The following is a 60,948-nucleotide window of genomic DNA, read 5'->3' as shown; positions in this document are numbered from 1 at the left end:
ACCAGCATGGCCAATACTAAGTAAGAAACGACTAAATAAATATGTAAATCAACCAGAAAAGTAGTGTTAAAACGGAACTCGTACACGATTTATTTTAAGTTTCCTTTATCAATGAAAAGTGAAATAAAAAAAACTCTTAACAAAGTATAGGTGAATAATTGAAAAACAGGCTGTTAGTAAGTAACACATTTAATGACAAAACTTTATTGTTACTCTAAGAGATTATAGATTTATTCAGTTCTTTGTTTCATAAGATGCTGGTTGAAGATTGGCTGTTTTTGGTACCACATACAGGACTGGCTGACTTGATGTTGTAGTGCTGCAAACGGACAGATGGAATAGAAAACCTGCAAACAGATGTTTCAGTGACTCAGCTTGAACAGTGTTGTTTTCAGTCATGAAAGAACCTATTTTTGACGTCAGGGCGACGAACCCTGCAGGCTTCTCAGTGAAACCACTGAGGTCTGAAAGGGAAAGTCAAGTCAAACACACTGTTCCCTTAGTCAGTCATCCAAATCACACGAGTCTTATTATTCACAACTCTCATGGGTTCATTTGAATTTAAGAGCTCTTTTGTTTTGCTCTCCTAAAAGTCAGGTGTTTTAATTTTTTAGTATTCTTTAACATTTGGCGGTAAAAAGGTGTGACCAAAGACTCCTCCATGTCAGAGAACACTATCATAGCTGCTGTTGTTGATCATTATTTCTTCTTTCGAGAACTAAACGGGAGTGTTCGCCCTTTGTCGATGATTCACTAATTGTGCAAATAAACTACAACTGAGAAGAGTTTGAGAATGTCTTGAAACAAAACTGTGTCCTGTCCTCTTTTTAAAGCACAATCTTTGTGTCCTGTATGTTACTTAGTTTTTATTTTGCATTAGTCATACACAACACAGCTGTTGGGACAGAGTTAGCTATAATGCTAAGTTACATCTGTGGTCTCTGGGCAGCAAGATGTAAAAAGAAAACTGACATTTTTATTCTTCACCTAAGACCATAACATCTTAAAAACGTACCTATGAGCAGAACGTTTGTAAAATCTGCAACTATAGGTGTTTTCAGACCAAACAGTTCCAGGGACTTTTTGCAGAGGACCTATCCACAAAGGAGTTCCCTGAGAACTACACATGAAATCAGGCGTTTTTCAGACCATAGGAACTTCTTCATAGTTCCAGGAACCCGCCTCCTTATTTATTCATTTTGCACCGCAGGAACTATGAACTATTTTAGTTCCTAGAACCCTTTTAAGAGGAACCTTTTTAGCTCCTGCCCGAGGCAAAAAAAAATCACAGGTGGCCCCTCCAAGCCGCATTCATCCCCATTATGTTTTTTAGCAGAAGTTCTGCATTAAAGTGTCTCTAGTCCATATTTAGAGGGCTAGACAAGCATCAATCAGTGATTTACTATTATACGAGTGAGTACTGTAAGATGGGGCCCCTTTAGGGAGGTTTTCTACTGTCATGGCAAACGTTGCACATTTTGAGCCACTGCTGTGGTTTGAAGTTTATCAGACCTTGGGGGCCCCACGCAGCTGCCTGTTTGACAAGCAGCACCTCTAATGTAGACAGAAAAAAAAGTTTCCATGCTGTGTAGTGGTCAGGGAACTCTGTACACAGTAGTGGATAGTTTCTCTTCAAAAAGACCCCAGCACTTTGTTACAAAAACACCTATGGGGACTTTTTTTCTGTTTGCATTCATACTGCTATGGTACCTACTCTGAAGCTAAAAAAGTTCCTCTAGACGGGCTTATAGGAACTAAAATAGTCCGGTGAGGAATTAATAAAAAAAAGGGGGGGGCGGGGTTTCCAGTGGTTCCTAAAACTATGAAGAAGTTCCTGCAGTCTGAAAACACCTGATAATGCTGTCATGTTCATGTTTTATTAATTAAATAAAAATGTAAGAAAAACAAACCCCAAACTCATGATTGGTATTAAATACAAAGCAGAACGTTTATTTCTACAAATTCAGCATGTTAAGAAAATGATACTTCAACAATAATGCTATGTTAACTGTATTCACAACACTACGTTACAGAGCATTGTAGAGAACAGACGGGATATATTAAGATGTTAGACTGTGACACCAGATGTTACTTAAGTCCAGAAATCATCCAGAATCATGTCCTGATTGTATCTTTGCACCCTCTTAACTATTGGATGATCCATTGAAGGGTTTTGCTACTTACTTTTATTTAATGTGTGAAATATTGACAATAAACAGGAGTAATGAACAAAACTAGTGAGAACTTTCTCCTTGCATTCATTTTGGACAAGGCAGTACCTTTTATCTCTTGATGATTTTCTTCTTGTACATGTGTTTCCTGATGAAAAATCTCATCCAGCTGTTTTTTTTTAAAGTCAATCTTATAACTCGCTGCAAATCTTTGCTTAGGAAAATCTAAACAAAGTTTGTTTCTGCAGTATGCTGTAACTCACTTTGTCTGACAACGACCCCTCAGCAATGGTGACAAGCATTTCAATTCGTTTTATAGAAATTATCCATCTGGTTGCTGATGGTCTTGTTGGCTTTTGTTCATCATGAAGAGGCCTCAATACCAGTTATAGTCTGTTTCATACCCAGATAAAACTGCTCACAGGAGCTTTCATTAGTTGTTTTTCAAAGGCTTGTAAATCACAAAAAAAGGAATTTTGGCAAAAGAGCAGATCAGTCTTTGAGAAGCAATATGGTTCTTATTTTTTAACAACTCACATCTCTTCAGATGTTCACACACTGTCCTATCAGAATAATTCATTATATATACATAATACATTAAGGCATTCTTTTTCTTTTGTGATGCTTTGACTTGTATGCACTTGTTGCACAAACATTTCACAAACGCTGTCGAGGTTTACACTCAGGTGCGGGACTGCAGCGCCAGCCTCTGGACCGTCTCTGTCAGGTGATTCATGTCGGGCTGCTGAGCCTGGTGCTTGATGTACTCCAGAGTCCGGACCTGGAGCAGCGAGAGAAAACAGGAAGTCACTAAGGTTGCTTTCACAGGAAGCACGTTTACTGGTGTTTTTACAAACAGTGAGAGGAATCAGGAAACATTTAAAGAGTTATGGGCAGAGCTGCTTGAGAAACACTTCAACATCTCTCTAAGGTGAGTGTATGTGTGCCTCTGTGTGAACTCACTGAGACCCGCGTCTCACAGTATCCATGTTTGTGGCCCAGATTCCACAGGTTGACGGACAGCTGGCTCAGCTTGTTGTTCCTCAGATCACCGTGAGCGAGCAGGACGCCGAACAGGGAGAAGGCCAGAGCGCCTTGACGCCGTGTGCTCTGCTGCAATGAGAAAACACCAAGTCAAAGCAATGCTATTAATGACCGGAGTGAAGCAATGCTGGACTTTTCCACCTGTACTTGAATGCAGCATAATAGAATCAGATATATGATTTATCTAAAGAGGGAAACTCTAAATCTGGAACAACAGCTGCTTCAACGTTAACAGAGGTGACTTTTTTTTGAGAGCTAAAATACAATTCAAATGTTAGTAAATAAAAACACCTGCATCACCTCATCTCGACCGAGGGCCTTCATGTGGTCCAGGATCTGTCCGATGAGAGTCTCACACAGCTTGTTGATCTCTGATAGAAACTTGGGATCACCTCCATAAAGGGTCTCGTTGGAGTCAACTGAGACCAGGAAGGATGAGAAAAGGTTACTTTAGGCTCATATAAAAAAACTCTCTATGAATCTCTACAAGTTGAAAAAAATATGAGAAGTGAAGCCTCCTGTTCTGCAAAACTTAAACCTGGTTGGTTCAGAAACTAACCATCAGTAAACCCATTAAGAAGGTGTAACATTCTGTTCACCTAGATTTAGTTTTCAGACAGAAAATGAACTTCAAATGTTCATTCATCATCAGTGTCTTTCATATACAGTTTAGTGATGGAGTAGAGTGTCTTTCTGTGTGTGCATATACCTTTAGTGATGGAGTAGAGTGTCTTTCTGTGTCTTTCATATACCTTTAGTGATGGAGTAGAGTGTCTTTCTGTGTCTTTCATATACCTTTAGTGATGGAGTAGAGTGTATTTCTGTATGTGCATATACCTTTAGTGATGGAGTAGAGTGTATTTCTGTGTGTGCATATACCTTTAGTGATGGAGTAGAGTGTATTTCTGTGTGTGCATATACCTTTAGTGATGGAGTAGAGTGTATTTCTGTATGTGCATATACCTTTAGTGATGGAGTAGAGTGTATTTCTGTATGTGCATATACCTTTAGTGATGGAGTAGAGTGTATTTCTGTATGTGCATATACCTTTAGTGATGGAGTAGAGTGTATTTCTGTGTCTTTCATATACCTTTAGGGATGGAGTAGAGGTAGGCTTCCTGGCTCATGGCGGCCAGCAGCGGCAGAGCACTGACGTAGACGCGCACCTTGGCGTCGCTGCTGTCCTCCCAGGTGTAATCCTGGACCATGTTGAGCAGACCTCGGACCAGGTAGAGTACGCCATGCTCAGGATGGTCCTGCAAACACAAACACACACATTTCAACACTTATGCTAATGGTTCTGTACTTCATCCCCGTTTGACTCTGTCCCCCATACCAGAAGAGAGAGGAGAGGTGGATCTTACCGGAACGACCAGCAGTGTAGACAGAAAGTTGTTGATGAAGTCTAGCAGGAAGCTCTCGGAAGAACGAAGTTTTCCCTCCACACTGATGGAGCGAGGAACCTCCGGGAGAATACCGACCGCTGCTTTGAGGAAAGCATCCGCTATAGATGTGGGAAAAAAATGGAGGAAAGGAAAAAGGAGGGGGAAAGGAAGGCAACAAGTTAAATGTGGGATGGCGATAAGAAAGATAGGAAAATGAGAGGGTAGGAGAAAGGAAGGTCAGGGAGTAAAAAGAGGGACGAGTGGGGGATGAAAAATGGTGGAGAAAGAGAAGGAAGATTAGAAGAAAAAAAATGAGGAAAAAGGAATGAGAGAGCAAAATAAATTGTGTAAAAATAAGCATTGTAATCTCATCTTTGACCCCATTTGACCCCTAGTGTTAATGTTTAAAAAAAGCAGCTTCTTACCCTGAGAGAGACACTGGTTGGCGAGTGCGACCTGGCCGGACAGCAGGTAGAGGCTGAGGCGACTGAAGATGCTGCTGAGAGACGGGATGGTGATGAAGCTGTACGCAGCACACGCCTGCATAAAAAATGAAAAAAATGAATTAAAGAGCAACGATTGGTTTCTCTGAATGCGAGGTCATTTCCCTCTATATATTTCCCTCTTCCCTCTGCACTGCTGAAACCTCTTCCTTTAGGAGAGTACGGTGGCCTGCAGGGATCAGAAGCTTTGCATTTCCACTCACCCTGACAAAGGCGGCGGTTTTGCGGGAGTGACTCCCTTTCATCACCCGACTCGTCTCCATGGCCAACTGGTTCACCGTCTGGAAACAGCAAGGTGAGCATTCAGCATGAATACCACACACACAAGTTAACACAGAAAGAGAACAAATCACACACAAACAGATTGTTACTGACATGAATGAGCTGCACCAGCACTGACTCCAGGTTACAGAAGGTGGCTCTGGCCTCCACACAGAAACTCAGCTGCTGCTCAAAGTCACGGCCGAAAGAAACCTAAAACACAAAAAGAAAGAATGTAAGAGGTAAGAAAACAGAGCTCCTCTTACCCAATGAGTGCTTTTTACACAATTTACTGGAACTGCACATCACTTTTTTTATCATAAGAGAGTGGTTACAGGGGTCACATTAACGTGGGAAAGTTAAGAATGATCTGTAGACTCGGTCAAAAAAAAAACCATTCTATCAAATTACATGAACTAAAAAACTCACACATGAACCACATGTGGATGGACAATGCTTTACGTAATTACTTCTTGAAGCACCAAGTTGTTGTTTTTTTTATACTTTTAATGTTACATTTTTTTATTCTATTTTATTTATTGTAATAGCTTCTTATTCTGTATTATTTAAGTTGTTGCTAGTTCTGCTTTATTTCCCTGTTAATCGTTTAGCACCAAAACACCAAGTCAAATTCCTTGTATGTGTAAATGTACTTGGCAATAAAACTTGATTCTGATTCTGAAGTTGTTTATTTAGTGAATCCAACATTCACTACTTAGAAGAGAAGCAAATGTGTATTCATCCCCAGCTGAAAGTAGTCCCAGACATGAAGACTATTCCCACTTGACTGAGGAAATCTTCTTCTGTTCTTATTAAGGGAGGTTTCAGTGAAATAAGAAGCTTAGGAATAACTTTGATCTAGTTCCAAATAAGTAAGGAGGAGGACACTTACAAACCAAATCTGAAAACGGAGGCTGAGGCTGAGGTGAGATATTGGTGGATTACATGCACTCAACAGTGTCAGGATCAGAGTAAAGACTGTGTAAGAGGCCGTAGCCTCTGGATACGGGGCGTCTGCTTTAAGCTAAATTTAGTTAAACCTGCGCCTCACCTGAGGCCTCTCTAATTTAAAATGATCAGTTACCAACACTACACAGCAGGGTTTGGTTGAATCATGGGATTTGTAGACTATACAAAGTACATTATTATATATGTGATATGTGGCTCAGTTGGTAGAGTTGGTTGGTTGTGGGTTCAATCCCCAGCTCCTGCAGCCACATGTGTGATGTGTCCTTGGGAATGGGATGGTTAATACTGATGGCCACTTTACATAGCAACCAAGAGTGTGTGAATGTGTAGGCGTGACCTGGCTGCAGTGTTAAAGTGCTGGTCTTATTTTGAAATCACTGACTAAAAAGGAGTCTCACCATGCGGATGAAGCCGATGATCAGCACAGCCAAAGATCTTTTCTCGTCCTCCAGAGTGAGAGCGCTGAAACACAGAGAGCAGACAGGTCACACTGACTGAGGGCTGGCAGCTGTGAGGAGAAACATCTGTCCACGCTGACAATCTCTATAAACAAATGAATTCATAAAATCACTGACGTCAAGTCAAAGTAAAAAAAATACAAAATAAAACCATGACGAGATACATTTTTTTTACCAAAGTGCAGATATGAAAGTGATCATATGCACAGAACAGACAAACACAATCAAAAGCCCTACTTGACAGAGTCGTGCATGGTCTTGCAGATGTGCAACATGGCATTGAGGATGACGGGGTCTCTGGTGGGCTCCATCTGGTGTCTGCAGGAGACCAAACAAGCACATGGAGGCAATTTCATTACATAACCGTGAGACTTGATTTAAAAAGGTTTGAGCGACGGTTTCACAGCTGTGGATAATTCTCTCATTGTGTCTCACTTGATGAAGACCTCCATGATGGATCTGCAGACCTCCACCCTCACGCTGTCTTTCTGGAACATGTCTAAAAAAGGTAAGAAACGCTCCTGCAACACAAAAACAGTTTGGCAACATTAGGGAACAATAAAAGTCAGACCGTGAAAAGCTTAATCATCTTTTAGTGGGAGTTGCTCACCATGGAGAAGAGGACGGAGAAGTCGTTGAAGTAGGTGAGGATCTTCCTGATCACTGACTGCAGCTGCGCATAGAAACAGAACACAAACACAGTCACTGCAGGGCGGACAGCAGGATGAGGATGGTGTTTCATGATCCTGAGGGAACCAATGAGCTGCTGACCTGAGGATAAGCGTCCTCAAACGCCCGGTCAGGGGTCAAGTGTTTGATGATGTCAGCCAGGACGGTGTTGACCTCACGTTTCTAACAGGAAGGGAAGAACATGATGCAGACTTTTAATCTCATTTCATTAAAAAAAAGTGCCCCAACCCGACTTCTTCCTTCTCCTGTGTGTTTTACTCACTGTGAAGTGTCGGCAGGTGAACTCCACCCAGATCTCAGCACAGTTGATGTAATCCTTAAAAACCACAAACAGTTATGTAAACAGCCTAGCTTGAATATCTTCATGAACGTGTGAGCAGCATCATTGGCTCAGTCACCTGAGGACTGCGGACTTTAGTGACCACTTTCCAGGCTTCGTTCAGGATCGTCAGTCTCTCCGATTCTGGAGGGTCGGCACAAGCCAGACTGCGACCCAGTGACCCGAACAGCAGATGCTGGAGAGGAGACAACAAACAAGCCTCCAGTCACACGTCATGCAGATTTAAACAATGCTTTAATTTATAGTGGAATAAAAACTCCAGATTCAAAAACCTCACACATGAAAATCACTATCAATCTCTGACCTTTGGGAATCCAGCCTCGTCGCAGTCTTTGATCATACTGATGAAGTCGGTGGCTCTCGCTGCAACAAACTCCGGCCTGAACGCCCTCATGACTGAATTCAGCAGCAAGGCACTATGGGAAACAGGGACATGCCAGATCTTTTGTTTTCAAAGGTCACTGACACTGACTGAAAGATTTGTAAAACAGTCATACATTTCTGAGTATTATATTAACCTAGTAAGACTTTCTGTGTCCATAATCTGCAATTTCATAAACAGCTTCCCAATTGTTCTGACTTTTTCAGATATTAAGAAGTGATTTAGATAAGCAAATGTCTTTCCTAAATAAAATTGTAATTTAGTTTTTTTCCCCCCCGAGCTTTCCTTTCCTGTTCCTACTTAAGACTCCTGAGATTTATCTTGCATCTGTCAGAAGGTGTTGGGGACCAATCCACTACATAAATTGGGACGACGAGATGAAAATGAGCTAGTTAAGCTAAATCTGACACAAAGCATAATTTCTCTTCTGAGGCTAGTTTTATTTTCTCCACTGTCTCTGATTCAAATAAAATTAAAATAAATGATGAAGTAGTATTTCTCTCCTGAGGAACATTTAGACGTGGATCTTTTGTTGCACCTCGTCTTTAACCATCAAGAATCAACAATATTTCCCTCATGATTGAAACCACTCACTTGTTGCCCAGCTTCTTGCATCGCTCCATCATTTCTGTCAGCAAAACCTTTAACGGAAAACACAAAATGCTGTTTTTTTTTTTTTTGGGAAGTTGCCAAGTTCTGCAATTATTCATCATCTCTCCGTTTAAGAAGATGTAAAAAAATAATGTATGAAGTGTAATGTGTGTGTGTGAGCGCTTGCCTCTGGAGCTCTGTAGGCGATGCACTGCAGGATCCAGTTGATGGCGGGGGAATAAAGCGTCAAGTACTCGGGCACCTCCACCCTCTGCTGGACCAGCTGGTTCTGCACGCTCTCCCCGCTGACCTGCCGGAAGGTCCCCAGCAGGTCGAAGAAGTTGCGGTTCAGGCTGTCTTTCAGCTGGGGGGCGACCTCCATGCCCACCTGATGGGAGAGAACACGGTTAACTTAGGCAACAAGTGACTTCAGCAGAGCTACTAGTTTATTCAGACACCTTTATTTATTTTATTTTTATTTTACATACTTAATTGAGAGACATGTTTCTCACACACACAGACCTGAATCACACACATGCACAAACAGGACCTGTGGACATCAGTGGAGAGATGTCAGAGTGGGGCTGCTACACACACCGCTAAGCAGGGAGTGCACAAGAGCTGTTGGGGGTTTGATGCCTTCCTCAAGGGCCCCTCGGCAGTACTCGGGGAGTGCTCTGACACATCTCCAGCTACAAGACCAACTTCCACATTTTGGTCTGCACCGGGACTTGAGCAGGCGACCCTATGGTTCCCAAACTTAGTCCCTACAGACTGAGCTACTCATGTTCTGCGTATCATTGTAATTTTCATGAGCCTCTTAGTACTTATTTAACTTCTTATTGTGTTTGTTTGTGTTTTTGTAGATGTTTTTCCACTATCTTTGCAGTTGTTTTGTGTCTCTTTGTATCATTTCTGTTGCTGTTTTATTGACTTCTAACGAGAAATTGAAAAAGTGACTTTAACCTGCTCTGTAGCTGATGACCCTTCCAGTGATCGGTGATTATGCTAGAATAAACTGTATAAACAAAGGGCATTTCCGCTAACACACAAAGGATACTTTACTGTTTGAGCCAAACAAAACGAGGATAAACTTTAACGTAGTGAAATGTAGTCGTCACACATTTCTCAAAACATTAAAAACAGGCAGTTTTACCACCAGTGGAGAATTGTCTCAGAAACAGGAGACGCTTCAAGAAGACAGCGAATAACGACTGAGGATAAATGGTGAGAAGAGAGCTTGTCTCACCCTGCAGAGGTACGCTCTGGTGTACGCTGCCACCAGTGGGTCTCCGATTCCTCTGATCATGGCCGTCAGCCGAGGGAGTGTCTCCGGAATACCACTACGCGGGACAAAGAGAAAACCTGTTCATAGTCTGAATGATAATAATAATAATAACTTTATTTATATAGCACCTTTAAAAACACAGGTTTACAAAGTGCTTCGACAAACAGTAAAGGCAAAAACAAGAGCAAAGCAAACTAACCCAAACACAGAAGAAAATAAACAACAGCAAGAACACAACAAATGCAAAATACTCCAAATAATAATAGACAATCCAACAGATATAACCCATATAGCAACATACCCAACAGACATATATAACCCGACCATCATAAGAACCCAGGCAGGACAAGAACCCAACAACACAGGCTGAGACCAAGAGGACCAAAGATTTAAAAAGATGTAAGAAAATAAAAGAGCTAAAAGCAAATAATAATAAGAAGGAAGAAGGAATGAGAAAAACAACTATTATGCAGAAAGGAAAAGTTGGTGGGTCCAATGTAACAAATATATGCAATTCAATTCATTCAAAGAAGAGATTGAGTGATACTAAGGGATTTAAATTAAACAAAGGCAGCATATGTAAGTATAAGTGATGAGGGGAACTGACAGTACGTACGATTTGTTCAGGAAGCGGTTGCACTTCAGAATGGCAGCTTCGACATATCTGTCAACAGAGTTCAGGAGTCAAAGAGTCTTTTATGATGCATATTGTCACAAAGACAACATTCACTATGATGCTTATAAAGGATACAGCCTGGGCAGAAGCTCTCTGATGGAGGCGATCTTGAAGAACCAGTTGAGGCAGGTCTCCTTGGCGGTGTCGTTGACATCGTCCACTGTGAACGACTCTGCAGCAGGAGGACACCGAGCAGATATAACATTACCTTTTGGACAACTAGAAGATCTTAATGCTATTGATCAAAACAATAATAGACTGGATATCGTAAAACTAACATCCCATCTGTACCTGGTAAGGGTCTCGGGTCCGAGCACATGGTCCAGATTCTATCGTACACCAGCCGGCCTACAAAAAACAGAAAGAGTACAATCAGAAAAGAGATTTTTCTTTACTGAACTGAAAGAAACACGGCTTCTACACGCACCAAAAGTGTCCAGGATGTCAGTGATGAGAACAAACTTGCTGGGGTAGAACTGGATCACTGAGGTGTCTGACAGAAGCTTGGAGCACTGGAATACAAATCAAAGATCACAGATCAGCACTACTGGTTAGGACGAGACTTTCTCCCTCATTATTTAGAGGTAGAGCGTTTTTTTTTTAACAGCACGGTTACCTGGATAACGATCTTCAGGGCTTTGACTTTCTGGTCGGAGGCCCAGGCCTCCTTCAGGGACTGGTTCAGCTCCTCGATGCGGTTGGCGTAATCCTGCTGGGAGAGGTTCAGCAGCTCTCTCTGGGAACCCTGAACACAGAAACACAGACAAAGAAGTTATTACTGATGATGAGTCAAATGATGTTTATGAAAAACAAAATCTCTTCATGCTTCAGTTTATTTTACTGACAATGAAGGTTGACATTTTCTTAGTGTTTGTCTCACACACTTTAATTCAAGTCTGTCAGAATCAGGAGTGCACATGATTGAAAAGTTGAATTATTTAAACCTGCAAGTCATTATTCAACAACTGAGCCTTTACTACACCGGGACACACATACAGTATATAACACCTGCTCCCATGTGTGAAAGATGCACCAGAACATACTTCCTCAAGATCATCCAGCTCCTCCAGGCGAGTTCGAACTTTCTCTGAAACAGCTGACGATCCTGGACTCGGAGCTTTACCTGCAGTGACATCAGGAGTACTTTGTTAGCTGTTAACATGGTTCAAATACTACAAATAAATACAAACTTTTTTGTTACTTAGGGGAAATTTGTTTTAAGCTTTTGCGCAGCACAACAAGGTTTAAAAAAAAAAATCTGATTTGTTTGCAACCATGTCTGTTTACAACGTTTCCTGAAGACCTCACTAATGATGGGATAAGAAAGACTAATAAGAGACATATATGTAAAAAGAACTGTCAAAAAAATCATTCCCTGTAGGTTCTATACTAAATGCCACCCCTTTCAAATTCAAATCATTAGTATTAAAGTCCCCATGAAATGAAAAATACATAAAGAAATTGGACAATCTACTTTTCAGTTTAAAGCTCCCTCAGACTGGAACAATCTGTCCGATTCACTCAGCTCTCCTCTCTTATCTTCAAACAGCTTGCTCCTGTTTTTAGTTCTGCTGATGCTGATACGTGGATTGATATGCTCAATGTAAAATGTATAAATTGTTTCTATATGAATGTGGGCCTGTGTATCTCTATTCATTATAACTACTGCAGGTATATCTGCATCTCTAGGTGGGTGAGGGAGGGCTCTGTGTATGTGTGAATGTTAACGTCTTGTAATGTTTTCTATGTAATGTTCATTTTTGTCTTTTCATTTGTGTAAAACGAGATTGGTGCATCTCATGGGGTCATCCTTCCAATAACATTTCAACATATTCCCGGTCTAAATTCAGCGTTCCTGTGTGAAATGTTCATTTATCCCGCCTTCTGTCTTGTGATTGGTTCTATCCTGTTTCAGTTGGAAACACGTCACACAGCAGTGAGATACTCTCTAAGTTTCTGTTTCATGAGGACTTTAAACGTCTTAGTGTCAATATACTGACATCAGTGTTAATGTTTTATTTCTAATGGCAAACATATAGCTGTATGGTATTGAACAGATAGTACTTATATGATAGCAGTAATTTATCAAAGATATTAAGATTAAATAAAAACTGGTCTTACCTCTATCAGAACCCATGAAAAGATTCTATGGAGAAAAATAAATTAGAATTAGTTTTTTGTAAGTGCAAACACAGACTGTTTAAAGATACTTCTAGTAAAAGGCTGACTCACTATTGAGAGTTTCTCAGTGGTGGTGAACCTTGCCAAGATCTCTCCTCGTTTTGTTGACCAGGACTCAAAGTCGTGTCCCACCGCCTCTTCATCCTTCTCCTTCCTCTTCCTCCCAAGGTCCTGAAGGCAAAAAAAAAAAAATCCTTAAAAATAGTTTTGCCGTCATCTTCTCTTCACGTCTCAGTGAACACAACAGCATATCTCTAAATAGGAATGGTTCTGTGTGTGGTGTGAACTGACCCCTGTGGAGGCGCTGTGTGACATGACGGGGGCCTCAGTGGCCGAGGCTGCAGCAAACATCGAGAGGGGGTCGGTCCCGTCCAGCATGGAGCTGAGGGGATCTGCAGGCGCGCAGGAGGAAGACGAGGAGGACGAGGAGGTGCTGCCTTTACGAGCCCCGCGCCGGGTCTTTGTGTCTGTCACCTGAGAGGACAGCAGAGTGGACCATCAGAGTCGTTAGTAACAGATATAAAAGCTGCCTTATTAATGCAAGAAACTATTTAATAATGCATTGACAACATGCAGTGTTCCACTTCAGTTTCTGTCACTTAACATAAAGATTGGGTTTAACTATACTGAGGATAACAGCAGATAGTCTACCATGATGGGTTTGAGGGGGTGATAGTCTCCAAACTCGACCAGAGCACCTTCAGGTCGACATCTCTGCAGCTCTGCCTCATAGTTGCGCATGCAGGAACGCCTTGTTACACAAAACACAGACAGGAGACAAGATGAGGTTCACTACGTCCATTAAAGATTCAGTTCAACACTGAATCACAACATCAGTTTACACCTAGTACTACAAGTGATGCTAACACAACATATGTTGAATATTTGATTTTGTTTTTGGAAGTCCAACCAGGATCTGTGTTGTTGCCTTGAGCACAAAAATAAAAGGCTGTGGTGACAGAGGACATGTAGCTTTCATCATAGGAGGCAAAGGTCAGCTCATGACAGAGATACAACAGAGCAACCATTACATTAAGCAATGACACATTCCCAAAGTGATTGAGGTAAATGCATTTTGGCTTGCACTGCAAAAACCTGAAGAAAACAGGTCTAGCATCAAATGTAAGACATTCTCACATTGGGAAATGACAGTGCTTCAAAATCACTGAACCAACTTTGACACTGTCCCATAGGTTTTGTTGGTCTACAACAGTAACACAGCCAACAGGGGCCTTTGAATAAGACCATCACAACACTTGATCATGCATATAACTCCTGCAAAAACAAAACTGTAAGAGAAGTTGACCTTTCTTTAAGACGCTGACACGAACCAGCTCTACATGTACATTCTCAACTCCGCATTTTATTAATACAAACAAGATCGAACAGTTTCCAGTAGATGAAATAGTTTTTTTCATATTGAGAAAGGAGCATCTTACCACTGCACCGCAGCCATTTTTCTACAATCATATGACACTTGAACACTTCCTGGTTACGAGCACAGTTTCGGGAAAGAGCTGGTTGTTGCTTCTGGTTGTTGCTCAGTTAACTATTTATTGTTTATACTGTAGGAAAGCTCTTATGAATGGATAATATTTGGTTGTTTTACCAATTGTTGCAACGAAAGCGTAAACTGAGAGATGTTTCATTAAATTGTTGTAGCTAAATTAAACTTCATTTCCCAGAACACATTGGGGCTAGAGGAAGAAAGAGAAGAGATCCCACTTTGAAATTATTTTCCAAGCACCGAACTCCCGTAAAGAAATTTACAGTTTTCTGGCTGACGGGCTACTTTGATAAAATAAACTAAAGTAACATAACCATGGTAGAACCATACACTGTTCAAATCAGCAATAACACTGATATATTTAATTTATGACAGCCGTCATAGTAGTTGAGGGGGATTCGTGTTTGGTTGCTACTACAGCGTGAACCTTCTGTTTAATAGAGGATCTTCGTGTGCGCCGCCGTTCATGCTGTAGGTCTGGAGCCCTCGGTTGCTAGCTAACACATTAGCCTTACCATGACTTGACCGTAGTGCTTCAGGCTTCTCCGCCTCATTCACCTGACCAGGTACAGTATGTCAATGTGAAGTTTGGACCGTGTAGGTGTCCTGTCTTACTTTAAAACAAGTGTTAACACGGGCGGGCTAAAGGTGGCTGGAGACAGCTAGCTAGCTTGGATTCGAGCATGACATATTGTAGCTAATTGAAAGGATGATCTTATCTACTGGTTAACAAGTCTAGATTCTTAGTGGGCAAACAGATACAGTAAGAACTGTCCTATCAAGGACATTTGTTGTTTTTCATCTCAGTTGTATAATTAAATCTTCAGCCCATATTCAAACAAAGAGCAAAGACACAACAAATACTGAAAATACAAAACAATCCAATGAAGATGTTTTTGTCTCAATTCTTATCATTTTGTTCTAAACAGGGAAACTGGATGATGGTTTAATGTTCCATAGATGTTTTATAGATACAAATAATCATTTTGAATGAATGTGTGTTTATGTCCCTCAGGTAGAGCTCTAGGTTCAGAACATCATCATTTCAATGTAATTTGGCCTTTAACCATACACTGTAAATATTACCTTTAACACTGGAAAGTACATAGTTTTAAAGTAGTAGTATAATAATATTTGGGTTCCATGCTACAATTATTGTCATAATCAGTTTAATCTGCAGATGTTTTGTCTACATTTAACCATTGATGATAGAATAGAATAGAATGACTTTATTGATCCCAAACTGGGTAATTGTGGCGTTACAGCAGCAGGTTATCCAAACACACAATATGAGTAAAAAACACAATATTAGCAAATCTAAACACAATATAATATTAAATACAAAGTAAATAAGCACTAAAAATATCAAAACTAAGAATGTGAATATATACAAGCAGGATTTAACTTAACATTACTAGTCTTAAATATGAAGATTAAATTAAATGTACAAAAACAGAGTTGTAAATGGACAGTATTGACATAAGTTAAAGTGCATGAGTGTAGACATATTATAAGCAGAAACTATACAATATAACGGTGAGTAGACAGACAAATGAAGTGAACATGAGTGCAGGGATCATTTGTAAATGTAACATGTGCAGAACAGATTACAGTATGGAGAGACAGATATTATCATGATGACAGTTCTCTGCTCGCATGACGTGATCAAATTGATCAAATGTTAGAAAATAGTGAAACGTCAATACAGTTTCTCAAACACTGCAGGAGTGTCTGTTAGTCTTATCATTAAGACAATAGATAGTCAATTGTCTTTTAAACAAAGCAGGACATGCTCATACTGTGGACGATGAACAAGAGGTTTCTGCAGATGCATCTTCTTCCTTTTCTTTCTCAGAAAGGCAGAGACAGCAGGACGAAGCAAAGCTTATTACAGAGGGACACACAGGGCGGGAAGTGATCTCTGTGTCTTTAAAGACCAGATTTAGGGCAGCTGGTTGCCATAGAGACTGTTGTGCCCGGCTTTGTGTCACTCTCTCGTGTTCTTTCTGTCAGGTACTGAACATAGAAACTCAATTAGCATTTAACGCTCTTTTTTTACCCAGCATACAGCCTCCCTGTGCCACAAGCAGAGATGATTCTTAAATTATTTTCTCTTTCTGACACTACCCTATATGATAACGACTTAAATCATTGCATCCTAATTGTATGAAAATTCATTCAGCATCAACCTTCTTCAAGTTATTAAGTTAGCTCTGTTTCTCCTGAAGAATAGCGTTCTCTCTGATGTTTGTCATGATGAAATCCAGCAAACATGACCTGCTGGTTAATCATAAAAGTCAAATATTGACTAGAGGTGAAAGGTCTCATTCGTATGGAAGACATTTTCTGCCATTAAATAAAGCAAAAGAAAATGTGTAAAGGAATTCTAAACAACAGATAAACATCAGTTACTGACAGCGCTGCACGCCACATTATTTGCCCGTGGTCGTTGTTTGTCAACAACTTTATCAGCTGATATCAATGTTCAACTGGTGCATCTTTACAACTGAGAGATCATTCAGTCATTTTTAAAGAAGAAAGTCAAACAGGATCGAGTTAAACTGATTTGAATTATGTAAGAAATCATAATCATGATCATTTTGATCGATATGGAGATCAAGATTATAAAACATGATTTTAAAACTTCTGGATCACATCCATTTATTGACCTTAAACACACTGAACACTTTGAAAAACAAGCAATACATTAAAAAGTGAAACAATGTAAATATATATGATAACAATAAATACAAATAAACAATGTTTTTGAGGTAGTGGTGATGAACTCTTGGTGTCAAAATATAAACTACAAACACTGAAACGTTGACCACACGTGACAAAACCTGTGGAGAAAAAACGAGCACAACACGGCATGTGGCACAGGAATCATCTAGATCATGTTGTTTTTATGATCGTGGGAAAACAACATCGTACATGAAACTGAAACTTGATCAATTGGCCAGCGCTATCATCTGTCATTAGCATCTCAAGTATGACGGGTTTCTTAGTTATACATAACCTTCACAGACTAAATGATCATAAAAAGCTGCAGACTGATGGAAGTAATAGTTTAATTTATTTTAATTTTTTGGGTGATCGCGGGCTCCCGTACATCAGTGACGAGTAATTTCACTAATTATATGGAATGTATACGGCCATTATTTATTTAGCTTGAAGCAACTTTAATTAAGGATCGAATGTCAACCTATCTCAGTGTAGTCATGTGAGACCTCGACAGATGGGACATGAGTCACATTTGTTTATTTGGATCACTTTGGTTCTAATTTATTAGCAACAAATAGTAAAGAAAGTGCGGACAGTCGTTAGGCCTTACTGTTACTGTCTGGTGAAGGTCCTGAATCTCTCATTATTAATGGCACTCTATTAGGGAGTACCTGAACAAGCCTTATCAGTGTAATCAAAGCTCACTTTCATGAAATGATGCCCTGGATCAGGTAGCCACTTTATTTCCTTCTTAAGATATTCATCCGTTTGCATTCCCTCTGATAAGGTTACCACTCTGCATCTCCTCTGCAAGGACCTCAGAGGGCTTTGGCCTGGAGATCTGGATTAGCTGTGAATTATTAACGAGAGGAGTTTATTCAAAGGAACTGATGGGCACAGCTCATTACCTGTTAGACCCTGTTCTTCTTCTTTTCGATGAGGGACATTTGTCAAACGGACGACGTTCTAACCAGAGGTTTTGGGCTTTCTCGAAGGGGAAACCCCTCGTGCTGCGTTCTGCTGCTGCTTTTGTATCATTGCGCGTCAGTCCTCTTTGTAGTCCACTTTTCACTTTCCCCTAGAAGTCTTCAAAACTCTTGACTTCTCCTCAAGGACGCAGAAATGACGATGGAAACCTCGGAGGTCATTAGGTTACGCTACGAGGAGCTGCTGTTTTTCGCTGCCTGTGTTTGTAACTGCTGGGGTGTGTGTCTGTGTGTTTGCGTGTGTCTTGAAGGCAGAGTGTGTAGGAGAGGAGGCCGCGCTGGCATGCGTTTGGGCAGCAGCTTGAGGTGGCAGCTCTCCCGGGCCATGCGACTAGCGCTGCGCTGGTGCCGTCCGCTCAGAGGAGGCCGAGGCGGGGAAAGCAAACCGTGGATCAGAGGCAGGTGTCTGGATCTGTGGACCTACAGCAGACTGCTGCTACGCTCCCTTTACTTCAACAGCCTCACTAACTCGGACACTCTGCTGGACTGTGCGTTTGAACCCGTCTACTGGATTGTGGACAATGTGACCCGCTGGTTTGGAGTGGTGAGTTGTTGATTTCTATTCTGGGTGCTTTTCTTCTTCTATCTTCATCGTTGATTTCCTCACCCTCTCTTTCTCCTCCTCTTAGGTATTTGTCACTCTGGTTATAATGTTGACCACCTCAGTCGTGGTCATCGTCTACCTGTTCGTCATACCCATGATCCTCAGCACCTACCCCGTGTACTGGATCGTCTGGCACCTCTGCTGCGGCCACTGGCTTCTCATCATGGTGGTCTTTCATTACTACAAGGCCACCACCACCTCCCCAGGGCACCCACCCAGGGTACCAAATCAACCACATCACAAAAAAATACTTCTACGTTTAGCAAGATTTATAGTTTGCATGTTCAGGTACAGCTCAGCCAGAGGAGTGTAATATCGTTATCGTAGTATTGTTCGCGTCCTACAAGGTAAAAAAAAAAAAAAAAAAAAGTACCTAAAGAGGATATTCTGGTATTTAAACCGTGGCCCTATTATCTCACACTGTTACACGTTTAAAGGAGCAATTTGTAGCTCTGAAACCTAGTGTTTAAAATTGGTACTACAGTCCATATTCAAAACAATGAAGAGAGCTGCCCCCCCACCCCCCCCTCCTCCCTCCAGTCTATGTTCATACAGGTCACCATGTGGTGGACACTGAAGCTTCAGTGTTTATCCAGCTCTGCATCGGTCTGTAAACCTTTCTGTGTTCTAACCTCTCTCCATTTTTCAAAAGCATCTCCAACATTGATCCTAGTTTGATCACGTTTCTGCTCGTGGAGCTTATTAGAAACATGCAGAGACTTTTTAGGTCGGGTACAATCACTTCTATCTGAACCACTTCTCTTGCCTGCTTCCATCACTGCAACACCTGTTGACCTGATAACTGCTCTCATACCTGGTAAACTGAAGGGCGTCCAAAACGACCGTGTGGGGGGTGTCTTAAACACGTCTTCCTTTACTGGAAGGACATACTGGCTGCTGCATTGTTGTCAAAAAAAGCCAGCACTTCAACACATAATGTTTCCTTAATGTCTGATGATATAGTATGGTCACTTTATGATTTAATTCAGTCGATATCTTACTATTGGACCTTTAAGTCAGCAGCAGAATGTGCAGCAAAGTAATCTTTCATTGCAAATGCACTCAATCAAAGTAGAGCCAATGAAGTTTCTGTTTTTGTCAATGGAGTCTGGCAGCTTTTAAAAGAGCAATGTGATAGCCTTTTTCTGTCTGGGTTTTTGTAATGTTTCCAGACACTGTGGATAACAATCTTAGCCTGTCAGTGGTAAGAAGAAGAAGCTCTCTAAGCTGATGTGCTTTGATTGGGTGCATTTGCCTCAAAGGATGAAACAAATAACTGAAGAAAGAGTTAAAAATATAGTCCGTTTTTTACTACAGCTTTGGTATTATTTGTTTCAGTTATATTCTTTGGCGTTTGTAGATTAACAAGGCGTCACTGTCACCAGATAACATGTGAAATAGACTGACAATAATACATCCTGTTATTTTCTCTGCGTCTTTCAGGACAAAATTAATATTCCCTCAGTGTCCATTTGCAAGAAATGCATCTCTCCAAAACCAGCCAGGACGCACCACTGTAGCATCTGCAACACGTGAGCAAATCAAACACTTTTCTTTGTACGTTGTTTTTCAGTCTTATATATTTATCTGTGTTTTTATTTTATTTATAGGTGCGTGTTGAAGATGGACCACCACTGTCGTATCCTTCTGAAAAGTAACAAAATGGAAAAATGAAAAAGTTCTATTTGTCTTTTGACTTTGTTCAAAATGTTTTGACATGTGTTGGTAGTTTTTTTAAAATTGTCATCGTTATCCACATTAACCTGAACATGTCTCCAGCCTGGTTGAACAACTGTGTTGGTCATTTCAACCACCGTTACTTCTTCTCCTTCTGCCTGTACATGACGCTGGGCTGCATCTACTGCAGCGTCAGCAGCAAGGACTTGTTTCTGGAAGCATACAGTGCCATAGAGGTGAGCAGGGATGTGACGCTGCACTAGAGCCCGACCGATTCATCGGACAGCCGATGATATCGGCCGATATAACCAGTGGACTATCGGTATCTGCTAATTTTGATATTACGAGATTAATTCACCAGTTAAAAAGCATTTCATTTGAGTTTCATTGTATTACAGTAGTAGTTCTCTTTCACCAGCAGAGGGCGCTATATGGATTACAACAAGCATCATCACTCTTCAGAGGGTCAAGTGATGATGCACATACATGCGCAGTTACTTCCTGTTGAGTGACCATCTTCAATATAAATCTTTTCAACAAGTGTTTGATAACTTCATTTGAGGGATCAACACAATCAATGTGTATATCTTTATCATATATATCATATCCCTACAGGTCAAACATAAATCTAAAAAAGATATCGGCCGATATATCGATATCAGATTTTTTTCTCCTTAATATCGAAATCATATCGGACCCAAAAAACCTCATATCAGTCGAGCCCTACTGTGCACCATCACACCTGAACTTCTGTCACCCTGCAAAGAAAGTGATCTGTTATGTTTGTTTGTTAGTCATTTATTGATCCAGTTAACTTGTAAAGAACCTGGATTTATTCACTCTGTCCATAGAGTTTGGTGTATTGGCACTAGTAGAGTCCAGTTTGATTGAGGTCAGATGTAATGTTTTGTACCGTGACACCTGACAAAGCGTAGTAAGACAGAACGAGTGGAGCTCAGATGGCCAGTGACTAATGGAACAGGAGACTTGTAAAAGGATCTTTGCTTTTTGTCCTCATACAATCTCCTCTGATCCTCGATTACATTATCTCAGAGTTGTTTGTTTACCAGCTTGTATATAAACAAGTCCAGGGCTCTAAAACCAAGTAGTTTCAAACGTTTAAAGTCGCCTGCACACAGGAAATAATAAAACACATCACTTGGTACAGGATCCAGAATGTAACACTCATTACCACCAAACGACCTCATGAAGCAGTGAGCTAAACATCTCTGATATGATCTGAAAGTGACATAACTTGTTTTTTTAAGGCACCAGAGTGACTACATAAGACTGATTATGTCCTGTCCTCTTCAGAGATACTATCAGACCCCCCCACCCACTGAAGCCTACACTGAAACCACTGCCCATAAGAGCGTCATCTTCCTCTGGGTGCTGACCAGGTAAGGAACACATCAGCACACAGCGTGTTATTTGCTTATTTAAACTCAGATGTAGGTTGATACCGTCATGCGGACAGGTTGTAATGCCCCCCCCCCCCCTCCCCCTCCAGCTCGGTGGCGGTAGCTCTGGGAGGACTCACTCTGTGGCACATGATACTTATCAGCAGAGGAGAGACCAGCGTGGAGCGCCACATTAACAACAAAGAGACCAGAAGACTGAGGGAGCAGGGAAAGGTATACACGCTCATGTGAAGAGTTAGTAATGGACTGCTTTTATCTTTGGAGGACTACAGCTATGTTCTGTATGCATCACGGCTTTAAAGAGCAGAGCACATATGATGAAGACATTAACCTTAAATAACTTTGATAACTCAGCATTTTTTATTTATTTAGATAAACAACTTTGTAACTGCTTCATTTTGTCTCTTAACGTCTCTTCTGTTCCGATGCAGATGTTTAGAAATCCATATCACCATGGTAACATGAACAATTGGAAAATACTGCTTGGTGTGGAAAAAGGAAGGTGAGTCCAAGTGTCTAAAAAAGTAACAAGCCTTAAAATGTCAGTCACTGTTGATTCGACAACACCTGTGGTCACTGAGGTGTTTGTTCATAGTGCTGTGGAGCCTGACTGATACGAGCTGTGAGGCCAATGCTGATTTTAGAAAGGAAACATTCACTTATTACAAATACAGCAGCAGATGTAGTGTGAATCTGAGCTTGAATCCTCTCTTACTTTAAATGGGGACCGATGTTTTGCCTCACTATGCGAAGCTACTCAGAAGACTGCTTTCTTTGAAATAATAAACAACATAAATAAGTGTACGTATGAATATATGATGAACCAGTCAGACTCTGCAGTGCAGCCAAACTAACTGAGTTTTTTTTTATGCATCAGCAACCAAAAATGTTTGGATCTTATAAAATGAGTGAACAGAAACCACGAGGCAACTCTTGAATTGCAGATCATTTATTGTGGATTACATGCTGCAGTGTTTCAGGTGAATCCTGTGTACAGTTATGAATCCAGCCAGCGATGGCAGACTCCCCCACCGCTGAGAAAACTATGTTCAAAGATAACACAGGATTTTAGATGGCTTTGTGTGAGGTCTATTCAAACTTAATCTACATCACATTTAAAGAGGACATATTATACCCCTTTTCAAACAGTCCCCTGTGGTCTAAATGAAACATCTGTGCTGTGCTTTGGTCAAAATATAACATGAATCAAGCACCAGAGGAGGTTTGTGACCCTGTATAAACCAGCTCTCTCAGAACGCTCCGTTTTGGTGTGTGTGTCTCTTTAAATGTAATGATTCCCGGTAGACATCACTCCTTCGATTGCGAGAATAAAAATGGCGGTCTAGGTTGGAGGTGGAGTCTATGGGTGGAGATACCAGAGGAGGAGAGGGTATTTCTTTTACCAGAATCCCCCTGTGATGTCACAAAGAGAGAAAATTTGAAACGGAGCATTTTTCTCTGTGTTGTAAGACTTATGAAGACTACAAACAAAGAACTGGATGATTTATTTCACATTTTGTTGGTCAGTAGACACTCAGGTTACCCAGATATATGTTCAAAAACACTGTAGAAGTGGATTTATTCATAATATGTCCACTATTACTTCTAGCTTAAATTCAGGTTCTTTTCTTCTTGTGTTCCTCAGTCACTGGTTCACACGGGTCCTCTTGCCGTCGAGCCATCTTCCCACCGGAGACGGCATCATGTGGGACTACATCTTCAGCAGAAGAGACCCCATGGCCATCTGACCCTCGTCCTTTAATTTCAAACCATATCAGAAAGACTTGTGCAGCCTTAACATGCATTTATACGACAAGCAAAGGGACTCCTCTGTATCTGTAGTGACCGTCCAGGGACACTACAAGAAGAGAAGCTTTACATCATCTGTTTTTACTGCTGCTTCACGACCGCCTCAAAAACATCCAAATAACCACAAGTGATTCATCTTCTTGGGATGTGTCATCTTTTCCCACCTACTGCCTGTCAGCGTTAAGACTTTCCCTCCAGCCGACGCCCCCCTGTGACTGCAGCACTGTTGATCACTCGGAGTGAGAAGAGATGCTGCTGGCCAGTATTGTTGTTCGGCTCAAACCTCTCTCACTGGTGAGGACATTAAAACCATTTTTTTGTACTTTTTGACTGAATTTTTTGAACCAACAGTAGAGCCTCATGTGACCAGTGTGAGGGGACTTTAAGACGGGAGGACGGACAGAGAGGCTGTTTGTGAGCAACAAGCTTATAGGGACAACAAGGTGCTATGTGTTTGTATTTTCACACGTCAACACAGCACAGTAAACCTGTACCTTAGTATGAATGGTAGGGACTTTCTTTGTTGTTGTAGTTGTTATTGTTGTATTCTTACCTCTTTCAGATCGGACTACATTTCCCACACACTGCTGGCTTCTTTATGCAGGTGTTTCCCTGTTGTTACCTAAAGCCCAACATGTGTTTGAATGCATCATTTACACTGAAGGACGAGCTATGGTTCTGCAAAGAGTCGAGCAGAATTGACTGGATGATGAAAGTTAAAAGAAAAACATCATCTTCTGAGAGGTCTCATTTGATCACAGCATCCTGATGAGCCAGAAATGTGTCATGTGCTCATGGTTCATGGATTCAAAAAATGCAGAGTTATTGACACTGTATTGATCCCTGGTACGTGTCGAGTCAGGGATGTGAGTGTGGACGCACTGCTCCTTTAAGAGGAGTTTTTTTTTGTATGTTTTTCTACTGTAGTTCATCTTTGTTTTTAAGTGTGTTACTTCTTGAGGGAGGTACATACTTTCCAAATAATAATTTTTATTTTGTCCTGTGATCATTTCTACAATGGAGTATTAGAGCCACGTTAAAGAAAATAAATTAAAATGAAGAGATTAAGATTAAGTTTTACTAATCAGATATTTACAGACCTCAAAGCAGATCATTACACAGAGAGTTCAAACTCAGTCAATCTGTGTTACAGACTACACAAGGAAGGATTTCCTTGCCTGACTAGGGACAGGAGTTGGAAATTAGCAATAGCTTTATACTCTTTATGCAGCACATCAGTTTCATGAATGTATTGAAACTATGTAAAATGGCATTGTCCCTATTAAATAAATAAATTCAATTACATGGGAAACCTTTTCTAATGTAGAACTTCACAAGATGCTCCACGTTCCTCATTTTTGAACGGACGGCTGCTGATAAATAAAGACTAAAGTAACAACTTTAATCTCGTAAATTAAGCCCACGACATTAATCTCGTAGATTATTATTAGTTTATTCTCGTAAATGTATTACTACTTACTCTGAATGTGGCCCTAATACTCCTTCATACATTTCTAATAATTGTCTTTTAAAGATGCTTTTAGCTTTACTGCTCTGCATGTTTACTGTTGTTTTTGTTGTGTTCGGTGGAGGAGGAGAGAAACTAAAGAGCGTTAAACCAAGAACTTTATTCACTTTCATTTATGAATTCAATCTTTCATCACTTTTAAGTTGAGTGAAGAAAAAAATGAACCGTCACAGAACTCGGTTTCTCTCCAATCAGAACTCTTTGTGCCTTCTTTGGTTGTTCTGCTCTTGAATTGAGGCGCTGTGAGTCAATCAGGAACTGAGGTGTAATTCAAGATTTTTTTTAATCCCCTTTCATCTTTTCACCCCAACGTGTTCTTACTAATCTCTTAATGGATTACTTGGATCTGTAGTTGCCATAGAAACATCACAATCAGCTGTGGTATCATTTGTAAGCAATGGGAGCTGTGCTCCACTTTTTCATTTCCTGTCTTTTAAAAAAGAAATAAAACATGTTTGATATTTAAAGGGTCGTCTTTAACTTATAAAAAAAGACAAGTGATTGTTGTTTAATTACAAAGAAGTTTTAATGACATTTTAAATATTGTCTGTTTCCTTGGCATACGGTGTGAGGTCTAAAGTCAATCTTACTGCAGTGACCGAGCACTCTGATCAATCATCAGTGTGTTCAGATATTAAGAACACAGATGTTGACATATTATCCATATAACTTAATTCAACGTACATTTGCATCAACACAGAAGAGACGCTCAATCATGTCAAACGTCTTAAAATGGAAATGTCAGTGGAGGACATGTAGAAGTTCTTCATTTAGTTCACGGTGTGAGAATCAACAGGACGTTTGGCACAGTCATATCATTCCAGGTCTCAACATCCCCACCCAGCTGGCACACCAGAGTGATGCAAATCAACAACACCCCCCCTCCCCCCCCCCAGCTGTCATTAATCAGGAGTTACACATTCATTCAGACGTCAAGATATAAACTGTCCGAGCTTCACTGATGTTCTCACTGGGTTTCAAGACATCACGATATGATAATTGGAGCTCCCTCAAGTTTCCACCAGAGAAATGATAATCCCAAATAACACAACAACAGTGTGAGCTTCTTTCAATGGATACATTCAAAGCACATTTAACTGAAGCCAATTTTATATCAATATAATTTAACAAAGGGTTAATAATAACTTTGTTTGAATTGTATTAATTAAATTACAAAAAGAGCACAAAACTTATTTTTCAAGATTTCTTTTTTTTTCAAATTAAGTATATCAACATCTAATAATGTTGTCCTTCATTTTACAATGACTGTACGTTTGTGTTGTTTTGTGGTGATGGTGTGCGGAGGTGTTGTAGCTGTTTATCTGACAGAGAAGAAAACTTAAAGATATAATCTGGGTTTTTATGACTGGCATTGGTTTGTGTTGTAAAATGAACAAAGACGTTTTCTAACTGTGAACAAGCTAGATGCCTCCTTACATCCTCATGACATATTCACTCTAAAAAGAGAGATCCCCATTATAAATAAGGCATGTAACATATTAAACTTGTCAGTATCACTCCTTTAACTTAATCCTCCCTCCATAGTCCGTCTGTATACTCATATTTGTGCGTTCATCAAGTCAGTTACAAAGAAAGTGGTTTAATAAAAAGTGAAAGATGAGAGGAGGTGGATGGAGGGATGAAGACAGATCCACAGAGGACTGGGGGGGGGGGAAGAGAGCTGATGAGTGGAGCGCACAGCTTTGATCTGTGTTCTCTGGTCCCAGACTCTGAATCTCCATTATCAGTTTTCTTTTAAGGTTTATGGAGGATGGGAGACGGAGGGGCAGAATCACTTTCCCCCAGGACTTCCCAACATGAACCTTTGAGAAAAATGAGACACCTCGTTATAAAAGACCCCGGACTTAAAAAATCACAGTGAAGTTACTGAAACTGGTTTTATGTTTAACTGACATTTAAACACCATCATAGAGTTACACGCAAAGCAAAAACCTGTCATAAGTAAAAAGGGAGAGATCCTGATTTTTAGATTGATTTAAATCTAAGTATCTCTGACTGTTAATATGAAACAGATGTTAGATTCTTACCATTCTCCTCTCGCCTGAACCGCCCCACTCCTCACCAGCCTCTTCTTATCATCCAGAGGCCGGGCCAGAGCTCGCAGCACTCTGGCACGAAACGGCAGGACCTGAAGCGGCAAAATAAATGTCCTTACTTGATCTGTGCACATGTTAGATAATCAAAATAAAATGATTGCCTCAATGGTTTATTAGCCTTAAAACAAAGCATTTATATTTCATTTATTCTAATGAAGACGAGGTTAATAAAAGTGCAACAGATTCTTTAATAAATGATCTGCTCTTTGAATAAAACTGAGTCCAGTTATCTCCAGAGTAATTTGACTTGAGTGTAACCTAAATAAAGACATCATATCATATGAATATTGTTAATAATGTACCTCATGTTCAGGGAAGCGGGAAACAGCAAGGATGCAGTGTAAGGAGGTGATTCTGACGTTCTGCAAGACACAAACATCATATACATAAGAGCTCTGGATAATAAATATGTGAATGCTGTATAACATATCATATAACTGTAAACATTTAGGATGATGATTAGTTAGCTGTAGCTCTAAGAACCCTATGATGCAAACAATTTGACCTTTAACTGTTTAAAATGATGGAGAAGCACAACCTCACCAACTACCAAGCTGCATGAAGAGTGAAAGGTTCAGCAACACTCGTAGTATGAAGATCAACTTTATTAACTTTATTAGACCCACATGTTTCGGCTTGTGGCCTTCATCAGGGTCATCAGAAAATATATTGGAAGCATCATTTAATTAGTGCCTCACTGCTTCAAATATTAACATCAGGACAGAAGAGTACAGAGAACGCTCTGTGGTGTGATCCACTAACCATGGCAGGACTGGAGGTGAGGTTCAGCAGTCTGTTCACCAAAGCTTCCAGCTGCCGGATGAGTGCGGGTGGCGGGTCGGTGAGAACGGGCTCCAGACAGGACAGAGTGGAAAGCTGCACGCCCTGGTCGGGACACGACAAGGCTTCCAGCAGCAGAGACAGAAGCTGCACCAAAACAGTTAACACATTTAACAATCCTTCACACAACGTGGTTAATGATGTTTTAGTTATATTTGGAAGTGAAGTTGCAGTGAGCACAGCGGTTGATTCTTTACTCACCGCTGGGAGTTCAGTGATTTGAACCTGCTTGGGGAGGTTGTTGACAATGTTGGACAGAGCCTTCAGGTAGTTTGGCTTTTTCTCTGTAAGGGGAGACAAAACACACAAAATGATTTAATAAATTAACTTAAGATGTCAGAACAATAATCTTTAATCTGCAGTGACTACAACTTTCCCTTCATTAGGAGGTTCATTTCCTCATCTGAAGTTCTCCACATCTTTTTAAATATAATGTGTATTAACTTGAAGTTTAAAAGTAATCTAGATTGCATGGTAACTTACATTTATCTAATCTCTCATACACGGTACTTCTTGGAGATGAACTGATTGAAATTAAAACTGTAGATCCTCTGTCCATATCCATGAATGATAAGAGCGAAAATAAGTGTCGACACCAGACAAAGGATTTTCCAAAGTGCTTTGAGTGGTCAGAAAACTAGAAAAAGAAGAATTATAGAATATGCTGTAGAAGTCGAGTTAGTGGTGAAGTTGGGCCTGAAGAAGAAGAAGTGAGTAAACTCTACATTCTCCCCCAAATGTATTTTTTTTTAGGGTCCGGTCCACCAGAGGAACAATGACCTTCGTTATAAACAGTGACATGTAGGCTCAGACTACTCTTCAGATTTATTTCACCTTTATCCTTTTACTGTATATATTTGCACATTAAGATTCAACTTTAGAGTCAACATTAGCCACAGGAGAGGAGCAGACTTTGTTATTGTAACAGACTAAAGGCTGGGACACCTTCATACTTCATTAGCTGCATGTAACGTTCGGTTCTAGCCCCCCTCGATAAAAATTTGTCAGTCCGATGTCATTGTCAGTGTGAGATCACTGATCTAAGTCCATTGGCTCGTTGTGGCAAGCCCTGCAGCTCATGTTGAAATTTCTGAGAAAGCGTGCTGAGCCACTGACTAATAACGACAGAGCGGATCGGCAGACCAATCAGAGCAGACTTGGCCCACGTGGGGTCTAACAGTGTGGGCTCAACAGAGCGTAGCTGACGGACTCAGAGCGTAGAGGGAGCAAGGAGCAGCAGTACATGAAAACAGACACTTTATTCGAACTTTAGCTATTGTGAACGTACAAAAGTAGATACATAGATTAAATATACCAACCCCAAAAAGGGCAGAATATGGGCTCTTCAATATTTTCAAATATCAGTTTAGGAATCTTGCTCTAGTCTGAAAAATGTATGCACTGTATTATTTCCTGTTATCATTCCTGGACTGTCTGTAATGTAAAGCAAAATGCATTCCTGTCTCCTGAAGTAAAACTTGATGTAAAATAACTGAGTGTACCTTGTGGTGCAGTGTTGAAGCCCTGAACCAACTTTGCTGAGTTCTCACTGAAGAAGCGCTGGCGGTACATGATGCGGACGTCAGCGTGGCAACCACGGCTCAGGATGTCAGCAGAGTCGCTCATCAGCAGAGAGAAGCCGCCTGCAGCCATTGGACCCAGGTCAGCGTCATCAAGCAGAGAGAAGAGCTTCAAACACACAGATTTAGGAAAAGTCAAATTAATGGTCTGAAAAGTCTACTTGTTCATTATCTCATCTCAAAAGGTATATACGTATTTCTTTAAAAGTCTGTAAAGCATATACTGTAGTAGTACAAACATGTAGTTCCTCGAGTGCAGTTATAAATATGATTGTGTGTGTGTTGTTACCTTGTCAGTGAGGGCAGTAGACAGAGGGTGGTATCTGAGGAGTAGAGCCTTGGCAACCTGGAGACAAGAGCAACATCACTGCATCATCAACTTCTTAAACCTACGTATACATTTTTATTTAGCTATTAACTTTATCTTTTGACCGAAAGCTCATAATTAAAGGTCACATATTATGCAAAATACACTTTACAATGGTTTTCTAACACTCATGTGACTCTAGTCTGTCGACAAACCCTCCAATTAGAAGAGAAGTCCCTCCTCTCCGTCTTCTGCCTGCTAAACTTTTCAGAAAATGTGTACTCAAAAAAAGGTGTTTGGAGATTTTCCCTTTGTGACATCACAAAAGGCACTAACCCCTCCCACAGCTAGGTGTTTGTTCGGCCCTCTGAGTCTGACTTCTCACCGTAAACAATAGAGCATGAAGCGAGAAAGCCCGAGACGACCCAAGCCCTTCTAGAGGGGGTGTGGTCAAACACAAACTCATTTACATTTAAAGGTACAGACACAGAAACAGCCTGTTCTGAGCAGGGCTGAAATAGAGGGGTTTATATGATCAAATACAGGATCACTGGATTTTAACAAGAAATGTCACAGAGATGTTTTGGCAAGCTCTGAGACTTATTTACACTTGTTGAAAAGGAGAATAATATGTGACCTTTAAACAATCATTAAATTAAAAACAGTGTAACTCTTACCCAGATCATGAGGGTGAAAGCCTGAGTGCGTACTGATGAAGATACAGAGTTCAGCTCAATGCAAACTCTCTTCATCGTTCTCTGTATTAGACTGTCGAGATCATCGCCTGAAGAAGAAACCAAACAATCACTTCTGCTTTAAGATGACAAAGTGAGGCTCTCTGTTATGAAGAATTCATACATGTGACTGATTAAGAAACAAACTGACCCTGTGGTCTCTTATTAACCAGGCCAGCGAAGCATTTTGCAGCTGAGGTGTACGAGAGCTGGTGGCTGCAGGAGCAGCTCATCTCCTCCAGCTCTGACAGCAGCTGATCCATCTGAGGCACCTCCACCTGGATGACATGCACAACACTTAGCACAAAGCACCAGTAACAACAGTGTGTTTTAAAGATTTACACATTAAAGTGTTGTAGCTGAGACTCACACTGCGAGGTAAGGAACACACACATCCCATCAGCAGACAGACCATCTGAGACTGGCTCCATGAGTCCCCCTCATGCTACCAGGAAAACAGAATAAATACAACTTCAATAACTTTTCAAGGATGCATAATTTATACAAGCACGTCTTATCTCGACACTCATTTAGAAACGTCCATGTCCACAGATACCTTGAGCAGCTGGATGTTTGAAGGGAAGGAGTTGTCGGGCAGAAAGGAAACATCACCACTCAAAAAGAGAGACACAACCTTCAGCGCCGTCTGTTCCGCCAACCTGATGAGAGGAAACGCAGCAAAAAGGAAAACCACACAAACCTCATGAAGAATGTTCTGACAGATCTTTGCATAAACTAAAGGACCGACAAAACAGAGAGTGAAAGACAGACAGGAACGAAAAGCATTCTTTTAATGAATTAAAGAAATGATCTAAAACTTTAAGATGTAACAGCAAGTTGTTACTGAACTTGAGTTAGTTAAACACGTGCTTCAACTTCAGCTATAAAACGATGACTCATGATACATGTTCATGATATAAAACTTAGTCTAGAAGAAAAAGGAAACTGATAACTTCAACATTAACTAATTTCTCTCTGTTTTTTCCCTCCAATTTATTTAAACCTTGAAATATTTCAGCTGACTAACTGCTAAAACTATTTTCAGACTTTCTCCAAAGTTCACTTCCTGGTTGAAGTGTTCAAGGAAGAAAAGAGAGAAAAACTAAGAGGTGAAAGATTTGTACTGACTTGGGCTGCAGCCTGGAGCAGGAAGTACTGATGACAGGGACCATGGCAGACAGGACGGACTCCTGAAGAAGAGGACTACGATGACCAGATGACGTGTCACCTACAAGAACAGACAAAATATTGACATTTTAGATGAAAGAATATTCCTTACATAGTTAGAAAGTGAGATTAATGTGATGAAGCAGGCATACAAATTGAGTTATTATGAGTCATGGGCTTAATACATGTTTATTCCTAATGTAACTATTACACTGAGAGCAAAGGATTTCAAAATAAGACACCGAGGGGCGCTGGTGGTGCAGTGGATTGTGCGCGCGTCCCATGTACGGAGGCCGTAGTCCTCAATGCGGGCGGCCCGGGTTCGAATCCAGCCTGCGGCTCCTTTCCCGCATGTCAATCCCCTCTCTCTCTCTCCCTGATTTCCACCTCTATCCACTGTCCTATCTCTCCATTAAAGGCACAAAAGCCCAAACATAAGTCTTTCAAAATAAGACACTGAGTTTGAACTTTAAGTAGAAGTTAGTGATGAGAAAGAAGCGAGTGTATAAATTAAATAAAGCGGCTCCTCACCCTGTAGTGCTGCCTGGAGTGCCAGAGACAGCAGACGCGGGATGATGATGTCATGGAAGCATCGTCCCGTCTCCTCAGTGTCCTTCACCTGCTCTGCTATCCTCTGCAGGCTGCGACACGCCAACACCACCTCCTCTATCGAGAAAGCAACACTTCCTGGAAAATGAAAGGACATAGCATTGTCATTCTTCTGGAGCTCTATGCTCTGATGTACGACTGAACTATGCTATCAAAGTGCAACAACAGATGACACAGAGATAATCTTGACTTCTGTTCTTATTTTAGTCCTCACAGACTTTTGGTTTCAATGTTATTAAACAAATTATTCTGCCAAAATATGTTGAGATTGTGATTGATGCTTCAAGGCAACATATGAACAAATGTTCAATGATCAATAAAGCTGAAAGTCTGTTGACTTCCACCAATCATTTAAAGTCCCAATGTAAAGAAAAACAGTTTTTCCTGGGTTTAATCCAGCGTTAAATGTTCTTTATCTGCCATTACCTGAGAGTCTTCACATCTAAATAATTGTAAATTCTCGTCCTGTAAAACATTTCTAATGTCTGATGACCCATCCTGCACTCAGGGGAGTTCCCTATTTCTTTTTGTCAAAGCTAACAATCCAATCAAATTCCTCCCAACATTAAGTCCCGCCTTCTATCATGTGATTGGTTCCATCCTGGGAAATATGTCACAACAGGGCGGTTAGATACTCTCTAAGTTCCCCTTCATGAGGACTTCATAAAAAAATAGTCTTCACCAGAATCCAGAAAAGGATCTCTCTGGACAGATTACCTGCGTGTGCTGAGCTGAGGACCTCCATGAGGACTGGTGTGCTCTCCTGGACCACACTGGGTTGAGTGGACACTGCAGCTAGGGCGGACAAACACCGCTGGCGCACTGCATGATGGGACTTCTGCTCAGAAGATACTCTGTTGTTGTCTTGATCCATCGGATCTGAAGTGAAGGAGAGGAAAAAGGTTTGTGAGGTATATTCATGACATCCCCCTGAACATTACAGATTATTTTCCAGAGTTCTCTTAAATTGTAAACAAGAGTGATAAAACAAGTGAGCGTGAAGGCCTATGACTTACCAGAGAACATCTCCTCCTTCAGTCTTGGGATCAGTTTGGTGATAAATGCTGCAGGGTGAAGCTCTGCTAAGGCTCCGGCACACTCCACCACAGCAAGACTGAAGACAGAGAGACAAAATGACTGTTACACTGCAACACAAGACCCTGACGCTTCATTTGATGCCGTCAATGAAAGACAGACAGGTGGAAACTGACCTGACACTTTCCTCGTCCTCCACCAGAAGCAGTCTGGTCAGGTGATCTACAGCGAGCTCTACATCGGAGTCCAACAGCAAACCTGAGAGAGACAGTAGATTTGTAATATTTGAAAACCTCCTGATGGAACCACTCCACTGTGAGCTTAGAGAGCTGATTGAAGCTCACCTGTTTGTTGTGCTAGTGAGGTGAGCACTGAGGTGGCTGTGATCTGCAGACTGGAATTAATCTCCGTCAGAGCTGAAAACACCATGCTGCACAGAGACGGACGGAAGGCTACGAACACACTCTCTTCTGGTGTGGAGGGAGGAAACACAGAAAAAAGACAAGTAAAGAATCTGGTGTGGTTCTAAACTTCCATCCATTCATTATCTATAATGCTTTTCCCGTTCGGGGTCGTGGGGGGCTGGAGCCAATCCTAGCTGTCATTGAACATGAGGCGGGCTACAACCTGTACTGTCCGCCAGCCAATCAGAGGGCTGACATGTAGAGACAGACAACCAGCCACACACACATACAGCTACAGATGAGTTATGATTCCTCTTTGTTTGACGTAATTATATCCACATAATAACATCTGCCGTGGTAATCAAATGCAGATATTTTATACTTTTAGGTTCCATAGCTCATCTGATTCCTGTCATTGCGTTGCCAGTCACCAATTAAATAAAGCAGCATGTAAACAGGACTGTTGGAGGAAGCTGGAGTACCCGGAGAGAAACACACATGCACAGGGGGGAACATGCTAACACAGAGAGGCTTCTGTCTGACGAGGATTCAAACCAGGAACCTCCTCGCTATGACGCAACAGCGCTAACCACTGCACCGCCATGCAGCCTGGTTCTACACTTGAGTAAAGCAAATTGTGCCATGAGCTCCAAGGCTTTATAGTGTTTCATCATGTTTAAGAAAGAGCAGAAAGAAAGTTCCTGTCAGAGTACAAACACACAAAGACACTAAAAACACTAAAAACTCATGATGTAAGATCAAGTGAAGTTTCATTAAGTTTTTGATTATCGTCAATGACAGAGTTTGATCTTGATTCAATTCAAACATGTGTCTCTGGTACAAGCAACGCAATGACAGGAATCAGATGAGCTATGGAACCCAAACAGTTTAAATATCTGTATTTGATTACCATGGCAGATGTTATTGTGTGGATGTGATTATTTCAAACGTAGAAAAATCATAACTCATGTGTAGTGCAATTTAAAGATGATTTTTATTGCTGTTCATTTGGTACAAGACACAGCTGTAAACAAGGTTGTGACCTCACTAAGTGAATACGATGACAGAATCAAACAGCACTTGCCTTTCTCTGCGGACTGGCTGCCTTTAACCGACTGGATGAATCTCTGCACAACCTCCAGTAGAGTGCGTCTTTGAGGAGACTTCACAAAGACAAACAGACACATTTTCAACAGATTTTTATAAACATATAAATTAAAAAACTCAAAGTGAACGACCTCAGGAATTTGACCCAGATGTTAAGAGACAACATTCATCAAACCTCAACTTCTTAAAATGAACACATGCACATCTGGATGTGTTTTTTTTATTTACCTCTGTTCCGCTGTTGTACTGCTCAAGTAGAGACGGCATGACAGCAGCTGTAATGATGCGGCTCGCCCTGTTGGAGGCGCTGCAGGCGGCCTGCAGGAGCTTGGCGCTTGGCCACACCAGTTTCAGGTCTGGCTCACTAAGGTGATGTTTGCAGTCTGGAATGACATCAGACTTTTTAAAAACACATGTTGTTTTAATACTTTGTACCGAGCAGGATACACACATTGTTCCACAGCGTTAAAAGAATTTGATGATGTAGTTTAAGTTCTTTGTGTTGTCAGGTGGGTTTCTTTATTGTCCTTGGTTGAGGAGAGTTTCATTGTAAGTCCAATGTCACTTTCATGTGGGACTTATAGCATCACATGTGATCTGTACAAGCAGTTCAGAAATAAAGACGTCAACCGTCACTGAGGTCTAATCTCAGGCCCGTCAGCTCTACCTCTTCAGTAAACCCGCCCATTGTTTTTTGTTTTCTGTTATCCAATTTCAGGTGAAATAAAAACACCCTCTGGATGTGGTTTATCAGTATTTCTCTGGTCCTAATTTTTCCTTCAGTATGTGCATTTGTGCAGAAACTCCTCGTGTTTATGTGCAGTCCGTTTTTCATCATGCACGTGCACATCAGCTGGATTTGATGGTTAGTCACCTTCAAGAACGAATTCCAGGAAGGTGCAGAGCGAGTCTTCAGAGTCGGAGGTGAGGACTGAGCGAGACAGACAGGAAGTCATCGCGGTTAACGCGGCGAGGCCGGCAGCCTCGATCTTCTCACTCGACGTCTGAAACACCTTTGATGAAAACAGAAACAAGAGAGGAACATTGTCATTACATTATTGGATTGTTCTTCAGATTCAGAATGCCATCAACATTTACTGTTTCATCTGATCTGAATAGTTCAACAAAAAGTCTTTTAACATCATTCTATGATTTGTTTTGCATTTAAAAAAAAGGTTTTCAGCACATGAGGATTTGTTCTCTTTTATGAGGAGAACAAAAGAAAACACTGATTCATATCCGCATCAGTCCAGACTTCACTTCGTTTTTTTGCCTTTCCAAGTTTGAAAAACTGTTTGTGTTCCTTTCGCCCCTCAAAGAACTTAGCTGAGTGTCATTTCCTTTAGATCCTTCAATATCATTCTCAAAAGAGTCTGAAATCAGGAGATAGAGACAGAGTAGGGAATGACATGCGGGAAAGGAGCCACAGGTTGGATTTCTGCCTGTGCCCCCCGCCTGGAGGACTACATTTTTACTCCTGCATGGGGTTATGTACATTTTTCTTTGTAATAGTCTATTTTTTAATTGCACAGGTTTAGTTTTAATCCATGTAGGGTCGTACTTGTTGTTGGTTAATATACTGTATATGTATGGGAGGGGGGACAGCGGTTGTTTGTTTATTTGTAACAAATGTTTCATGTTGTGTTTCATGTCTTTTGTAAACTGCTACTGGATGCTTTGAATTTCCCTCGGGATTAATAAAGTATCTATCTATCTATCTATCTACAGCCTCTGCACACTAACCACTATGCTACCACTGCCCCCCCAAACATTCTCACTTTTGATAACCTATCCATCAGTTCTATTGATAGAAGGTTATGACTCATACTTTTAGAAGTCTGGAGTTCAAATAATGTGTCTACAATCAGAAAAACACAAGCTAACAGTTCTCAAGTTGTTGTGTTTTTCAAAGCAGCAAAGTAAAAGACTCAACTCAAATAAACTTAGTGATGCTCAATACTTTCTACAAAGTGTCATTGACATTTTACCTCTCTGCGTAGAGACGCCCACAGGCCCTCCAGGAATTCTGCCAGGTCCTTATGTTCATATCGTGACACACAGGCAGTCTGAAAAACACACAAGACCCTGCGTCACCTTCACGAGTTGTCCGTAACACACCTCTGCTCCGGGCCTCACAGCAGCAACACAGTAGTTTTAATAAGTGACTGAGTTGCTTAATAACAACAGATTTATATCACTCACATTTACAAACCTCTTGCAACAGGAAGAACTTTGGAATCAAATATTTAAACATCAGAGGAAATATACAGATATGGAAAAAAGTTGATCTGTCTCACCAGAGTCTGCAGTGAGTCCAGCTTTGCACTCAGAACATCTGAATCCAGTTTCTCAATGATGAGAGGTAACAGAAACTTTAACAGGAGAGACACAAACAGAACATGAATTCTCTTCAGGCAAAATGGTGTCATAGGAATCTTCTCAGGTTAAGAGATCTCCATCCAACCCGAAAAAAAAAGCAAAATGTCAACGTAAACTGATCGTGGTACCTCAGCAAATTTTGGTGTCCCGGTGAGGACGTCCCTCAGAGTCTGGATGAGCTCCTCTTTGGTGATGCCGTGGGGGTCATTGGGAGGCTGATGTGGGTGAAAATGGGGAAATTAAAAAGTGAGGTTGGAATAGACAGACAGGCTTTGGAAATGGATAGAAATCCTGCAAGCACCTACACATTTTGACAGGTGAAACCATGAGCCTCTGCAGTAATAACAGAGATCATTTTATACATTTTTTACTATTTAAATAAGAAAGTATTGATTGATAATTACAACCAAAACATTTCTGTATGTTACAGAGCTGTCTCTCTAATGCCAACTTGATGATTTACATGTTCTAAAATGTTCTTTTCCATCACATTATAACTCAAGACTTCAACTCTCTGATAGCTTCTCTGCAGCAGACAACCTCAAAAACCTCCAGAGTGCAGAAATACAGTCAGACAGATTTTATAAGAGGGAAGCCTGACTGCCAATTTCCACAGTCTATGCGAGCTGCGTTCCGTCAGCGCCACGGTTTCGCTCGGGCAGCGAGTGCCCTGCCCCACTGGATCCGTTTCTGGAGAGGGAGCACAGCCATGATCAGCTGTACACACATCACAGGAGAACTAGAAGATCCCGCGGGAATCAAGAGAAAAACGTGCAAACAACATGTTGCTTTTGTCTTTCTTGAGGATGAAGTCTTGTTCGTTTGGAGCCTGTTTTGACGTAAATTTGATAAACTGATGGAAAATACGATCAGGAGTCTGGACATTGTGTTTTATTTTGAAATTGACCGGATGCTCGTGTGTTTCTTTGTCTGACTTCCTGTCGGGGTCGTTCTATTTTGTTCAGCTTGATGCGTGCGTGCAGCTTACTCCATCAAAAAAAATAGACTCGCAGCGTATTTGAAACAAAGCAAAGCGTGGTGGAGTGTTGCTGCTGGCACGCTCCGGAGACGGGCTGCGGCGCTTCCTGTGGAAACAGGAGCGTTGACTAAAGTGGCAGCGAATACCGCTGACAGACCGTGGCGTGCACGGACTATGTGGAAACTGGCAATGAATGTATTTCTGCACTTAAAGTGTCATGTCATCCTGTTTTATTGTTGGACATGATATATAAGAGAGAAGCTTTACTATACAACAGGATGACACTTTAAATTACACAGAGAAATCTACTGTCTGTAATGTCTTTGGATATGTTGTCTAGTGAGGACATGATTGGTCCTTATGTCATATCGCACGTTATATTGGTAGCGTTTGGTGTCTGTTTTGTTCCAGACAAACAATCACAGAGCCGTGATCCCGTCATGTGCATCATGGGAAATGTGCACATGCAGACAAAGAGACAGACTCTGTGTTATTGTTGTATCGAGGTCACAGGAAGTCAGTGATGACATTTCTGTCTGCTGCCCTCAGTGCTTTCGTCAGTTCTCAGACACACGCAGCTGAGTAAACAGGGACTCACAGGGCTGAAGTCGATGGGGAAATAGCAGGACGTCACCTCAAACAGCTCCTCTGCGAATTTACCTGGGGCGACAGACAGGAAATGAAATCAGGGAGGAAAAACAGACGCATGTTGAACTGTGTAATAATTAATGACAGAGTTCTAAGAAGAGGAAGAGAGAAAACAACAAAGAGAAAGATGCTGTATGTGCGTCTATGTGTGTGTGTGCACCTGTGTGTATTCTCACCTAGATCATAACCTCGATGGATGATGTTGTTGGCCACCTGGAAGGCCAATAGGAGATTGCGAGGATCTCTCTCTCCGTCCATTGATTGGACGAAGCCAAACACAAAGTCTGCCCCCAAACCTTTCAGTTCTGATTAAACATCAAACAGAAACACAAGGATTGGTTTTTAGTTCTAGTAATCGACTTTGCTCATCACATAAAACGGTGTGCAGGATATTTATTTTGATAATATAATATGACACCACAATCATTGGAACTTCTTCCCCTTATATCTGAAGAAAGCCTGCATTAAGAAAGTCTTGCATTAAAACGGACAAAAAAAAGAAAATCTATCAAAAGCAGCAAGCAAATATTTGTCTGAAGGGGATTTCTCAGTTGCATGGAGCCTTCATTTCCATTTAAATCTTTTTACATAAAGGGGACCATTGTTTAACACCCTCACGTTTACTTCTACTATAGTATCAAATGGAGAGACAGGGTAGTGGTCACACAAACACTTCATTGTCACCTCTCTATTTGCATCCTTCAGTTTGTCTATGTAAAATCATTCCTCCCTCTCAAACAAAGCAGAAGGTGTGACAGCTCAGATTATACTACACAGCTAGAAGGCGTTTCACTGCCCCGAGGAGAGAAATGACCTCTGTGATTAGTCAGCCGACTGCTGAGATTTCAGCATTCAAAGCTCACTCTCTGTAGGTCTAAATAACCTAAATCTTCATTCTGCTATCTCTTACCGGCCTCTCTGCTCTTCATCAGGTTGATGAGCATGTTGTAAACACACGCTCTCTCTGACAGCATCAAAGACTGGAAGAAAACAAACAGACTGCGTCAGCTTTTTACCCACAATGGGAAAGTTTGAGAAAGATTAAGATTAGTCAAGTTTACCAGCAAAGAATATTTTATAAAAGGGAACATATTTCTATATCATGAAGGAAACAAGAACAAGAATGCATGTGTGTGTTCATATACAAGAATTCAAGAGACAGTATGTCACTTAATGATGCTCTGCTAGTCTGCTGATGATGTGCATTTTAAGCTCTGGCCAATTACAGCAGATGAATATTCAGTAATCCTGTACAAAAACTATTTGGACTCTTCTTTCAGCTGATTGGTTGTCTTTGTCTCTTACAGATAAAGTAAACAGCACTTTCAAGTGCTACACATAAGCTGCATGTTCATCTGAAAATAACATACTTTCTAAGAGGTACATTAAAGGTCACATATTACACCCCCTTTACAGAAGTTTAAACACGTCTCAGAGGTCCCTAAAATATGTTTATGAAGTTTTTTCCTACAAATCCACTCCAATCCTGTATTTGATCATGCCTTTAAACCCCTCTATTTCAAATTCACTCAGAACAGGCTGTTTTGGTGTTTTTAGCTTTAAATACAATACAATACAAGTGTTTGAACGCGCCCCTCTGGAAGGCTCTGGGTGGTTTGGGCTAACTTGTACCATGCCCTATTGTTTACGGGGAGAAGGTAGACTCAGAGGACAGAACAAACACCTAGCTGTGGGAGTGTCACCCACCTGGGGGAGGAGCTACTAAATCTCCAAACGGCCTGTTTGAGCACATGTTTTCTAAAAGGTGGATCAGGCAAAAGACGGAGAGGACAGACTTTTCTCATAGTTGGGGGGTTTGTTGACAGGCTAGTGACAAATATTAGTGTCTGAAAAACCTAGAAAATGTATTTTACATAATGTGACCCTTAAGCTTCAACTTTAACACTTTGCACTAAATCCTAAAAAGTCGATCATTACCTGGACATGAACATCCTGGAACAAAGACCTCAGCATTGACACCGCTGATCCAGGAGGCAACACTGTACATTTTGTCTAAAAATAACAAACAAACACACAATGATCATTAGTGCCATTGCAATCATATTTGGAACTTTTTCTAAATGATTCCCAAACCTGCCAAACACAAACTATCGTGACACTTTCAATGAAATGCCAATTTCATCAAGGAACTTTCTGATGTTGCCACTAAAACATAGATAACAGACATAAACACTAACCAGTGCTCTGAGCCCCTGTAAAACAGGGGGTGTGATGACGTAATGGTCCTTTAGACGGTTTTCATAGAAGGCGAGGAGAACTTCCACTGTGGAGAGCAGAGACATGTTGACAAAACATAACTCATGTATATGCTACATGTGAACACACCATCCTTTCTTAATGTCCTCATTTCTTACTATTATTAGACAGATATAGGGTTTTATAACCATAGTCGTGGAAGTAATATTTATGGCATTGAAAATCTGTCAATCTCTTAAAAACGGACAAAGAGAAAGTGTACCTTCTCCCTCAGTTAGATTTCCATGGCACTCATGTAGAACTTCGGAGAGAAGCTGGACGCCTCTGGCCCGTGTGTGAGGCTGAGAGCTGGTCAGACTCAGGCTACAACAGGAAAAGACATGACAATCCTTATCAACTTTTTATTTAAGACTTGCTCACATTAACGGGTGCCATTAATAGAGGTCAGCAACAAAAAAAAAAGTAGACATTTTCAAAATATTTGACCTGAGTGACACTGGCTAAAAGAAAACCCTACTCACTTAGAGTGAGAGAGAAATGCATCTTTAATATTTAGTTTTGTTAATGTTATTGCTGAGTATATAGCAGAGTGTTGATATCTTACCCCAGAGCTTCAACCAGCTGCAGGACTGTAAAGAGTCCATCTTTTACACCTGAACAGAAAACTGAGTTTAGTGAATTGTAAATACAATCTCTGACACGTTACAACACATGAGCATAACTTAACTCTATCTAGTAGTTAACTACAGATTAACTAGCAGGGCGGCGGAGTTCAAAGGTCCAGAGTTCATTGACAGGATGCTACTCGGAAACAAATACAGCAGCTAGCAAGCTGCATGCAGTGACACCACACTGCAATAGCATCAATATTCACTTTATGTCTACATGACAGTACCGTAAAACGCTTGGCATGAATTAAATGTGTGGTGCTCTTGTGAAAATATGAGCAGACTATTGTCACAAAGCGTATCCGTATCTTATAATGATGTTGTAACACCACACAGGATGTTGTGGTGCTAAGTTAGCTAGTTCACCATCATGCTGTGTTGCGCATCCTTGAAGCGGAAGCTCAGCAGCCACTACGATGTTTTCTATGCAACGAATTATTCTGGAAAAGTGTCAAGAAAAACACGAAGTCTTATTTGCCTGTTGCTGTATCTTTGGCCTTGCTGTCCTGTAGTCCCGAGACATATTCTTCCACCAGAGACAGTAGCAAGGCACTGTCCGCAGCCATCGTGCCCATGTTTCACCAGAGCACGCATGCGCGAAAAGTTTATGGGTGAAACGTAAAAGTGCCTATTTTTACGTAAACCTTTTTATTAATAGGACGGCAAAGGCACATCGCAGTGTTAAATTAAGTATGTGTATGCTACATGATAGACAATATAATGCCAAAGTTTAGATTGAAAACTACATTTTTGTTGGAGTTTTTGGTGTTGCCTTCAGGTGCTGTCTGAATTCCCCAAAATTACAGACTTCAACGTAGCAGGAGTGGAATTATCTTATTATCTTTACGTGCTCTCTCTCTTTTTGCGCCATGTGTTGTTATATTAATGTTAACGACTAATATCCATAGTTGTAAATATACAACTATATGAAACCTTCTTCGGTGTCGAATTAATGTGTTGTCTCGTCCATTCATAATTGCTTTTCGCCTGACGTCAGAGAACCCAACACCTGACTGCTCGCTTGTGCGCAGGCGTGAAAAAAAAAAGTTCGGTGGTGCTAGCTTCACCGCTAGTTTACAAAGAGGGAAGTAACGTGTGGGGGGTTTAAAGAAAGGGGGTCGGGGAGCATTGTTACAGATTTGAGTTGGTGCCCCAATGGCTGCTGAAAACTGTATCTATCCTCAACACAATGGAGAAACTCAACGCCAGAGAAATACCACGAGTGCGCGGAAGTTTGTGTTTATTGATGTGGTAGCTAGCTAGTGGCCCTGCTAGCCTGTTAGCGAGGTAGGTCCGCCGTGTCTCAGCTGCGGAACATCAACTTTTACAACTCGTTCATCTTAACTTACAAAGTAAGAGAGCTGACAAGCTGCCGGAGATCTCTTAACAGTTGAAAAAGTTTGGTAGATGTTGCACCGGCTTACTGGTTTGGCTATCCAACTCTTGTAAGGTTATTGCGGGCCACGGTGCTTCAGGTGAAGATCAGTACCACTGTGTGCCTCTACAAATGATCAATCAGGTCGATCAGGACCCTTCCTACCCATCGGACCTAGTTAATCGTCTTCGTCAGTAATGGGCCCCCAGTTCAGCTAGTACAACGCGTGGAAACAATCAGCAGCCCTTTAACTATGGGAGGATGTGTGGGGAGATACTGGGAAGGCTGGGAGGACACACAGAGCAGAGGCTCGTCCAGGAACGGGGGACGAGGGGGTAAGTAAAGACTGTTCATTGTTAAGTGTGTGTATATTTGACGTGCTTCACTTTATCATGATTTTTATTTTATTTTAACACACACATATGCTGTTTCCGACATATATTCCATGCGTGCATTTATTTAACTCTTACAATTTACAATAACTCTTCCCACAAGTGGAAGTGTAGATACTGTGTAATATTCTATTATTGTATTTTTTTATTTAATTGATGTAAATATTTTTGATTTTTTAACTTCTATTTTTATTTATAAGATAAGATATACTTTATTCATCCCAGCAGGAAAATTTAGGTGTTCCAGCAGCCAGCATACATACAAACACACAACACAACACATATATACATACAAACAACACTTATATACATACATATCCCACCCATACAAAAAACGTATGGATGGTCCATGTGCATAAGTAGCTGTTACTCATAGATAAATTAGATTTATTAGATAAATTTAATAATTATATTCCTGTTTTCTTGAGCTGCTGTAACGCAAAAATTTCCCCCATGGGGGATCAATAAAGTTAATCTTTATATTTATAGCATTTACACACCACATTTAAGTGTTAGTGCACATCGATGCGCAAAACAGCACTAGAGATGGTTAAGACTCTCAATATCCACTCCTTCTTCTCTCCTTCGGACTCAAATGCATCTCAAGTGACAACTTGTGATTGGGTTTCACCTCCTTTCTTACCCTTGTTTGTCTGTATACTGCTAAACAGGTGAACTGAGGACTATTTGATACATCACCCCGGGTGGTCGTTGTTTAGGGATTCATCACAGTGCATACTATGTAATCCCTGCATACATCTGCATATTAGCACGCTTGGAAAAATATGCATACAGACGTTTTTCTCATTTAGGTGGTGAATCATGTTGTAAATCTGCAGTGTCTGCAGAAAGAACTGTCAACATCCAATACAGCAGAAGGACATAAACAATATTGCCTTTTGGGGGATTTTGGATAGCCAGTCTGTCTGATTGCTGGGGTCATATTCTTAGTTGCATGTGTAACCAAAATGCACTTTCAACTGTGTTCAGTCTGTTTTCAGCCAACCAGCACAGTGCGTGTGTGTGTGTGATAGCTGCAGGACAATACACTGGTCAGCTGCTTTTTCCTGCTGCTTGGGAGTATTTGCAGAACTTGCCAGCACACAGAATGTGTTACTTCCTTGTATTTATGAAGTTGAGCACCAGGGCATATTTTGCAGACCCACTCTCACTGAATACTGCCAAATGCACCTCCCCTAAAAACAGCATTTTCCATACATTGTGTATATATAAAAGGTCAAGCAATTTCCTCAACCCAGTCATTTCAAGCCTCACATCCAATTCTGCAAAGCTAAATTTGCTGTGCTGAATTCTATCTCGAATGTGATTGTAGCCCTTTGATCACTTTACCACATTGTGGTTTAAATGGAGAGTTAGCCACCACGCAGAGGTTGAATAGCAACACTGAAGCTGAGGTTACATTGATTCCAATTATTACAGATATGTTCCTTGTTTACAAGAGGAACTTGAGGTCATGTCAACAATAATGACTTACCTTCCCAGAAGATAACATTCCTCTGAAGATAAACACAGGCAAACTGCCACGTTTTCTTCTTTTACATTTGTCTCTGACAGAGACAGAGAGAATTTGGATTGCTGCTTCAGCACTTAGCAAGAATAAATGTTTCATTTACAGCCAGACTAAACTGAGTGACCGGGCGCCGCACAGCTGAGTTGGCAAACTGTCTGAATTTCTGCATAGTTTCGACACAAGACAACAATGTCAGTGATGTTCAGCATGGCCTTTTATAGGTTGAGTGATATATGGGGTCTTCACTTTCATCATATGACTATAGATTGGACATTAATTGATTTGCTTATGAAATAACTTAGGGTGGGAAACTATTTGTGGGCTCTTCAGAGATGTGGTGAAATCTCTGCTGAGGTCAGATACTTGATCTATGTTACCAGACAGTTACACCAATACTTTTCAGCTTATTTGCATTACTTTCACATTGACATTGAAGCTCCCTTTGAAGTGACTGTTAGGAGTCTTAAGGATCTGGTTTTTATTTGGATTCACGATTTGTCCTCTTTGTTTGCGCTGACTGTACTAATGGAAGATTTGTGAGCCTTTATTTCCCAGCAGAAATAGGCTCAAGTGTAAATCAGAACTATGGCAGAACATTTTAAGATGAAGTCCAGCTTTGTGTCATTAGCTTCAGGGAAGTTTCGGGAGCCCCCTTTCACCCCTGGCCATGGGGCCGCGTTCCAAAATGAACATCTAGTTCAGATTTTCCAAACAGATTTTGATCTTCATAACCATTTGTCTGTCTCTGTTACCTGCCAGTGATGCCAATATTTGAAGTTAAGGCCGTTACAGCAAAGAGTCCCAGGTTTCTGGCTCTGGTTGCAATTCCCCGCCCTGATTCGTAAGACACTACAAGCTAGGCCAGGCGTCGATCAAAAAGAACAAGTCCCATCATGTCCCACTGCGGCATTGACTGGCTTCTTTAATGAGACTGTATCTTCTCTGCCTGACACACCCTCGTTCTGACAGACCGCCATGTGAGATGAGGAGGACAAGTACAAAAGAATGCTCCTGAGATATTAATCTATAGAATAGATAGAGTCGGACAAGGAAACGCTACTGTCAATTTCAAAATAAAACACAATATACAGACTCATGTTCTTATTTGTGATCACTTTATCAATATAACGTCAAAACAGGCACCAAACTAACAACAAGGCAACCTCAGAAAGACAAAATAATATTTTGTTACAGCTGCGCTCACGCTCCAGAAACTGACCCAGACGGGCGCTCGCCATACCAAAAGCAAAACCGTGGCTCTGATGGAACACAGTGCGCACAGACTCTGTTGAAATTGGCAGTTGTCCCATTTTCCACTTTTTGAATGAGAAGAGAAATATACAGATTGGTCAGTAGATATACATCAAAGGTTGTTTGCCAGAAACTAAACCATTCCACTAATTTGCACATTCTCGCGTCCTTTCTCCTTGACTGACCCTGAAATCATTTTCCCGAATAAGGAACTATTTTCCAATTCCTTAAATGAGAGAGACGAGGAGAGTGGAGGCTCGTTGAGGAGCTCAGAGCGACTATACACTGATGTTTCTCCGGAAGTCTTTTGCAGCTTGTGCTCAGTACCTGACGTCGTGTCAGACTGATGCTGTGAAGTGAAAGATTTCTCATTTGGCAAATTCCTCTCATCCCTCCCCGTGTCTCTTCCTGGCGTCTCCCTTTCAGTTTCTTTGCTGGGAGGAGCTAAGACCGGAGGGAGCGACACGAGTGAGGGACACGAGGGGACACATTAGTGAAATGAGTCAGACCCCTTGAGTGTTGGGTTTACCTGGAGAAAAAAAACTTGTAATTGAACCTAACATTTAGCAAATGAGCTTACTTTGAAGACACATGTTCATAAGCCTCTTTGGTGTCCAGCTTTATTTCCAATGTAATGCTGAAAAATTAAAGAAGCTCTGCAAAACATCAGCATTCTGTAAGACAGGAAGTCTGGATTGTTGGAAGCTATGAAGCATGACATCCTGTGATTATAACAAAAGTCCTGAAGTCGTGTCTAACCACATCCCATTTATGGCAGCTGTAGCTCTTAGGGCTGAGTGCTCTGTTCCGTGCTCAAGCCTGTTACACTTCCTAGGCCCTGGCAGGGATGTTAGAGGTATGCTTCAGCATGGTACATTTTATGCACAAGCACGGGCAAGACACGAGGACGGCCTTCATTATCAAGGAATCCCTGAGTGTTATTATAGCTGTATCTGACTCAACAGCCACAAAGTTAGTACAGTTCCTTTCTTGTTCTCTGATGTGTGGACGCAGACTCGACCGCGCTTCCCTTTATTTTTGAGTCTGCTTAGTAAACATAGCAAGCTTCATGATCACTTAAATCCGTAAGTGTTTTGTACAAGAGTTAAACGTGCTGGTTTGCAGAGGCCCGGTTAGTCCTGGAGCAGTGTGACTGCAGGCCAGCGGGGGAATGTGAAGGGGGGGAGACAATCGTGCACCCTCTATTCACTAAACCCAATGGAGAATTTAAAGATCTTTTAGTCCATCAAAGGTTAACAGTCGTATCAGTTCTTTGAAACATTTTGTGCCGTGATGGTTGGCAGAAATTAGCGAAAGGATACATTCCATTTTCAAATCGTCTGGTGAAAAAGTTTTAGAAGTAACATTATGTATACTACAAATGTCTGTCTGTGTGTAGAGTACCTTATCTGTAGGTGCAGAAAGCTGAATGGACATTGTTGTGATAAGATAACCACCAACAAGGATAAGACTGCATGTGTTTGGTTGAACTTACATCCTGAGTATGAAGTCAGCCTGTGTCTGGTAAAGAGTGCATTTCCCCTTTATTGATATGCTCCAGACATGTTCTTTTATGTCTGCTTTTAAGAGGGAAAGATGAACACAGCCCAAATGTTTGACTTGCGTCATGTTTGGAGAATGTTGGAGGCTGTGAAATGTCTTCACAGAGCCAAAGCAATATTATCACAGCTGAGGATGGTTTCCCCAGGAGCAGGTCATTCTTGAACAACTCTGAGATTTTCTTGTTTATGACACACTTTATCAACACATATATATATTGAACGGGATATATGATAGCCCCATCACATGGCACCTGCTTTTATGAGCCCAGCTGGAGGGAAACACCCTCATATTGCTTCATGTTTTCAAAGTGCATTGCCTGAATATCTGTGTCAGTGTTTTCTCATAACCTCGAGTTTGTAAGTCGGGGGTTTTGGTCGGAGTTCGGTTCACTTCCAGCTCTCGGCGTCTTGCTCTAGCTCTACCTCACCCTTTCTTCTGATGAATTCTGTCAAAAGTCCTGAGCTATGCATTTCAGCTCTTCAGAACACATATGTTCTCCGTCATGTTGACTAAATGTGTCGCTGAGAGATAACCAGTCCGAGCTCTCAGGAGGCATTGAAAGACTGAGGCTGAAATTGTAGGATTGCTAATAGAGGTGGGAATCACAAGGTTACTCTCGATATGATATGCAATACGTGGCTTGATAACAGTAACATCACAATACAGCCATTCTGCAGTGATTGATATAATCAGAGATGTGATTCTTCCTGGTTTATCCAGAATTCTTAATTTTCCAACCTGAAAAGTTGATTTATGACACTTCAAGTATCCATGAAAGTGATTCTCAAACATCATCTACTTGGGCAGACCGCCCAGGGATATTTACGACTGACTAGTTATACTTGCACGCTATTTTGCTTTTGTTTACCCCTCTGATCACCATCAAAGTTCAATAAACTAATGAGCAATCTTCACTGTACGGCTCAAATCCATTTTGCGAGTAGCGTCAGTGTGCTCTGTGGGTGATCAGAGAGGGAGAGAGAGAGAGAGAGACATCTGCTGTTGGGTCTCTCCATTGATTGTGGTGCCACGTGTCTTGTTATGAACCTTCTAATGTCATTGTTTTAATTGTTTCAAGAAGCTTGTTGTTGCTGCTGATGTTGTTCTGCACTCGTTTTGCGATGTCATCACAAGAAACCTCCCTTCACAAGCTCCCCCCCTCTCACCTGCTCTGATGTAGAAAAAAAATACCTGATTCGATTTTAAATCTCCTGCACTCTGATCAACAGAGAAGAATCTGAAATAGGGAATTTATATTAAGATTTAATGCTAACCTGTAAGTTAGAGCTCGACCGATTATTCGGCCGCTGATAATGTCGGCCGATATTAGCATATGAAGTGGCTTGGTATCGTTATCACAGATGTGCTGATACTACTAGATTTAGCACTCTTTTAGTCTTCACCCATAGAAACCACATTCACAAACTAATGGCAGAGGCTGCTACTACATAAAGTGTCAAACTGCCCATCACTACTTTTCCATCAGCTTGCATTGACATGCTGGTTGTGCATTTGGGGTTCAGCGTCTTTGACATGTATGACTGCAGGATCAGGGGATTGAACTACCAACATTTCAGTTGCGATACAACAGGCTCTGCCAACCGAGCCACAGAAGTGCCTGCTAATAGGTGGAAGCAGCATGGCAAACTGTACAAATGTAACAAAACCCAAAATGCAGCACCTGTAAACTTTAGTATTTTACATCTCAGCTATAAAAGAAGGAGTCACTTCTGCTTCTGTGTTGCAATAGAACATATTGCAAAACTGGTACCAGTGTATTTCAAGGGATTGCATCACAATTAAAGGCAACAAATGTCACATACCAAAGCTGAGGAGCCTACAGTGTGGGTTCCCTTTGAGACAAAACACACTTATGGCACTGCACGGGCTCCATAATTACAATATTTAAGTAAAGTGAGGACATTTTGGGTTTGGAGTTTTATTGATTGTACCAAAAAGATATTTGATGATGTCATCTTGGACTCCATGTGAATATATTTCTCTAGTTAAGATCCATATTAGAACAAACAATTACACTAGACTGTCTTGTACTATAGAGTAGATGTTGCACTCTAACCTCGGTGTCTACCTGGGTTGTGGCGAGGAGTCCCCTTTGATCTACTGAAGGATTTCCTCCCCTTCAAGTGCTAATCCTACACCACCTCACATCCTTCAAATTACTCCTCCTAAGCTCCTGCACTATAAATAATTAGTCTGAAAGAAATGCAACCCTGTGGATGTTTGCTGTCTCCTCTTGTGCTGCTCTTCGTTTACATCAATGACTGGTGCCTCTCAGACTTTTGTAAATATAAGCTCAGACTAAACTTTAACTTTTTCTTAAAAGTACTTAACAAGTGTCTGAAAATATAAACTGAAGTGGCGGTAATTGGCAGCCACGACGTAAACATGTTGTTAAAGTGGATTCACAGCGTTTCCTGTTAAAGAACTACTGGGAAGAAGATCTGCTGCTGATGGCTTTTGGTTGCCAACAAGTTGCAGATTTGAAATGTTTGGATATTTTACTCCTGACCTATGTTCAGATATGTTAGTTTTCTCATCTGGTTCTAGCGTATTGTCTTTGTGTGTGACCCTCATTCCTCCACTTGCATAAGTGCTCTCCTGGCCAAGGTGTGATGTTAATATTGAATGTCGGGAAACACAGGTAAAGTTACAAGACAGATTTAGGCTACACATGCTTCATGCATATTGCAAACTCTGAATGACCTCCTAATTTTAGATCTGGATAACAGAGTGGGGTGAGGTGGGATTTCTATGTCTCTGGTAACGGTTAACGGTTCTCTCTGCGGCTTGTTTACGAGTTTCACGATGTATGGTCCAGTCAGGTTTGATTCATATGGGAACATCATGATATTCATCAATCAATTTGCTGATACTTTATATTCTGATGTACACAATCATCCACTGGTGACACTGAAATTGGAGACCTAAGCAAGCTAAGACATCCCTTTTGAAAAAATAAATTTCTGGTACAACAATTGTTGTCCGTCCCAACCAGAAGAAACCCCAGGCCTGATCTTCCCTCTCTGCTCCTTCTCGTCACAGGACGGAACGAACCTCTGAAGAAAGAACGTCCCAAGTGGAAGAGCGACTATCCCATGACGGAGGGCCAGCTGCGGAGCAAGCGGGATGAATTCTGGGACACGGCCCCGGCCTTCGAGGGCCGCAAGGAGATCTGGGACGCCCTGAAAGCTGCAGCTGTAGCCCTGGAGTGTAACGACCATGAGCTGGCCCAAGCCATAGTGGACGGAGCCAGCATCACACTGCCACATGGTGGGGACAGAACACACTGACTAATCATTATTAGCAATTATTTTCTCTATTAGAAGATTTTAAATGGCAACTTTGTCCGTATTTCTTTAACACCCCTCTCCAGGTACTCTCGCAGAGTGTTATGATGAACTTGGGAACCGCTACCAGTTGCCCGTCTACTGTCTGGCTCCACCCGTCAACCTCATCTCAGAGCGCAGCGACGAAGATCCAAGTGACAGCCCCGAACCCCCTGTGGCCCCCAAAAAGGAATTCCAACTTAAGGTACAGCAAAAATATAGCTCTTAATGTTATTTTATTTTATTTTTATTGACTTTGCTCACTTTTTTTTTGTGAATTAAAGCATTCTGCCAAAACAGTCTTTGTTGGTGTTTTCCCCAGCAATATTCAGTGTTACACTTGACTGTTAAAAGAAAGGATGAGATCTTTTTAAAAAACAATACTTGCACATACAGGGCAAGATCAGCAAAGCAAAAAATGTGCTGCTTTGTCCACAGGGGGCGCCAAAATCAAAACAACACAAAAGTTCCTTACACAGGGGTTGACATTAAGTTAAATTTGCCCTCCGGGCCACTGCTTTTCAAAAATCACTTTGTAGCCGCTGGCCCAGGAACGTTACTTTTGATTCAAAGAATAACAGTCACCAATTTACTCTTCGACCATTCTGATGCAAGATTAAATTACAACTTTTATTTAATTAATTCAGCTCTAATGATAAAAATATTTTGTATTTTTCATATATTTATGTGCTCATGTTTATTCACCATGCTGGTAACTGTAAGAGTCTACTTAATCTGATATTAATATGAGGCTGTGATAGAGCTGGAATCTCTCCTTCTTTCTTCTCTGTGAGAAACTCTTCATCCTTAGATCTTTACTTTAGGAGCTCTCTTAAGGGCTAAGATGCTTTGTGAATAACTTTTATCTTTACCAGGATCTAGTCTTTAACTTTAACGTGTTCCAACTCCTCCAGCTGTCTGTCACTGTGGCTCAAACTTTTCTCCCTTCTGTTTTCATCATGCTGTCACTCTCCACTCTTCCGGTGATTGTTTTCCTTTGAATGCTGATTTAAGCTCGGCTTTTGTTGGGATCTGATGGTTTTAAGACCTTTAAAACCTGCACTAAAATCTGTGTGCGAGTGCACAATTCGAGAGTAGCGAGCGCGCTTGTGGTAGGCTGCCTTTCAACTGTGACACACAAGCACGTGCATGAGCGCTTATGATATGTTGATGCTGTAGCAGTTATTAGCGCAACGTTTAAAAAAATTACTAACAAAACACCGGTATGACAGGAAAACGCTGTGAAATTGAGTCTATTTTTCTTTTCAGGCAGTATTTTAACTGTCCTGAGCAGGCCAGCTGAACGTGTAATCAGCTGGCCCGGACTCTGTCAATCATTCATCCGGGCCAGCGGGCCAGTTATAATGTCCAGCCCTGCCTTACACATACAGGTTCTTTAAGTTTATTTTGAAATAGTTTGTTGTTGTGTTATATAAGTCATATCATATCTGAATGCTACTAGTCAGTACTAAAGGTTAAAGTTCATATTTTCCACCAGAGATACATTTTGCCTGCGACTCTTACTGCTTTCAAACTGTTATAATATTTCTTCTTCCTTTAGGTGCGGCTCTCCACGGGTAAAGACCTGCGCCTCAGCGCCAGCATGGCCGACACCATAGGGCAGCTGAAGAAGCAGCTCCAGGCTCAGGAGGACTTCGACGCCACTCACCAGCGCTGGTTCTTTTCTGGGAAGTTGCTGACGGACAAGACACGGCTGCAGGACACTAAGATCCAGAAGGACTTTGTCATCCAGGTCATCGTCAACCCGCAGGCCCTCCAAACCCCCAAGCAGTCACCGACCACCACCGCTGCCTCCACTCCCGCCTCTGAATAATCGAAAGATAAAAGAGGATAGAGGGAGGGAAACGTGCAGTGTGTTGTGAGTAGGATGGCAGAGATTAAAAAAAAAAAAAAAAAAAACAAAGACCAGAGGTGCCTCCAATTGCTGGATTTTTTAAAACCGCTACTTTTATTGAAAGAAATCAAACTGCGAAGGTACGGAACTCATCTGGAATGAAAACATGAGGGAGAAACTTAGAAGTGCTGCTTTCTTTCATCTACCACATGTCATGTACCTTTTCTCTGTGTGAGTCTGCTGGGTTTGTTGTTCTAGTGAATCCAGTCTCCACACGATCTCTGAAAACAGCCGTCCTCTTTCTCTCTGAACCATCTCCCAACAGAAGCTGATCATGAAGCTGTGCAGCCTTCCAATCACACACACATCATGCTGCACATCCAGGCCTCTGACTCTCACCTGTATCTGCACTGACACTAACCAAGTGCCAAGGGAAGTATTGCTGGGTGGGTGTCTGTGTTGGTTCAGAAGCACATCACTACTATGATGCCCATGGACTCGGCACTGCAATCTTTTTGTCCACAGAAACAGAAGAAGGGGGAGCCGAGAGGGAGAAACTGAACTCTTTTTGTCTCTCTTTTATTGAGGAAATATTATAAACTGAGCTTTTTTTGCACATTCGAATATTACTATACTTTTGTGGTAGTTTGTGTGCCTTTTTCAAGACAAAAAAAAAGGGTTAATGTCCAGAAAGACGCTGGTTTAGACTAAGACTTCTGTATTTTTTCAATTCAGGAACTTTGAAATGGATCCAAGCTATTATTGCTGCCTTTTTTTAATGATTTCATGAATCTTGCAGAGAAGAGAATTATTGTGTGGATGCTTGTTAGTGTGTGTTGTGTGACTGTGTGTGTTGTGTGCCTGTGTGTTGTGTGACTGTGTATGTGTCTGTTTTTGGGCAAAAGGAATATATATTCGGCCCACGTGATACATTTCAGTTTGACGTAGCTTACATAGACAAGACTGTTTCCTTGGTCATAGCTCTGCATTCAATCATATCATACACTCTAGGAAAATGCAAAAAACGATGGTATTAAAAGCTGCATTGTTGACCACTTTATAATCACTAGACCACTAGGGGGCAGCAACACAGTCCTGATAGACTCAGTTCAGTAGTTCAGGGCTGGTTCTCCCCCTTTTCTTTTGTCTCCAGCTGATGAATGTCAATCCAGCATTCATTCTCATGTCATGTTCATGTAGAAACATTTCTGTTACATTTGTTGAGATAATGTTTGACTTTCTTCACCAGCAGGCGGATGACATGTGTTCAACAACTACATGGTTTTTCTTTTCGTTTTTTGGGGTCGGTCGATGAACCAGAACAATGAGCTGCAGACTGTAAAAGTCGTAAGATTCTCAGTGGGATGAGCAGAAAACTGCGACTCCTACCAGAAATATTGTTGTTTTTCTATATCCTGAAAACATAACTCTGATGATGTGATGTCGATGTCATTAAAGACACATGCACACATTTGAAGCTAACATCAGCAGCCAGGGAGGCTCTGCCATGTGACCCTATCACGTCCCAGCATGCCCTCATAAGGGTTTAACTGTCAGCGTATTTTGGCCTCTGCAGGGTCTTATTTCCCCGTACTTGTTTTGATCATTTTCTCATAATGAACCCAACTTTTTAAAAGTGAAAAACTTCACTCCTATAGTGCCCCTTTAATTAGCTAGAAGACAGTCAAAGCAACAGTTTCAGATGTGAGTGGAGAGTGAGGTGGATGTGTGATAGCCTTTTCTGATAACAAGCAACGTTATTAATATATCTGAAGATCTTAACATTAAGTTCTAGTTTATGTTTTAACCTGCAAAGGAAAGGCTGCTCTCCAGACTATAAGCATGGTGAAGCAAAAATAAAACACCCTGCTTTTAAAGTTTTTAAATAGTTCTCAGGTGAATTCTTTAGGTAGAAAAGAGGCTCAGTAGAATATAGGACTAGATAAATTAAATAATGATTATATATTTATATACATTATAAAGATTTACCTTTCAAAAGTCAAGACCCAGAGTTACTCTTTGCACAAGCTATGTTGTGTGTTTCTCAGTTTGACACTGGCCTTCTAGCTGAACGTAATACATAAATGGAGAGCTTGTCACCAACCACAGCGGCTGCCTGCGGACTCAAACATGTCAGCCACCTTCAAAATTACCTCAAATTTACCCAGGGTGAAGATCCCATCGAGCCAGACAGGTATATACTGTGGATAGATTCCACAGTACATATATATATATATATAATTCCCACTCTCTCTCCCAGACTTCTAAATCAATCCATTGTCCTATCTCTAAAATATAGGCATGAAGGGCCCAAAATAAACCTGTTAATAAAATCCTCAGCTGTACTTTGTAATTCATACTAAAATGTTAGCATGCTAACACACTAAACTAAAATGAAGAACACATCAGCAACATGTTTACATCATCTGTGTAAACACATTAGAGGCATTTACATTTCAGATATTGGTCGTTTAAAGGTCACTTATTATTCAAAATACACTTTACCATTCTATTCAAAAACTTATGTGTCCCCAGTCTGTCTACAAACCACCCAAATAAGAGAAAAGTCTGTCCATCTTTAGTCTGCTCCACTTTTTAGAGAATGTGTGCTCAAACAGGCCATTTGGAGATTTTCCCTTTGTGACATCACAAAGGTCAGTAACCCCTCCCCCAGTTGGGTGACACTCCTACAGCTAGGTGTTTGTTCTGCCCTCTGAGTCCGCCTTGTCACTGTAAACAATTGGGCAAGCCCCTCTAGAGGGGCGTGGTCAAATACAGCTCACTAACATTTAAAGATACAGACACAGAAACAGCCTGTTCTGAACAGGGCTGAAATAGAGGGGTTTATAGTCATGATCAAATACAGGATCAGAGTGGATTTAGAACAAGAAACTTCACACACATGTTATCGGGAGCTTTGAGACTTCTTTACACTTGTTGAAGAGGAGGAGAATATGTGACCTAAAATATGAAAGATTGAATTTCATATTTATTTTTCTTTCCTAAACAGGACCCGTAAGGACACACAATCCCTACTCCTCCTCTTGACACTATCATGTCATGTGAGTTTCAGATCTGGGTTACATCCCATAATATTCACATTCGGGTGAGAATCGAGAGCTGATTTGTAAATGAAGCCAGCATCGTCCCTTGCAAAGTTTGGTATTTTGTGTTTTCCCCGACATTCTGGACAATACTTCAGCGTGCATTGTTTTCATCCACCGCTCCTGTCCTTCATATCAAAGCAGTTCTGATCATGGAGGGAATGAAAAGCAGCCATCAGTGTGAAACCTAACTGAGCCACAGCTCATCACATCAAGGACATGTTTAAGTTTATATACACTTTCCAGTCTTTGGGCTTTTTTCCACTGTGTTCTAGCTAATCACAATCTTCCGGTTATTTCTGGGCCTGTTCTCGTTTTTTTCTGTGTTCGATGGTTCTTCTGGGGACGTTTCTAAATCATTGTATGCAAACTTGAAAAAAAAAAAAAGCCTTTTTCTCTGTATGTGCAATACAATAGACCTAGACCTCATATCATTGTTTGTTTTGTTCGTCTGACTCTACAGACTTCATGGAGCACCAGCTTTGAGTGTTGTTTAAGAAATGTCAAAGTGCAGGTGAAAGCCTGCTCTGCTCTGACGCCTGTGTCAGATAATCAACTGTTTCATATGTTCATGTTTGTCACTTTGAAAATGTATTTTCTGTCGTTGTATTGATCTTTACATTGACTGTCACCTTTCACAGAGTAATTATCTACACATTAAAATGCCTATACAAGTTTAATTTCCCCTCTGTGTCCATTAAGCACTCCGCCCTCTAGTGTGGAGCTTACCGTGTCGTTAATGTCGTTTCTAAGCTTTGTTGACAACTTTATCGATAACGTCTCCTGTTACAGCTGAGGTGAGCAATGGGATGGTGTGTGTCGTCATTTCTCTCTCTGCCTTTGTGCCTTTCCTGGAAAAGTCATTAATGACCTTTGTTGAATTATAACTTTAGTTTACAGCATACTAGAGCAATGTGAAACAAAAGGGTTTGGCACATTCAAAACACTTCATGAGGAATCTTCACATAAAGAGGTGTAGCCGTTAAGAAAACAGACCAACAAAACCATCCCTTTCCAATCAATGCAGCACCATCCACTTTATAGTCTCCTGGGGGGAAATAGTCTTGGACTCCAGTGCTGCACACATTTAGTTGTGTTTACAGTAGAATCATTACATTAAAAGAATAGATCAAGCAACAATCCACATGTAAACAGGGACGCACATACTGGTGTACCAGTATGAGGTAATGCGAAAAACACGTTCTTTTTTTTCTCTGCATGTTTTTGTTCCTGAAATCTTTGTTTGTTTACTTTCAGAAGACTTCAGTAAAATGGGCGCCAGTAGCGTAGTGGTTAGTGCACGCACCCCACATACGGAGGTTGTAGTCCTCTAAGCGGGCGGCTTGGGCTACAATAAAGAAACTAAAAGCCCAAAGATAAATCTTAAAAAAAAAGAAAACTTCAGGGAAACTTTTATCACCAAGATCATACGTTATGTCGTCCCCTCATTGTCAGAGGCTCCATCCTGCCTAAATATGAAGCTGCTTATAAAAGCTATAATAAGCCAGATGTATTTTTACTGACTCTAAAAAAGTCAGTAAAAAGTTTACATGTATCCCTTCTCACATTTATGATCTCAAATTCCAAATTCCAAAACAGCATCAGTAACGTAATCAATCAGTTCCTAACCAGCGTTTATGTTACACGTTTACTGCTGGTGTCATTTTCAATTATGTTTTTAAATTGTTAAATAAAAATTTAAAGAGAAAAACCATTAGCCTGTTACACTTTATCTTCCTACTCTTTTGATTTAACACAGACTGAAGCACTGAAACAAATAAAAACAAGCCATCAACTGGTTGTCCTGACTCTCAAGCAAGTCTCAATAAGTGTAATATTTATTTTCCACCAGAAGATGGCGCTGCAATCTTTAGCAAATATCACCTTGAGCTGAGGCTTCCTGTACGGTGGTAGGAATGAAGGCAGAGAGAATGAACACACACACACACACACACACACACAGCTTTGTTTGTTTTTGCCTCTTATATAAATATGAATGAATCAGATGATTTACAGAATTCGTGTTCCTTGAAAGCAGCACTCTCACGCCTGAAAGGTTGGAAATGTGAGCCGTGGAAAAGTTGCATCTTCAACTAATGGAAAGAGGGAAAGTAGTGCTCGAAAAATTTCCCAAAGTGCATTTGGACCCCTTCGACCCTAGTGAGTGTGGGCAGGGCAGTTGCAATCAAAGGTCCCTTTATGGGCTATTAAATGGTTTGGAAGGGCTCAACTATTGACTGAATGTGTATCCCAACACATCTCACACAACTTTTATCTCATGTCCTGGATGATCTGCTGAGGTATCCAGTTCCTGTAACATGCAGTAATCTTTCCTTTTCTTCTTTGTCTTTCCAGCCACCACCTTCCCATCATACAGACTGGTTAACTTACTGGTCTCTGTAGATGTTTCTCTTCATGACGCTTCAGTTTCTGTAGATGGCACTCTTTCCAACGACACACATGTGACTACAGCCAAACTTTTGTGAGCATCCGTGGTTATCATGATTACAACTTCTGTCAATATTTCCATTTCCTGTTTATAGCAAGCACTCTAGAACTGAAACATCCAACATTTCCTGCCCCTTAAAAGGCTTTATGTTGCTTTAATCGTTTGTTTACCTGTACAGGATTTTCTCATCCTCACTTGTACTATAAGGTGAACATTACTGATCATTATTACTCTCATGCATGCAGCACATTTTGCAGCCACTAACATCCTTTCCTCGAGACACAGAATAGGAACATTTCAAGCAGTACAACTCTGTCTCAGTCTCTGCAAATACTGTCAACACAAGGTCTCCAGCGGGTTGTGGTACACCGGGCCTGGAAAAAGCCCCTATTGACGGTGGAATTTCACAGGGAGAGCTGTGTTTGTGGTCACTCGGCCAGTGAGCCTTCATCTAAACTCTGTATGTTCTCCGACAGACCCAGGATGACCCGGACGCCACTACACCGCCCCATACTGGGTTGTTAATTGACTTAAGATCTCAATTTTGTTCAGTCCACATCAAAATGTTTTGAATATTCATTCGTCTACCTCTTTTTTTTGTGTGCAGTGAAACCTCCCAAGTGGACAACATGAGGAACACACTAATCCTCCTGGGTGATGTGCAGAGTCCTGACTGAAATTGTAGAGGATTATTTGGAAATCCATGGCTAAAATGCCCCAACTGAAACAGTAAGGCCAAGATTTAGCCCCTTTTCAATCAAGTAAAGTATTTCAACCCTGGCTGGCCCTTTGCAGCCTGTCATCACAGCACTCTCTCTCTCTCTCTCTCTCCCATGTTTCTCCCTCTCTTCAAAGGACGCTGACCAATGAATGCAAAATGGTGAAAAAAAACACTTTAACCAATTTTTACACAAACAGAACAAACAAATCCAGCTCTTCACGCTGAACCACAAAACAAAGCTTCTTAAGCACTTTTCATTCTTCTTATGTGAAATGTACTTGTCAGTATGGTGGTAGGTCTGCTATGTGGTGAATAACACAAGAGTACTCTAACATCCAAAGAAAGCAGGAATTGTCAGGATATGTCCTGCATCATCACCTCCTCTGGACATATAGCTTTAATACTAAAGGTAAAGCTAACACTGTTTCCGGTAAGGCGTCTCGTTTAACGGTCTGAAAGCTTCTAACTACAGATGACATGATTAAAGTAAATGCCATCACAGCTACCATCTTGCAGTTTTTGCCATTACATATGCTTCCTTGATTGGCCATTTTGGGCTTGTTCCAATAGTGAGTAAGTCCCCACTGAGGCTTAAATCAAAATGCCCAACGTTCAGCAGAAATGAAATCCTTATCCATTTGGTCTCCATTACTTATTTCCCAATTGAAACAGCTTTACAGAGGCTGCATTTTTTATACAACTCCTCAAATTGAATTAAGGGTTTAAGTCATGCAAAGCTAATCGGAGTGACAGGTGGCTGGCACCAACTCTGATTCCTCATCTTGACTGTTTTTGTCTTGTTGGGGCGTCTTTGAGTCCAAGAAGACTGTGCTCCATTTGTGGTGTTTGAAATTCAATTACTTGTTGACCTGTTCGGGGTTTCACATATTAGAGAAAAGAACAGTTATTTTAGGTTACCTAGAACATTCAATATGTGAGAGAGCTTAACAAACTCTAGCCAGCTGCTACTACAATGACTTCCACTCAAAAAACACTGTTAAAATATCAAATTAGCAAGCTAACATACTAGCGGGTTATATGAACAGCTTTGATGAATTGGCTTTGTCCACTCTGCTACTTTCAAGCTTTGCCCTCTTTTTCAAGAATGGTCAACCCTGTCTCATAAGGAAAAAGAAAAAAGATACCTATGGTCACAATGCTAACCTCAAATCTTAAAACCAAACCAACCGTCTGTAACCAATCCTCTATGATGCTACATCCACTTGTATGTTCAGACCCTGGTTAGCAGGTCTCCAATGTAAATACGCTTTGAGACTTCTGTGTTGTTATTGGGGGGAACAATGTATGTGATATTATTATTATTATTATGCAGTCTATTGTTATAATTAGTGAGGGAGGCCTGACCCCTGACCC

At 41.0% G+C, this 60,948-nt stretch overlaps 4 protein-coding genes across 5 annotated transcripts; 2 read left to right on the top strand and 2 right to left on the bottom strand.

The window, feature by feature from the left end:
• Positions 1 to 1,923: 1,923 nt before the first annotated feature.
• Positions 1,924 to 14,534, bottom strand: vps35l (VPS35 endosomal protein sorting factor like). Its single transcript, XM_061028962.1, has 30 exons — positions 14,379 to 14,534; positions 13,591 to 13,690; positions 13,231 to 13,413; positions 12,991 to 13,110; positions 12,880 to 12,904; positions 11,802 to 11,881; positions 11,375 to 11,503; positions 11,186 to 11,270; positions 11,050 to 11,106; positions 10,834 to 10,930; positions 10,699 to 10,746; positions 10,044 to 10,137; positions 8,982 to 9,182; positions 8,798 to 8,844; positions 8,126 to 8,237; positions 7,880 to 7,996; positions 7,744 to 7,797; positions 7,563 to 7,643; positions 7,402 to 7,464; positions 7,227 to 7,312; positions 7,029 to 7,109; positions 6,732 to 6,795; positions 5,479 to 5,577; positions 5,307 to 5,384; positions 5,026 to 5,140; positions 4,580 to 4,719; positions 4,306 to 4,471; positions 3,516 to 3,634; positions 3,135 to 3,284; positions 1,924 to 2,952 (listed from the first exon to the last, which is right to left on the bottom strand). The coding sequence occupies exons 1-30, from the start codon at positions 14,393 to 14,395 to the stop codon at positions 2,854 to 2,856; spliced, it is 2,907 nt and encodes a 968-aa protein (XP_060884945.1). The 5' UTR covers positions 14,396 to 14,534; the 3' UTR covers positions 1,924 to 2,853.
• A 346-nt stretch (positions 14,535 to 14,880) lies between these two features.
• Positions 14,881 to 25,662, top strand: zdhhc16b (zinc finger DHHC-type palmitoyltransferase 16b). 2 transcript variants are annotated; one of them, XM_061028260.1, is made up of 10 exons: positions 14,881 to 15,012; positions 18,408 to 18,700; positions 18,786 to 18,980; positions 20,204 to 20,292; positions 20,371 to 20,399; positions 20,540 to 20,673; positions 21,752 to 21,837; positions 21,948 to 22,071; positions 22,290 to 22,360; positions 23,504 to 25,662. In XM_061028260.1, the coding sequence occupies exons 2-10, from the start codon at positions 18,440 to 18,442 to the stop codon at positions 23,604 to 23,606; spliced, it is 1,092 nt and encodes a 363-aa protein (XP_060884243.1). In that variant the 5' UTR covers positions 14,881 to 15,012; positions 18,408 to 18,439; the 3' UTR covers positions 23,607 to 25,662. The 2 variants fall into 2 exon arrangements, with proteins under 2 accessions (XP_060884243.1, XP_060884244.1); XM_061028261.1 differs by having other exon boundaries at positions 14,893 to 15,012; positions 18,412 to 18,700.
• A 612-nt stretch (positions 25,663 to 26,274) lies between these two features.
• mms19 (MMS19 homolog, cytosolic iron-sulfur assembly component) lies at positions 26,275 to 42,587 on the bottom strand. Its single transcript, XM_061028263.1, has 31 exons — positions 42,465 to 42,587; positions 41,923 to 41,971; positions 41,581 to 41,681; positions 41,300 to 41,385; positions 41,040 to 41,114; positions 40,012 to 40,081; positions 39,278 to 39,406; positions 39,052 to 39,113; positions 37,603 to 37,689; positions 37,393 to 37,467; positions 37,084 to 37,161; positions 35,970 to 36,108; positions 35,324 to 35,478; positions 35,073 to 35,151; positions 33,929 to 34,054; positions 33,761 to 33,842; positions 33,566 to 33,663; positions 33,267 to 33,428; positions 32,472 to 32,627; positions 31,902 to 32,001; positions 31,330 to 31,432; positions 31,144 to 31,218; positions 30,925 to 31,051; positions 30,717 to 30,823; positions 30,022 to 30,078; positions 29,655 to 29,841; positions 28,354 to 28,436; positions 28,075 to 28,239; positions 27,615 to 27,674; positions 27,244 to 27,344; positions 26,275 to 27,018 (listed from the first exon to the last, which is right to left on the bottom strand). Exons 1-31 carry the CDS (start codon positions 42,559 to 42,561, stop codon positions 26,988 to 26,990), a joined length of 3,102 nt encoding a protein of 1,033 aa, XP_060884246.1. The 5' UTR covers positions 42,562 to 42,587; the 3' UTR covers positions 26,275 to 26,987.
• A 443-nt stretch (positions 42,588 to 43,030) lies between these two features.
• ubtd1b (ubiquitin domain containing 1b) lies at positions 43,031 to 57,084 on the top strand. Its single transcript, XM_061028262.1, has 4 exons — positions 43,031 to 43,696; positions 51,162 to 51,389; positions 51,493 to 51,650; positions 53,007 to 57,084. The coding sequence occupies exons 1-4, from the start codon at positions 43,615 to 43,617 to the stop codon at positions 53,277 to 53,279; spliced, it is 741 nt and encodes a 246-aa protein (XP_060884245.1). The 5' UTR covers positions 43,031 to 43,614; the 3' UTR covers positions 53,280 to 57,084.
• Positions 57,085 to 60,948: the final 3,864 nt, after the last annotated feature.

The sequence above is a fragment of the Labrus mixtus genome, chromosome 21 (assembly GCF_963584025.1).
Source record: "Labrus mixtus chromosome 21, fLabMix1.1, whole genome shotgun sequence".
NCBI lineage: Eukaryota > Metazoa > Chordata > Actinopteri > Labriformes > Labridae > Labrus > Labrus mixtus.
Note: the sequence above shows the minus strand (reverse complement) of the source record. Positions and strands in the feature narration are given on the sequence as shown.

Bases quoted from the DNA above. Each gene is read 5' to 3' on its own strand.
- vps35l (XM_061028962.1), bottom strand. The intron at 7,798-7,879 runs GTGACTGAGCCA...GTGGTTTTTAAG, and splicing joins CTAAAGTCCGCAGTCCTCAG to GATTACATCAACTGTGCTGA. The intron at 5,141-5,306 runs GTGAGTGGAAAT...TTTTTTATGCAG, and splicing joins AAACCGCCGCCTTTGTCAGG to GCGTGTGCTGCGTACAGCTT.
- zdhhc16b (XM_061028260.1), top strand. From the start codon at position 18,440: ATGCGTTTGGGCAGCAGCTTGAGGTGGCAGCTCTCCCGGGCCATGCGA. The intron at 18,701-18,785 runs GTGAGTTGTTGA...TCCTCCTCTTAG, and splicing joins TGACCCGCTGGTTTGGAGTG to GTATTTGTCACTCTGGTTAT. The intron at 20,674-21,751 runs GTGAGCAGGGAT...TGTCCTCTTCAG, and splicing joins AAGCATACAGTGCCATAGAG to AGATACTATCAGACCCCCCC.
- mms19 (XM_061028263.1), bottom strand. From the start codon at position 42,561: ATGGGCACGATGGCTGCGGACAGTGCCTTGCTACTGTCTCTGGTGGAA. The intron at 39,407-40,011 runs GTAAGAGATAGC...ATGTTTAATCAG, and splicing joins GATGAAGAGCAGAGAGGCCG to AACTGAAAGGTTTGGGGGCA. The intron at 37,468-37,602 runs GTACCACGATCA...CTCCTGTTAAAG, and splicing joins GGACACCAAAATTTGCTGAG to TTTCTGTTACCTCTCATCAT.
- ubtd1b (XM_061028262.1), top strand. From the start codon at position 43,615: ATGGGAGGATGTGTGGGGAGATACTGGGAAGGCTGGGAGGACACACAG. The intron at 51,390-51,492 runs GTGGGGACAGAA...ACCCCTCTCCAG, and splicing joins CAGCATCACACTGCCACATG to GTACTCTCGCAGAGTGTTAT. The intron at 51,651-53,006 runs GTACAGCAAAAA...TTCTTCCTTTAG, and splicing joins AAAAGGAATTCCAACTTAAG to GTGCGGCTCTCCACGGGTAA.